Source organism: Brachyhypopomus gauderio, chromosome 3 (assembly GCF_052324685.1).
Source record: "Brachyhypopomus gauderio isolate BG-103 chromosome 3, BGAUD_0.2, whole genome shotgun sequence".
Taxonomy (NCBI): Eukaryota; Metazoa; Chordata; class Actinopteri; order Gymnotiformes; family Hypopomidae; genus Brachyhypopomus; species Brachyhypopomus gauderio.
In genome coordinates, this window is record NC_135213.1 from 3,533,757 (window position 1) to 3,605,845 (window position 72,089).

At 40.4% G+C, this 72,089-nt stretch overlaps 1 protein-coding gene across 1 annotated transcript; it reads left to right on the forward strand.

Moving 5' to 3' along the window:
* Nucleotides 1-8,501: 8,501 nt before the first annotated feature.
* LOC143510014 (class I histocompatibility antigen, B alpha chain-like) lies at nt 8,502-37,549 on the forward strand. Its single transcript, XM_076998966.1, has 9 exons — nt 8,502-8,715; nt 10,877-11,134; nt 12,629-12,880; nt 13,531-13,809; nt 13,918-14,022; nt 14,514-14,570; nt 21,205-21,252; nt 25,853-25,921; nt 37,175-37,549. The coding sequence occupies exons 1-8, from the start codon at nt 8,658-8,660 to the stop codon at nt 25,915-25,917; spliced, it is 1,122 nt and encodes a 373-aa protein (XP_076855081.1). The 5' UTR covers nt 8,502-8,657; the 3' UTR covers nt 25,918-25,921; nt 37,175-37,549.
* Nucleotides 37,550-72,089: the final 34,540 nt, after the last annotated feature.

Here is a 72,089-nt window from a genome sequence, read left to right on the forward strand (position 1 = left end):
CACAACACCACCATCCATGTTAAAATTGGTTAGAAATAAAAAAAAGTTATGACATTTTAAATGGAAGGAAAATGCGCCTTTTTTCTCCAACTGTATTAAAGCTAAATAAAGAAAAGTGATCAGTGGAGAGATTCTTCCATATAAATAACCATAACTTCTATATTTTACTATAAATTCAAAAAAAAATTAAATGTAGTCAGTATATAGTACACTGTAAAAAATCTTTGTTTGCTTATGTTCTGTGAATATAAAAATTTATGTGGGCAAAGCATGAAACATAAAAATTGTTACTCCAAAAACAAAAAATGAGTTGTGCCATCAGCTGCTGCATTTTTACCATTCAACTTAATATTTTGTGTTCAGTGAATGAGCATTATGGTTCTCAGTCAACATGTCAAGTCCAAAGTAAAAAACTGTGTTGGGCGAGCAATAGTGGTAGTGGTGAAACTAATGCGCATGCTCGAGAGAAGATTTTCTTGGCGCCTTCTGCACCCAAACTAAAATGAAGACCCAGCGTTTCACCATTTATCTAGAGGACTTCAAACGTTCACTGAGTGAAGTTAATGTGGATCTTTACTAAGCTAACACAACTAACTTGGTGGTGTTTGTTGAGTTTGAATTTTGAACTAGGTCGTATTTCAACATATTTTCCAAACGTATAATTATCAAAACTAGAGCTAAGCCAACAAGTTGTTTTTCAGTGTTTTAACTTTGCTATGAGTTTAGTAATGTTAGTGTTAATACTGTTGTGGTTGGCAAGGACAAGCTTAACGGTTAATTAACCGTCACGCATTAACTGTCCGTTTGGAATTTAACTTTACCTCATGTCGGCAAACTGTTAGCATGCGGACTAACGTTAGCTACCTAGCTAGCTAGATCTGCGTAGTAATTAAGCATTTGCTGAAGCCCAATCGATTTCTAATTAAGTACTTTTTTAGATACTTTTTCCAACCACATACACAGGGTATCTGCACATTTTTAAATCTCAAATTCAATGACTTTTAAGACCTTTTTAATACCTCTCACAAGAAAAATAATACTATTACCGGGGATGCAGGTGTGTTCCACATCGTAGACGGGGGGGGGGGGGGGGGGGGGGGGGGGCGAACGAGAATTGTTGACGTTGTTGAGGCCATATACTCCAACGCTAGGAACAACTGAACAACACACACTTATAATAATTTAATGCCTCCCCTCATAAAATTCCAGACATTTTAAGACATTTTTAGGCCTTGAATATGGAAAACTAAATTTAAGACATTTTAAGACTTTTTAAGGACCCGCGGGTACCCTGATACAGCTCCACGGTCAGTTCTCCCGTTTCCCTGGATGTGTGTTGTATGCGTGTTAGTGTCCCCCCTCCCTTAGAACCAGTGTGTTTTTGCCGTTAGCGTATTGCTAATAAATTAGCATTGAGCTAACGTTTGTGTCATGGCTCATTCTTGTCCTCCTGACTCCACGACGTTTCAATTTTTATTACATTTATACAGCAGCTCTCATATGCCTGTTTGGTAATATTTTATGTTTACTTTTTGACATGCAAATAAAATGCACAATTACTTAATTATATTCTGTATATTTTGAATTTACTTCATAAAGCATAAAATGTATAGTTCAGACAACTTGGATACTAATGAATAATTACCTGAACTAAACAATTGTAGCTGGAACAACATAAAACATTTTGTTGGACTCACTAGGTGTATTTGGTTAATATTAGTGGTGGGACTTTAACGCGTTAATTTCGATTAATTAATTACAGGAAAATTAACGCACTAAAAAAATTAACGCATTTTAACGCATTTAACGGACGAGACACTTTTGCACCGTGGAATGTTTCTCAGTGCGCGAGTTCCGGGCATACAGATTATATGGACGCACAATAAGATCATGATGGAGATGACTGAAGAGGCTACGCTGGTGGATGGGAAATTTAAATATAAGAAACTTCCAGATGGAAGTACAAACAAAAATAGTGTTATTTGCACTTTATGTAGGAAGGAGTTCGCTTATCACAGGAGCACTTCCACCCTTGTTACCACCTCAACGCAAAACATGTTGCGGCTAAAGCTGGGCGTACACTGTGCGATATTTTAAATCGTGTACTCAGCTCCAGCTCAAACTGTACGACTAAATCGCAGGGAGAGTCGGCTCGTGGAGCTGCTTCAACAGTGAGATACTCTCACGAGGAGCGATTTGAATTTCAAACATGTTTGATGTTCTTGCAACGCTGCGATTTCTGATCGGGAGTTGGTCGTGAGGTGTGAATCGTTCCTCGTTTACCTGTGTAAACTATACTATGCACGACACGCGATTGAGCCGAAACGAGTGAAAAATCGGCTGAAAATGGGCCAAAAATCGCACAGTGTACGCCCAGCTTAACGCGCAGGTCAGTAATGGTAACTTAGCTGCTAAATGTATTCCTAGTACGATAGGGTGACCAAACGTCCGTAATTCACATCCTGTGAGGAAACGTCCTGGTTTTTAAATTACCTTCATTGGACCATTAAGACTGGATTAAACTTTCGCGAATGGCGCGCGACTCCGCACGCGTTTATACATGATGCGTCACATTATTTGTGTTGTCCGCTCCCTGTGGTCGAAGATAAATCCTTACAAGAAGCGCTGCGAATTGCATCAACTGATGCAAGTTACGAACTACCGTCCAGGGGTGAGTTTCCCAAAACGTATAGCGCCAAGTACTTCTTAACCTCGTACGTAAGAACGTTTTGGGAAACTCACCCCAGAAAGACAATGTCGAAGAAAATCCAGCAGCTGTATGATGAGGAAAGAATTAAAACAGGTTATTGTGAAGAGTGCCACAAATGTGGCTCTGACTGGGGATCACTGGACCTCTGTTAGCAACAAGAATGATCTTGGTGTGACAGCTCATATTATAGATGATGAATCTATAGATGATGAAGATCCAGTCATTTGCTTTGAGCATGCAGAAGACCACTTCTAGGCACTATGGAGATGCCTGTGGCAGAGGCCTGGGAAATTAAAGAAAGTCTACCATCTAAAATGGTATTAAAAAACATCTTCTGATTTACTTAAATTCTTCCAATATCCTGAGCAAAACTCCCTAAATTAAACAACATTTTGGTCAGAATTTCCAATGTTCTGAACTGTTTTCTGCACACTACACATATATTTGTCTTCGTAGTAGACTGGTGGAAAAATAAACAAGATGTTGAAGTTTATGATTATGTTCATTGATTCATTCATCATTCAAACTTAAATGAATATTTCTCATGTTAAATACTGAAATGCGATTAAAATGCGATTAATTTCGATTAATTAATTACAAAGCTTCCGATTAATTCGATTAATTTTTTTGATCGCGTCCCACCCCTAGTTAATATATAACATTTTGTTGGCTCAACTTATTTTCTTTAATTAGACTGAATTCTGTAGTTGTCAGCAGAACTTAAAATTTGCAATTTGCAGAGCTTAAATTAGACCAACTAAAAAAATTAGGTGCAACGGGTCACTAAGATTTTTTTAGTTGGTGAGACTTGAAATTTTTTACAGTGTATGGACATGACATTATAATGAATATTTAATGATTAATCTTTAAATGAATTTAAAAATAAGTCAGGTAATCATTATGGTGAAATTAAAAAATAATAATATTCTGAGAAAATGCTGTAACCTAAAGATTCTGTTAACACAATTAGACACGTTATAAATAGGCATGTAGGCATGATTAATTATTTATTACTGTTATTTAAATCATCGGATACAAGACAACTCAAAGAAATAATGCAAATAAAGTTTAAAAGAATTACAAATATTATGATTATAGTTAGTTTTAATATATAAAATATTGAATAAATATTTCGTGTTGGTTTATTAGGACATAAATTATGTGTTTTGTTCATGTATTATGACTTACGCCGTTAGTTACCGGCGGCCATGATGAACCAGATCGTCTGACCATATGTACCGGCTCAAAAAAAAACACTCTTATATTTCTGATGAAAATTAAACTTCATCGGAATAAAGATAAAATACTTAACTTATCTTACATCTACCTCTAAAGCTCTTCCGATGTCTGAAATACAGGCGGTCCCTGGGTTACGACGTCGATCCGTTCCTATGCTCGCATCGTAAACCGATTTTCGGTGGAACATACGTACATACTGTACGTAAATAACGTACTGTACGCAGTTATCCTATCCTAACACCTATCCTGACGCCGTCCTCCTCGGTCCCGAGCCGCCAACACACCGTCAAAGTTCCGTTTATGACGCAGAACCACTTCAGTCCAAACAAGGATTTATACAGTAAATGGGAGAACTCGAGAACCTCGTAACCCGGGAACCGTCTGTATGATGTTTATGTTGATTGAATCGGAGCATTAATGTCTTCGGCACGACCAATCAAGTTGAAAACATAAACTGACCAAATCAAATTGGACTTAAGGCAGGAGGGAGGGAACTTTTCTACGTAATGTCCAAAAATCAGAAGGCGGGATGAGCCGCAAGTCAATCAGAAGACGGCGGTGTCATCCAGCGCTGGTGATCCAGTGAGAGGATCATATTTCGGCCTCAAAGCAGATAACACGCGTGTGGATTATTATTACGATGCAGGGGCGTTGCCTAGGTATGTAAAGATCCGGGGCTCAGCCCAATTAATTATATATATATATATATATATATATATATATATATATATATATATATATATATATATATACATATATATATAAAATTTACAATACGTACCCTGATATATAATGTTTAACACTATAATATGGAGTTATATTTTTTTTATTCATGTTGAGGGCTTTAAACTTCTACCTACCACTTTAGCCCAGCGTGTTCGTTTGATGGGAAGGAGATAGCAGGAACCACCATACCAAAATTATAGCAATACCAAAAAGGCCTTTATTAAAACAGAGATATCTCTGGAGATCCCACATCCTAACATTTACATCAGAGAGACCCAACAAGTGTTTGTACATGCCGTCTTTATATATGATTTCTCCGCCCCCAAACGCTTAGATCTTCTTCTATACCTTACATGGTGTTGTTGTTCGAGCAAATATGATTTTGCTGCTCAAGCAGACATGACTTTTCCATTTGTTTCAACATATTAGAATATCTGTTCAAAGGGATGCTGTCCTACACCGGTATGTTGTACTTCTCCTTTATCAGTCTAACACTGCGGTCCTCAACTTCCCGTTGACCGGGTCATCTTCCCTTTGAAACTCCTTACACATCATTATTTCCCAAGGCCCTTCTTAGGGTTCACAGCTTAAACACATCTAATGCAGTAGTTATATTTAATTACTATATTATGTTAATGGTAAGCAAAATATTATTGTAGCTAATGCTATTGCTAAGCAAAAACCCAAAATCACAACATTCAACAGATTTAAAATTTAACAAAGGGTGCACAAATTCTGCAGAATGACTGTTGGTGACCTAAAGATAGTGAGCTTTTACTAAAGGACATGGACCAGGTATATTCCATCAGTAAATCCATTCCTCAATAAAGTATGCAAAACAGTATGTCAACAATGGATTTCCTGCAACTGTGTAATAATGTAAACAATTCACTTGTTTCTAATTTGTTCTTTTACCTTTTATGACACACTGAAACAAATTATTGAAAGAAATATTATCAATTATTAGTGCTAAGGGCTCTACACAATTAATACTCTTTAAGAATTACTTATTATCTATCCTGTATGTTTTTGCACAGTCTTTCTTCTCCTAACCTGTTCTTTCTTTAGATCAGTCCAGTCCTGATCAGTTCAGTTCATTTCAGGTCTCTCCACATTTCATATTTCCTCGCTCTCCACCCTCTCTTCTACCCTGTTAAACAGTAATTCAGGAAAGCATGCTTAAAATAAAGCTGGAAACAATATTTTAAATACAAAAGACTGTGCTAAAACAAACTACATCTGGCATTATTTTGCTAGTCTTCGTACTAAAAACATGTGTATTTTATTAATATTTTGTTTATTATGCATTGTTTGTCTTGTATTGTCTTCTCCCATCTCCTCTCCTCTCCAGTTCTACTGTTCTCCTCTCCTGTTCTCTCCTCTTTCCTCTCCTGTTCTCTGCTCTCCTCTCCTGTTGTCTGTTCTCTCTAGTCCTCTGCTCTCCTCTCCTGTTGTCTGTTCTCCTCTCTAGTCCTCTGTTCTCCTCTCCTGTTGTCTGTTCTCTGCTCTCCTCTCCTGTTGTCTGTTCTCTTCTCCTCTGCTCTCCTCTCCTGTTGTCTGTTCTCTTCTCCTCTGCTCTCTCCTCTTTCCTCTCCTGTTCTCTGCTCTCCTCTCCTGTTGTCTGTTCTCCTCTCTAGTCCTCTGCTCTCCTCTCCTGTTATCTGTTCTCCTCTCTAGTCCTCTGTTCTCCTCTCCTGTTGTCTGTTCTCTGCTCTCCTCTCCTGTTGTCTGTTCTCTTCTCCTCTCCTCTCCTGTTGTCTGTTCTCTTCTCTTCTGCTCTCCTCTCCTGTTGTCTGTTCTCTTCTCCTCTGCTCTCTCCTCTCCTGTTCTCTGCTCTCCTCTCCTGTTGTCTGTTCTCCTCTCTAGTCCTCTGCTCTCCTCTCCTGTTGTCTGTTCTCCTCTCTAGTCCTCTGTTCTCCTCTCCTGTTGTCTGTTCTCTGCTCTCCTCTCCTGTTGTCTGTTCTCTGCTCTCCTCTCCTGTTGTCTGTTCTCTTCTCCTCTCCTCTCCTGTTGTCTGTTCTCTTCTCTTCTGCTCTCCTCTCCTGTTGTCTGTTCTCTTCTCCTCTGCTCTCTCCTCTTTCCTCTCCTGTTCTCTGCTCTCCTCTCCTGTTGTCTGTTCTCCTCTCTAGTCCTCTGCTCTCCTCTCCTGTTGTCTGTTCTCCTCTCTAGTCCTCTGCTCTCCTCTCCTGTTGTCTGTTCTCCTCTCTAGTCCTCTGTTCTCCTCTCCTGTTGTCTGTTCTCTGCTCTCCTCTCCTGTTGTCTGTTCTCTTCTCCTCTGCTCTCCTCTCCTGTTGTCTGTTCTCTTCTCCTCTGCTCTCCTCTCCTGTTGTCTGTTCTCTTCTCCTCTGCTCTCCTCTGCTGTTGTCTGTTCTCTTCTCCTCTGCTCTCCTCTCCTGTTGTCTGTTCTCTTCTCCTCTACTGTTCTCTCCTCTCCAGGTCTCTGTTCTCCTGTCCTCTGCTCTCCTCTCCTGTTGTCTGTTCTCCTCTCTAGTCCTCTGCTCTCAAGTTCTCTTTGTTTGTATTAGGAAATAAATTACACCATAATACTTGAGATTTGAACAAACTCTAAAAAACCCTAATCCTCAACTATTAAAAGTAAATTATTTTTTGCATCATTCATTCATTTATGCATATTCTAAAGTTTTCTTTTAAAAGCACTTGATAAAGTAAGTGGTGATATGCTGTGCTGTGTAAACTCAATAAAGGATTGTTTATTAGCTGATCAGTTGGCTCCAGTGGAAAACACAATTTTAGGGCAGTGACCAGGGTTAAGAAACTGCTTTAAACTACCATCATAAAGTATTGTACTAAATTCTGGCTATCCACAACGTCCACTTTCTAGCTAACTAGTTAACTGCTAGTTAACTAAATGGATTTTCATTCATTGTAGCTTACAGTCCTACAATCCTAAATTTTTAAACACAATTTGAAAATGAAATAGTTATAAGCTTATCAGGTACATCAGGGCATGTTGAACATACTAACTATAACGATAACTAGCTATAACATAACTAGCTACATAAGTTTTTTTTTCTCAAACCTTCACTACCTAAGCTATCTTGGTTAACTAGCTAGATAGGTTAACTAACTAGGTTAGCTAACTAATTCCGAAGCTGACTAGTGACAAGCTGCATTTTATTAAGCACACAGTGAGTTTGATCTGTGTGTTTTGATTCGGAGACGTGTGTTTTTAACCAGCTATCAGATAGCTCCACAAACAATGTCATCACAGTTTACATAGTTAACTACCGTTACCTTTCTCCTTGAAAAAACGCCGTATATCCATTTTCTTTCACCGTCAGCTACCTGCAACCTGCTGCCAAAACGCGGGGGTGGGGGTGGGCTCTCCTCCGCGCTCACAAAACCAGCAAGCTGATTGGCTGTTTCTCCTGAAAGGCGGAACCTTATCCTTGAAGCGGCACTATGATTGGCGTTAAGAGATTTCCTATTCTCACAGCAGCATTGGCCTCCTCATTCAGTGTTGCCAGGTTCGCGGTTTTCACGCCAAATTGGGCTTGTTTGAAACTCCTTCCGCGGGTAAAAAATCTGGGGTCGCGGGGTGCGGTTTTTTGGGCTACTTTTGAGTTGGGCCACCGCGGGAGTTACAAGTCAACAATAAGAATCGATGGCGATATAATACTTAAATAGTCTCAATTTTAACACTGTAACACTGCTTTTCCGGTCGACAATTACCCCCGCTCAACAACTTACACTCGCCGCCACCCCCCCCCCCGCTCAACAACTTTGGGCTTTGGGCTAGTTTAGGCTTATGAGGGGCGGATTTTACACTGACTTTGGGCGGGATATTTTTGTAGGACCTGGCAACACTGCTTGGCACTGAAGCGCTTACCGGCTCGGATGAACTCGTCGTTAATTCATATACGTGATCTTTTCTGTCTTTACTGAAAGCCATTGTGTGCGGATTTTGTCGATCGATTTTTAGAGGTTTTACATGTAGCTCTTTCTGGCTGTAGCCTACACCATGGAGCTTATGGTGTTTCTAATTCCTTTTCTCGAGTTTGGATTTCACCTGGCCACAGGTGAGTATGAATGGCACACGTGTTATGCTATGCTGTAGCTAGCTAAAACTTAGCATTTATGTATACACATCAAAAGCCATATTCGGACTACAAGACGTCTGTATAATGTATGACCAATTTGCACCGGATAAATCCCGCGTGACCTATTTGACATTTGAAATAATAAATTTAATGGTAGTAACCCAAATAGCTAGCTAATTTTAGTCCTCGACTAGATTTAATAATAGGCTGTAATAATAATAAAATTATTTTTACTAAATAAAGATTATAAAGTCCAATGGCAGGACATTGTTCGCATTATGTACTATAATGTGACATGTCTAACAATAGTTAATACTCATTCCGAAGTAAAGTTTGTTGCTTTTGTGACTTCCAGAAACTTCCGAACTAGCTAGCTTAACAAGCTAGTCGACTAGCCAGGTAGTTTTATTTCTAACTAGGGTTGCAACGGTATGAGATTTTCACGGTATGATAACCGTCTCAGAAAATACCGCGGTATCACGGTTATCACGGTATCACAGTTAGTTTGTATATTATTAAAAGATACACCGACCCTTAAAGAAATTACAAGTTATTTTTGTTCAATTAACTATTTATTGTAGAAACCTGGAACTATTGTATACAAAATGTGTCCTTTAAAAAAATAAGCTGTACACATGTTTATATAAATACTGCAAAATTAGAGAAACCTAAATCATGGATTTCAGTACAATTATTTAAGTTTAAATTATTTAATATCTGATAAACTCAGCCTGGGTCAGTGTCTGATCAACAACTGTTGTAAACGTCCGTTGTACTGCCAAGTTGGAATATAACCAGATACTGCAGGAAGAGAGGATTTATTTCTGACATCATCACAATAGAGATTTCTATTTTAAGGTTTTCACACCGAGTCTGGTTTTAACATATCAAAAACAGGTACGTTAGAATTTGAACGCATGTAAATTAATAGCGTCTTTCACATCCAGTGAAAGCAATGACCATAAAAAGCTAGGTTTATACTTTCACTAGTGACCGTAGCACGCGACTCCGCACAGTTCTTTTGTCTTACGTTAACAAATACGAGCCTCTTTTAATTCCAGGACAAAACATGAGAACGTGAAGACGTTAAGATTGGGCGTTTTGGAAATAAACAACCATTAAATAATGTGATGAAAAAGCGAATTATTTCGAGTATATGTATAAATATTTAACTTAATTAAGTTTAAGGTGCTGGGAAATATTGAAACGGACCTTTAAAGTGACGTACAAGTGTTTTAATTCCACCTTTTAAACGTGTATGAATCCTGCAAACGTGACTTTGTTCATTGCGCTGAGGCGCAGCGCGCAAAGTTACAAAATTCGAGAGGTGTACGACCTCGCGAATCGACAGCGCGCGAGACCCTCGCGCACGGGCGGAGCCACCGCGATTACGTCATTTTCGCCACTGATTTTAGTTTAGCTTTTTTTTTTTGTAAAAAAATGTGTTAAGTCTGATGCACTTTCTGCCATTCTCACTGCTGTGTGCTGAGTAGCTGAACCGGAGCGGAGTTGCGCATGCGCGGGTCAGTTTCTCCGCTGGCTTGCTTTTTACCGGTAATAAGCAAACGCACACGGTATGATAACCGTGCATTTTAATACCGTGGTATACCGTGAAACCGGTTACCGCTGCAACCCTATTTCTAACCTGGCTAGGTTTGGTTAGCTAAAGAATCTGACCTCGTGTAACACAAAAAATGAACAATTGGATGTAAAAATAGTTTTTATTTGATAGAATATATAAAATTAGCTTTACTTTCGTTTTTAAAATGAATGAATATCACTTATTTCTGTCGCGCTACACTCGATAACAGATGAACGACGGGTCTATCAAAGCATTTCCTGCACCTCAAATATCAAAACACCTGAATTCTATAGGGTTGCATTTTTCATCAGTTATTCTCCCTGAGAATAAATATAAAATGGAAAAATAATTTAATTTGAGAGTTTTTGTAATGTGTTGCCACTGTTTTATTGCATCTGTTATTCATTTGGACTCACCTTCCATATTAAATCCACCACTGATTCATTAATTCAGAGTGAATCAATGACTAATGTGTATTAAATTCATTACTTTTACATCTTCAGGCAGTTGCAACATTTAAGTGTTGCATTGTAAAATTGTTCCCTTTTTTTGTGACAGCCTCTTGCTATCTGCAGTTCAAATATACTGCAATTACACGAGGAACAAACTTCCCAGAGTTCTCTGCTGTTGATCTTTTGAATGGAGAAGAGTTTGAGTACTATGACAGCAACATCAAGAAGGTGATCCCAAAGATCCAGACGGAGAGGAATAAAAATACATTGTACAGGACATGGCAGACTCAAGTCAAGGAAGGTTATCAGGACACCTTCAATACAACTTTGATTGAATTAATGAAATATTTCCGTCACACGGAAGGTAAAGTGGAGCACATTCAGAACTTTTCTTAATAACTTGTAGCATGTGACAGCAGTAGTATTTCAATATTAGAGACTAGGCCTAATTGTGCTCATCATTACAGTGTACCACAATTGCAGCTAGAGACAATTTCCTTCATGTGTACAGTCATGGCCAAAAGTTTTGAGTGACACAAATATTATATTTGCAAAGACATTGTTGATCACCAAACTGCTCTTGAATGGTTGGGAGAAGTTGCTCTCGGAGGACATTCTGGTACCATTCTTTATTCATGGCTGTGTTTTTAGGCAAGACTGTGAGAGAGCCGATTCCCTTGGCTGAGAAGCAACCCCACACATGAATGGTTTCAGGATGCTTTACAGTTGCACGAGACAAGACTGGTGGTAGTGCTCACCTCGTCTTCTCCGAACAAGCTGTTTTACAGATGTCCCAAACAATCAGAAAGGGGATTCATCAGAGAAAATGACTTAACCCCAGTCCTCTGCAGTCCACTCCCTGTACCTTTTGCAGAATATCAGTCTGTCCCTAATGTTTTTTCTGGAGAGAAGTGGCTTCTTTGCTGCCCTCCTTGAGACCAGGCCTTGCTCCAAGAGTCTCCTCCTCACAGTGCGTGCAGATGCACTCACACCTGCCTGCTGCCATTCCTGAGCAAGCTCTGCACTGCTGTTAGCCCAATCCCACAGCTGAAACACTTTTAAGAGACGGTCCTGGCGCTTGCTGGTCTTTCTGGGCACCCTGGAGCTTTTTTGGCAACAATGGAACCTCTCTCCTTGAAGTTCTTGATGATGCAATAGATTGTTGACTGATGTGCAATCTTTCTAGCTGCGATACTCTTCCCTGTTAGGCCATTTTTGTGCAGTGCAATGATAACTGCATGTGTTTCTTTAGAGATAACCACGGTTAACAGAAGAGAAATAATGATGCCAAGCACCAGCCTCCTTTTAAAGTGTCCAGTGGTGTCATTCTTACTTAATCATGACAAACTGTTGATGACAGCCCTGTCCTCATCAATACCCACACCTGTGTTAATGGAGGGCTGCAATGAAGTTGAAATGTGTTTTGGGGGATAATGTTCATTTTCTAGGCAAATATTGACTTTGCAATTAATTGCTGTTAAGTTGATCACTCTTTATAACATTCTGGAGTATATGCAAATTGCCATTATAAAAACTGAAGCAGTAGACTTTGTAAAAATTAGTATTTGTATCATTCTCAAAACTTTTGGCCATGACTGTACATTCATTAATTTTTATGGTCTAAAAGTATATCAACAAACTCATACATGTGGTGTTGCTACAAACCCCATGATATATGGTACCACATGTTATCCTCATATTTAGAAAACATATTTTCTGAGACTTTACAGTGTAATGGAATGTGATACATTATTATCAGTAGAAGGGAGCTGTATAAGCAGATGGCCGTTGATTTTTTTTCTTCTTCTGGGACCTGCTGCATGTGCTGTTGTGTCAGATCTTGTTTGTGTGTCTGCAGGGGTTCACACCTTACAGTGGACATCTACCTGTGAGCTACATAACGGGATTGAAATAAAACCTGATCAATACAGCTATGATGGTGACTCCATCTGTGTAGATCAGAACCCCTGCCCCTGGAATGCAGCTAATGATAAAGCTGTTACCACAAATCGTATGTTGAAGATTCCTAAAGCAAAAGAGAGCAATCGCTGTACAAAGGACTACTTGGAGACTGCCTGTAGGCATTATACAGATGACCAAGCCAGAAAAGGTTGTTTGTGTGTGTGTGTGTGTGTGTGTGTGTGTGTGTGTGTGTGTGTGTGTGTGTGTGTGTGTGTGTGTGTGTGTGTGTGTGTGTGAACTGCCCTATTAATGTCATGTTATATTTTCTCTGAAGATGGTAATTGTGAGCATAGTACAGCCTGAAGAAACATACTTTTAACGCACATTAAGGTTACTGACACTAGTTAGTGTTAATGTTGAAGGCTATGATTTCTTAATGATCCATTTCTTAACTTTAACCAATGTTGGGGTTAAATGTTTACTTTCACATCTAAGCATTTGGTGATTGGTCTTATCAAGAGCAATTTTCAGAAGTAAGTCAATGTACTGCTTGCTCAAAGACCCTTATTGGTATAGCATAGAGCACTTTCCGAGAAGGGTTTGAATCCCTGTCTGCAACGGGAAAGCCAGATGTGTGATCATAGCCATTTTACAAACTTGTGGAATGCCCTGGATTTTTTTTCCTTTTCACCATGCAGCTCTTTACTATTTAGCATCACTACATATTTAATTCACTACACTACTTTTAAGTGCACTTGCATGTCACTATTGTTAGTATAATAACAGATTATGCACACTTAGTAAGTGCTTGTTGTAATATCAATTCCCATCTTTTTGTCCCTTTGCCTTTCTCTTCAGTTCCTCCTGAAGTGACCGTGTTCCAGAAGGACTCCTCTTCTCCAGTGGTGTGTCATGCTACAGGTTTCTTCCCCAGAGGAGTGAACATCTCCTGGCAGAGGAATGGAGAGGACCTGCATAACAATGTAAATCTCACAGAGACATTACCCAACCACAATGGTACCTTCCAGAAGAGGAGCATTCTGACAGTCTCACCTGAGGAGCTGAAGAATCATAAATACACCTGTGTAGTTCAGCACAGTGCACTGGAGAGAGATGTTGTGAGACCATTCTATCCAGGTATGACTGCTTATGTCCAGAGGGTAAAAGCTGCATATGTTCATTATGAAATTATTCATGGTGCAACAGATGGAGGATTTACAGTGGTGTAACACCATGACATTTCAGGTGGAGTGTCAGTTGGTGTCATCGTTGGTGTAGTTGTGTCTGTTCTCCTCCTGGTCCTCATTGGCTGTGTTGGATTCTTCATCTGGAGGAAGAAGAAGAAGAATGGTGAGAGAGGGGGAGACATGATGTCAAAGGGATTAAATGATGTATTATGAGCATAGTGGGTTTAATAAGTATTAACTTACTACAACAAAATTACAATTTGATACTAATATGATCTCAAGAATCTTTGTGGTTCTGGGTCAGTTATGGTTTCAGCCTTAACCTCTAAACTTTCTAGACTGATCTTCTCAAAACTGGTGTCCTTCCCTCCTACTGTCACCTGTGCTGTCCCGCTCTAAACAGATGTTCACATTCACATACACTCATTCACACTAAAACACTTTCATTACTGTTCACATAAGTGTTTCTAGTCCATTTTCCCTCAGATTATCTTTTTTCACTTTTTTAGACTTAAATCCTGTTTCAACAGACCTTAATACACGTATGTGATACAGTCAAAACTCCTAGATAATTTTATTTGTGATGTACAGTTTTTCATCTTTAATCAGTGTTTATCTTTCATCTTTAATCTGAGTGTTTATTTTTTTCTGCAGCCTCTGCTGGAGAGTCATCGATCACCAGCTCCTTAAAGACACTGCAGGAATCAAACAGTAAGTTTTTATTTATTTTTACTCTCTTAAAAGAACCAGACATTGGTTAACTGCCTCCATTAAATCACAAATTCATTTAGAAATTTCATTGAATGTTCTTATCTTGAAGGTCTGGTAGGACTAACACTCCTGAAATTTCAGTTTTCATCCTTTTTTCTTTTATTTATGTCACCCAAATAAGTAGGTCTATTCATTCTTTAAAACTTAAAACTGGTCCATAAACTGTCAAAGATGTTACACTATGTTTATCATACTTACACTGCTAAGATTTTTATTTTTAAACTGTCAATAATTTTGCACCACTGTAAAAGAGATTACTGGTAAGTGCATTGCTCCGAGTCAGCGCATGAACCATTTTGGACCACTAGGAGGCGATATAACACACATGATGTGTATACACTCATGGACTCCTAAGCTGATCTTCACCTAGTGTGACATTCATACCTGCCATACCTATTAATTCTACTTTAACAGATTCACCCATTCACATCATACACAGGGGTTCTCATCAGAGAAATGTGCAAAATACCTAAGAGTTATTATAAAGACCTAAGATGTTTATTACAAAGAAGGGGTTTCTTTGTTTTTATTTGACCAACAAATGCAGTCATACAGTAGTTCAAAGAATTCTATACAGTTATTAAAATCTTTTTACTAAACACAAATCAAAGTTAGATTCTTGACTTGATACAGATTTTTATCCTTTTGTACATTTCGAATTGTGTTATTTTCAGCTTCAAGCCAGACATAATCTGATGACTGACACCAGTATAGTATTTTCTGGTAATTAGCTGCCCAATAACATACTGGTAAATTTGGCAATCCCAATCCTCCATCTGAGCAATGTTTTTGAAGAAATGTTTTCTGTATTCTGGGAATTTTACCTGCCCATATAAAGGATGTAATACACCTATCAATAGACTGAAAAAATGATTTCGGCAAACAAATTGGAGACACTGGAAAAGATAAAGAAATCTTGGAAGAACATTCATTTTAATACAGTTAATTCTACCAACCAATGTCAAATTAATAGCAGTCCATCTCTGAAAATCAGACTTTAGCCTATCCACCAACGGGGTGAAATTTTTACCCAACAGTTCTAAAAAAGTTGGAGTCAAATTAATCCCTAAATACTTGAACCCATCCCTAGACACAGAAAAGGGTATGTCAGAATCCTGAAGAGAGCGAGCCTTGGCATTCATAGGGAAACGCTCACTTTTAGTAAAATTCATGCCCTTATAGCCAGAAAAAACACCAAATGTTTGCAAAAATTTTTTTGACTATGAATAGGGTCTGAGATATGTAATAATAAAATCATCTGCATATAAGGACAAGTTGTGGGTCAGCCTGCCTCTATGAATCCCACTTATTTCTGGCTTTGACTTAAGCGCAATAGAATGAGGCTCTATAACCAAAGCAAACAGAAGGGGACTGATTGGTGATCTCTGTCGGATTCCTCTTGTCAATGGAAAAAACTTTTCTATTGGTTACAGACAGTGGCGGACTTAGAAATTTGGGGCCTCAAGGCGAATTTTGCTAGGGGACCCATCAACATTAATATGTGAGAAATAAGTCAGCTAATACAGTATGCTGCAGTGGGAGGCAGTTGCCTAGCCACGCCTCTATGCAAAGACTGCCTCTGGTTACAGATGCTTTAGGATTGAAATACAAGAGTTCAATCCACTCTCTAAAATTAGGGCCAAAACCAAATAAAACAGTTTGGTCCGGGGAAATTACCTCTGCCATTACCTTTTCCATACGATGTGCAAGCACTTTTGCCAAAATCTTCACATCACAATTAACCCATCTGTGCAGTGGACACACACACACACACACACACACACACTAGTGAACAATAGGGGACTGTGGTATATACACACACACACACACACACTAGTGACACACACTAGGGGGCTGTGGTGCACATGTGCCCAGAGCAGTGGACAACCCTAACCTGGCACCCGGGGAGCAGTTGGGGTTAAGTGACTTGCTCAACAGCACTTCAGTCGAGGCTTAGCTGGGAACCCACAACCTTCCGGTCACAAGATCACCAGACCATAATTGCCCCATTATTAGTGTCTACAGTGTCTCAAAACAGGATTAAAGGCTAAAAAGACTTAAAATATAGAATTATTTTATCCCTAGAGATTTAAACATAGGCATTTCAAGGGGTGGGTTGGATGTGCGTCAAGGGTTTTTCACTGTTGTCATGGTGAGTCTTTTTCTGTTTGCTTGTACATGTAGCCTACCAATTTAAATTTTATCTTTATGAGTGGCCTTAATTCTAATGTAGGTGAGGCTGTCAGGTTTATAAGCTGGAACGTGAAAGGGATGAATGGTCCTGTGAAGCGGGCAAGAATCTTCGCACATTTAAAATAATTAAAATGTGAAACTGCTTTTTTGCAAGAAACTCATTTACTGGTGAAAGATCATTTTAGATTGAGAAAAGCATGGGTGGGTCAGTCGTTTCATTCAAAGTTTGATCATCAAGTCTAGAGAGGTGGATATCTTGCAGTGTTGTATAAAGTATTAGAGACCCATACTTGAGTACAAGTACTCTATCAAAAAATTGACTTGAGTAGAAGTTGAAGTGTTCTTTAAAAACTTTACTTTAGTAGAAGTACAGAAGTATTCAGCATTTTTTGTACTTAAGTATTGCAAGTAGTTTATGCTAAAATGTATTACTCAAGTACTGAAAGTAAAAAGTATTGTGTTTTGAATTAATTAAAGAAAGCTGTCAAAGTTTGATTATCAATTGTTTTTATATATCACTTATAAATCAAAGATGTCAAAGACCACAAATACAAGTGTTCTGTATGTACAAACAAGTAGCAACTTAAATAACTGGGCTTATCACTTCATACACAAAAAACAGATAACCTATGTCCCGTTAAGTGAATACTGGAGCACGTCATGAACATAATAGGTTAGTTAGCTAAGATATCTAACCTAACTAACGCTTGCTGACAGCTAAAGCTGGTGTGTCTTCTGTGCATTATATTTATAACTTACATTGATGTTTCTTCAAGTTCGAAGGTGAATTTTTGAAGGCCAATATTTCACCCTCTTTAGGGAGGCAGAGATGGCACTTCATCCTATAGGAATTTACTTTCACTCCAGCAAACGCAAACACTGTATCTAGGTAGGGCCAGGGTGGTCTCCTTCCTCACCCTGACCGCCACGATCACTCGATGTTGAAGGTGTGGAAGGTGTCGATATATGTACATTAAAACGCCAACAAGCTTATTATGCAGCACTTATGCTGCTCTTCTGCTGTTACCAAACACGGGACCATCTCTTTTAATGAGATAAAAAGCGAATTATTTGGAATAATTTTGAGTATATGTGTATTTGTATTAAATTGTATGTAAATTAAGCTGAAAGTGCTGGAAAATATTGAAAATGGACCTTCAAATTGTTGAACAAGTGCATGAATTCCACCTTGTAACTTCGCATGCACAAAAATCGAGAGGTGCATGACCTCGCGACACGACCGAGCGCAGCCAACAGGTATGGGCGGAGCCACCGCAATTGCATAATTTTTGCCGTGAGGACCCTTGCGGCAGTCACGACGTGTCAAGTGAACCTAGATTACGAAGCTCAAGTGTTCAGTGAAGGCAGTAGCAGAGTAAATGAGACGCGACCGGAGCATGTGCAGTTTTCTCATAGACAGCCTGATCGCTTGACCCGGTGACGGCGCCAGCTAACATGTTTATAATTGTAACGAGTAACTATACAGCACGTAAAAAATGTATCTGAGTAAAAGTATTAAACTGATGGAAAATATGTAGTGAAGTAAAAGTGGAAGTAGGAGAAAAAAAATAATACTCCAGTAAAGTACAGATACTGCATTTTAGTACTTAAGTACATTAGTGAAGTAGTTCTACTTCGTTACTATACAACTCTGCTATCTTGGTACATAAAAAGGTTCCTTATAATCCTACTAAGGTAATAGAAGACTCACAAGGACGATATGTGGTCATAATGGGATAAGAGATTTATGGACAGATTGATAGCATCCATTCCAGATCTCAATTCCCACCATTTAATTTGTGGAGGAGATTTGAATTGCGTTATTAACCCATCTTTGGATCACTCTAATCCAAGATCTATTTCTCCCTCTAAATGGCAAAAAAACTGTCACTGTTTATGGCTCAGGTAGGCTGTACCGACCCATGGCGCTTTAGTTTCCCCCTGAGTAAGACTTACTCTTATTTCTCTTATGTACATCATGCGTATAGCCAGAGATGTTTAGTAACTAAGTTACTACTTCACTACTGTACTTAAGTACTAAAATGCTGTATCTGTACTTTACTGGAGTATTATTTTTTTCCTTCTACTTCCACTTTTACGTGCTGCAGTATTCACTTAACATTAGCTGGCAATCATAAAGACTGTCACACTGAGTTGTGTTTTTGGCAACAGTAATCCGTGTCTCCTTTCGTGCTGACTAATCATGTGCCCATTTTTGTAGTGTTGTAACGTAGCTCATGCTGCGGAGCTAGGAGGCGTACACAAACGCTGAGGAAAGTGAGATTTATTAAAGGGAATTCCAAACTCATGGTCAAATGGGCAGGCATGGGTCATATCAGGGAGGCAACCGGAACAAGAAAAATACACAGTCATGACTAACAAAGAACAAAACGAGCGAGGCAGGGAATAAGAACAGGGAGTAAAACAATGGAGAATGTAAATACCAGACGGTAGCGAAGACAGCACACAGATCCACAAAGAATACCAATGCACAAAATAACAGACAAAGGGCTAGGGAGACACAGGGATATAAATACATGGAACTAAACTAGACGCAGGTGAAGACAATGACGACACGGGCGTGACAGACGAGGGGAAACCATGGAGACAGACATGCAGGGAACAACACAGACACGAGGAGCAGGGAACCGAAGTCACAGCTAGGAAAGGGGGCGTAGCCCTACGTGACAAGTGTAGTGTTTTTATAGGGTATGGGCATTTATTGAGGGTAAACGCAGGGCAGTAGGCTCACCCTTAGAATCCGACAAACGGATTTAACATCCAAAATGCACCTCGTTTTCTCAGCTAAATTAAGGCAAACTTGTACTTCTGTGTCAAACCTACGACATAGTGGGACATAGGTTATCTGTTTTTTTGTGTACGTGTTAAGCCCAGTTTTTTAAGTTGCTACTTGTTTTTACATGCAGAACACTTGTATTTGTGGTCTTTGACAGCTTTGATTTGTAAGTTATATATAAAAACAATTGATAATCAAACTTTGATGGCTTTCTTTAATTAATTCAAAACACAATACTTTTTACTTTCAGTACTTGAGTAATAAATTCAAATAATTCAAATATTCGAATAAATTTTTGAATAAACTACTTGCAATACTTAAGTACAAAAAATGCTGAATACTTCTGTACTTCTACTTAAGTCAAGTTTTTAAAGAACACTTCAACTTCTATTCAAGTCACTTTTTTGATAGATTACTTGTACTTTCTCAAGTCTGGGTCTCTAATACTTTATACATGTCTGTGTATAGCAGAATTAATTACTTTTTATTGATAGTACATTGTTACCATTGGTAAAATAAAAAATTGAATATTCATCTATAGTTGAATCCGATCATGCCCCAGTATTTCTGAACCTTTCTTTAACCCAAAAAAGCCAGGAATACATTCCTTGGAGGTTGGATACTTATCTATTAAAAGATAAACAGTTTTGCCAAATGATCTCATCAGCCATTGAAGAATTCCTTGATTTCATTGACAGTGATGAAGTATCTTCCTCAGTGCTATGGGAGACACTTAAAGTGGTTATTAGGGGGAAAATTATCTCGTACAAATCAATGGTGAATAAAAACAAACGTAAAGAGTTAGAAGGGTTGATAAAAAATATTCAGGAAATAATCCCAGTCCAGAACTCTATAAGGGAACTTCAAGCTAAATATGAGATATTGGTATCTGAGAAAACTGAGAGGATGCTATTGAAATTGCAGGGCTTTGTGTATGAACATAAAAAGTCAGGGGAAAAGTCAGGCCATCTGTTATCTCACCAGTTAAAATGTAAATCATCTGAGCAACATATCTCAAGTATTAAGAAGAACAATGGCGAACTCATAGATGATCCTTTGGAAATTAATCATACTTTTCAGACATTTTATTCAAACCTGTATTTATCTGAAGCGCCTTCAGACAAAACAGATATGTCAGATTTTTTTAGTCAGTTGAATGTGCTTAAAGTAAATGAGGTCAGTAGAGCAGAATTAGAATTCCCTATTTCATCGACTAAAATTGAGGATGCTATTCGGGCAATGCAGAACGGGAAGGCGCCAGGCCCAGATGGTTACCCAAGTGTATTCTTTAAAACATTCTCCAGGCAATTAACTCCACTATTACAGGCTATGTTTCATGAATCAAAGATCCCAAAACATTGCCAACAATATTAACAGAGGCCACTATAATTTTACTTTTTAAACCAGGGAAAGATGAAAAGGAACGTGGGTCATATCACCCTATTTCACATCTTAAATACAGAAAACAATTGTGAACAACCGTGCTGTGGGCCCTAATAAGAGATTAGCATCATAATAGAGTTGTTTAGTTCAGATCATTAATCTCCTGAGTGTTTAACTTTGAATCTGTTAAATGTTTTACAGTCTCTGATGGAGGATCATCCACCAGCTCAGATGAAAGGGTTTCAGATGGTAAGGGTGTTGTTTGTTTGTTTAGAGTGTTTTTATGGAGAGCAGTGTGTCCTCTATAAAGTTATATAAGTGGTGGGCTGTTAACGGTGTTCGTAAATTTGATACTCTTATCGGGCGATATAAAAATGATCGCCGTTAATCTATTCTTAAAGTTGGGTTGGGAACTGGGTCAAAATAGGTAAGCAAACTATGATGACTTTCAACTTGATAGTTTAGCTCGGCTGTATTCCTAACCAAATTGCACAGTAGGGGCGAGAACGAGTTTTCAAACCTGTGAATTATAAATCGTACGTGTGTTTACATGGATGCAGCCACGAAGTCGCCAGGTTTGCGTCATGGAAAATTCATTTTTAGGAACGTAAAGTCTTACCGGAGCTCGGAGCGGTTGTTTTCTGCATGGTCCTAACGCTAGATTCGTCGCTATTTAAATATTTATTTTTAACCGTTAAAACTGCAGAGAACCAAAACCGGCTTTTGAAAAAGTGGGGGGGACATGTTGACGGGGACGACATGTCCCCGTTACACCCCCCCCCCCCCCCCCAAATTACGTCCGTGAGGTTAAATGTACTAAATGTTGGCTTACATTTCAAATTCATGTTTAATTGAATAAACCATTGAACACGAGGAGCCTACATTTTCTTGAGCATGTTTTTTTTTTCTTCAAGTATCAAAGTAGAACAGCTTCCTCAAGTCATTGATGCATTTTGGAAACAGGAGATGAGCCCCTGGTCTAATGCACCCTCTGTATTAAGAAACCCTATCTAAAAACTGACTTTTAGTCATTACTTGGGTAGCACGAATATGAGCCATTTTAATATAGATAAATTTCAAGATTTCAGTGAGATTAATCTAGATTTAAAAAATTTATCTATGCACACCCCTAATAAATAAATATATATATATATATATATATATATATATATATATATAATCAGTAGCGAACCGTGACCATTAAACCTGGGCCCGCTACCCCACCCCCCACCCCCCCCCCCCCCCCGAGAAATTTTTTTCCTCTTCTAATAAACTGCAATAAAGAATAAAGAAAAAACCGAAAAACCGAGACGACAGTATAGCTTTAGAAACGCAATAAACAATCACATTTGTACTAGATAACTTGTTAAGCAAAATAAGTTTCCAAACAAAATAAGGTTTCACAGCTCCGTGGTTCGCGGAAGCGGAATATGTAAATGAGGACGTCAAAGGACTTAATCGAAACTAGCTAGCGGCGGTGCTAACGACAGCTAGCGTCTCCACAGCGGGCGGAAATTATCATACAGTTAAGCCCGCCCACTAAGAGGGAAGATATGATTGGTCAATTTTGCTGTCATTTGAAATTGGTATTGCGCTGAATTATAACTACCAGGCCCTCTGTAAACGAACAGCGGGCATCACAGTCCTGATGGGGGGAGACACAGGCTCACAGGCTTCCACTTAACCCCTCACCTTCCAACACAGATTGAATAGACATGGATGAATAATTTATTTGCTTATATTTTTTTAATTGTTTAGATGTCGATTGTAAAACTGTAAGTAGATAAAATAAAATTGGATAATTATATATATAATGTTTTAAGAATATTTTAGGCCCTCTGAGAGAGCGTAGAGGGCCCTGACGGTTCCCCACTGATATATATATATATATCATATATATATATATATATATATATATATATATATATATATATATATGTGTGTATATATATATGTGTATATATATATATATATATGTATAACACTGCTCAAAAAAATAAAGGGAATTTCACCTGCTGTCGTGCAAATGGAATAGACAACAGGTAGAAATGAGAGGCAATTAGCAAGACCCCCCCTATAAAGGAGTGGTTCTGCAGGTGGGGACCACAGACCACTTCTCAGTACCTATGCTTTCTGGCTGATGTTTTGGTCACTTTTGAATGTTGGTGGTCCTTTCACACTCGTGGTAGCATGAGACGGACTCACACAACCCACACAAGTGGCTCAGGTAGTGCAGCTCATCCAGGATGGCACATCAATGCGAGCTGTGGCAAGAAAGTTTGCTGTGTCTGTCAGCGTAGTGTCCAGAGGCTGGAGGCGCTACCAGGAGACAGGCCAGTACACCAGGAGACATGGAGGAGGCCGTAGGAGGGCAACAACCCAGCAGCAAGACCGCTACCTCCGCCTTTGTGCAAGAAGGAACAGGAGGAGCACTGCCAGAGCCCTGCAAAATGACCTCCAGCAGGCCACAAATGTGCATGTGTCTGCACAAATGGTTAGAAACCGACTCCATGAGGATGGTATGAGGGCCCGACCTCCACAGATGGGGGTTGTCCTCACAGCACAACACTGTGCAGGACGCTTGGCATTTGCCAGAGAACACCAGGATTGGCAAATTTGCCACTGGCGCCTTGTGCTCTTCACAGATGAAAGCAGGTTCACACTGAGCACATGTGACAGACGTGGAGAGCGATCTGCCTGCAACATCCTTCAGCATGACCGGTTTGGCAGTGGGTCAGTAATGGTGTTGGGTGGCATTTCTTTGGAGGGCCGCACAGCCCTCCATGTGCTCACCAGAGGTAGCCTGACTGCCATTAGGTACCGAGATGAGATCCTCAGAACCCCTTGTGAGACCATATGCTGGTGCGGTTGACACTGGGTTCTTCCTAATGCAGGACAATGCTAGACCTCATGTGGCTGGAGTGTGTCAGCAGTTCCTGCAAGATGAAGGCATTGAAGCTATGGACTGGCCCGCCTGTTCCCCAGACCTGAATCCGATTGAGCACATCTGGGACATCATGTCTCGCCATCCACCAACGTCACATTGCACCACAGACTGTCCAGGAGTTGGCGGATGCTTTAGTCCAGGTCTGGGAGGAGATCCCTCAGGAGACCATCCGCCACCTCATCAGGAGCATGCCCAGGCGTTGTAGGGAGGTCATACAGGCACGTGGAGGTCACACACAATACTGAGCCTCATTTTGACTTGTTTTAAGGACATTACATCAAAGTTGGATCAGCCTGTAGTGTTTTTCCACTTTAATTTTGTGTGTGGCTCCAAATCCAGGCCTCCATTGGTTAATAAATTTTATTTCCATTGATGATTTTTGTGTGATTTTGTTGTCAGCACATTCAACTTTGTACAGAACAAAGTATTCAATGAGAATATTTTATTCATTCAGATCTAGGATGTGTTATTTGAGTGTTCCCTTTATTTTTTTTGAGCAGTATATATATATATATATAAAATAGAGGACACACTCTAGTTTTATCCTAACTAGATATTTAGACATAATACTGCTTTAATACTGCAAGGTCATGTGGTCAGAGGTGAACTTCGTTATAGCCAGTGTGTATTTTATTTAAAATAATTAACACCCTTGAGCCAGTGTGGCTTTGGACATAGATAATGCTGTGCCGTTTGCTGTGGTGGATATTTAAAGTCTAGATCTTATTTATGCATAAAAACGTAAATCGACAATATAATCTGTAGCGTCTTTATGCACGGATAAATGAGGGCAGTCGGAATTCGGCACAACACCGGCTGAAAGCCAATTCTGTCGCACTACAGACACCGTTCGGAAACTGATCAGTTCAGTTAAATGCATTCAGTTCAGTAGATATGTGGCTTTTAGGCCGGTGCGGCTTTTTTTTTTTACTTTGTAGGTGCGGCTTATATTGAGGTGCGCTCTATAGTCAAGAAAATACGGTGTATATATATATAAATAGCACAATTTGACAAAGACAAAGGATCTACTACAACATGGTGAATTGATTTTACAGCTACAGGCCCCTCCCCCCATGATAATCAGTTACAGTAAACGTCTAAGCTGCAGGATATTAAATGTGAGCCTCAGATTTTAATGGGAAGAGAGGCTAAAGGCTCAGTTATACTTTTGTGTCTGACCGTAGCGCTCGACTCAGCACACTTCGTGTGAACCTGTGAGAGCGGCGGAAGCGATTATACTGGGCGCGTCATTCTTTGCAGTGTTCTACCTAGTATAAAGAATTACCCAACAAAAAAGGGGAAGGAACATTTACCTGATGAATTTTAATGCTGTTCCAGGTTTGAAAAGTGCTGGAATTTTGGCTAAAATAGAAAATGCTTGAAATTGTAATTGTATAGTGAGTCCCCGATTAACGACGAGTCTTGTTAATGACAGATTGGAGTTACGACGACTTTTTTTTTTTATTTTGCTTGGTGCGCGGAAGAGCAGTGGCAGCACAGTGGAGTGTTGTAGAGTGTTGTGTAGTGTTGTGTACGATAAGCTGAGGCAGCGCAGCCTCCACCACAGCCCATCTCGGCAACGCAGTCGCTCTTTCTCACGCTGTACGCACGCACAAGAACATTTAGCTTTTTAATACTGTATTTAAATACTATTAAAAAATGATAAGAATTTTTAAATACAGTATGAAAGCAATGGAAGTATCCAGTGAAGTACAGTATGTGAAAAGAACCATGTACCATTAATGGTTAATTAATGTACCGTTGCCTGCCATTAATACCTAACCCAAATCTAGGGTCACGCTTAACGACAAAAACTGCTTTATGACAGACTTTTAAGTCTAACTGTATTACATTTCACAACAATTAAACAATTACCAAACATTTTGCTGTCATGTTTTACAGCTTCTGATGGAACACCATCGTGCACCAGCTCAGATGTCGTCATCAGGATGCACTTGTTGACTTAAGAAGGTAAGGAGTTTTATTATTCTTATTTTCTCCATAAAGATGTTTCTAAATTCTATAGCTTTGTCTACCTAAAGGCTCAGTTATACTTTTGCATCTGACCGTAGCGCTCGATTCCGCACACTGCGTGCGAACCTGTGAGAGCGGCTGAAACTTTTATACTTGAAGCATCACATTCCGACACGATATGTGGTAGCTATCATACTTTGGCTAAAGTACTTGAAAATGCTTGAAGTAATTTGTTTCACAACAAATAGCTATCTGACTGAATTGATCGCTTGTATTACGTTTACAAATACAAGCCTCTTGTAATTCCAGGGCAAAATTTGAGTGAACATGAAGACGTTAAGATTGGGTGTTTTGAAAATAAACAACCATTACATAAAATGTATGCTAGCTTGGTAACCAAGTTAGTTACCGGAGCAAATCCTAACCAAACTAGCATATATTTTAAGTATATATCCAACAAGCTTATGTAATACAGTCATTCTTCTGCTATTACCAATGTAGCGATATATTGATAAGGGGCACCAACCTGAAATTTCAGGGAAATATGTATTTCATAACAGGAATAGATGACCCAATACCACTGGTTGAAATATATTTGCCACAGTAATTGGTTTAATGAATAAATGTACACTACCATTCAAAAGTTTGGGGTCACTTAGACATGTTCTTATTTTTGAAAGAAAAGCAGTTTTTTTCTATGTAGCTAACATTAAATGCGTCAAAAATACACTCTATACATTATTAATGTGGTAAATGACTAATCTAGCTGTAAACGTCTGGTTTTTAATGCAATATCTACATAGGTGTATGGAGACCCATTTCCAACAACCATCACTCCAGTGTTCTAATGGTACATTGTATTTGCTAACTGTGTAAGTAGGCTATTGGATATTTAGAAAACCCTTGAAAACCCTTGTGCAAGTAGGTTAGCACATCTGAAAACAATTTTGCTGATTAGAGAAGCTATAAAACTGACCTTCCTTTGAGCTAGTTGAGAATCTGGAGCATCACAATTGTTGGTTCAATTAAACTCACAAAATGGCCAGAAAAAAACAACTTTCAATTGAAACTCGACAGTCTATTCTTGTTCTGAGAAATGAAGTCTATTCCATGCGAGACATTGCCAAGAAACTAAAGATTTCCTACAATGGTGTGTACTACTCCCTTCAGAGGAGAGCACAGACAGGCTCTAACCAGAGTAGAAGGAGAAGTGGAAGGCCCCGCTGCACAACTGAGCAAGAAGACAAGTACATTAGAGTCTCCAGTTTGAGAAATCGACGCCTCACAGGTCCTCAACTGGCAGCTTCATTATATAGTACCCGCAAAACGCCAGTGTCAACGTCTACAGTGAAGAGGCGACTCCGGGATGCTGGCCTTCAGGGCAGAGTGGCAAAGAAAAAGCCATATCTGGCTAATAAAAGAAAAAGATTAATATGGGCAAAAGAACACAGACATTGGACAGAGGAAGATTGGAAAAAAGTGTTTTTTTTGGACAGATGAATCAAAGTTTGAGGTGTTTGGATCACACAGATGAACATTTGTGAGACGCAGAACAACTGAAAAGATGCTGGAAGAGTGCCTGACACCATCTGTCAAACATGGTGGAGGTAATGTGATGGTCTAGGGTTGCTTTGGTGCTGGTAAAGTGGGAGATTTGAACAAGGTAAAAGAGATTTTGAATAAGGAAGGCTATCACTCCATTTTGCAACACCATGCCATACCCTGTGGACAGCGCTTGATTGGAGCCAATTTCATCCTGCAACAGGACAATGACCCAAAGCACACCTCCAAATTATGCACAAACTATTTAGAGAAGAAGCAGGCAGCTGGTGTTTTATCGGTAATGGAGTGGCCAGCGCAGTCACCAGATCTCAACCCCATTGAGCTGTTGTAGGAGCAGCTTGACCGTATGGTACGAAAAAAGTGCCCATTAACCCAATCAAACTTGTGGGAGCGACTTCTGGAAGCATGGGGTGAAATTTCTCCAGATTACCTCAGCAAATTAACAGCTAGAATGCCAAAGGTCTGCAATGCTGCAGCAGGGATTAAATACACAGAGACTAACTGGACACAGGTGGCAGGCGAAATTCGCCGTTTTGAAGTTGAAAAGGGTGACCTACGCGAATTGTGTAGATTCGCGTAGGTCACCCTTTTCAACTTCAAAACGGCGAATTTCGCCTGCCACCTGTGTCCAGTTAGTCTCTGTGTATTTAATCCCTGCTGTATTTCACCTCTGTGTCGGTCATTGTTCTATGTTCATGTTTCCTGCTTGGTGTTGCTCCTTTGCTCTCAGGTATTTTGTTCAGATCCCTCTCCCCTATGCTGGTATGTTTTGGTTATTCTTTGTTCCCTCCACTAACCCTGCATCCTTGTTCTAGGTCAAGTTATTTTGTTAGTCTCCCGTTGTATTTGTACCTCATTACTCGAACACCATTGCGAATTGTGTAGATTCGAGGGCTTTTTTGGGGGCGTTGGGGTTATATATATAATTAATTATCATATTGACTTAATAAGCAAACAGGGTACTTCGAAATCGGCAATTTCAATGACACAGTCACCAGCAATTTCCGTCCAGAACCATCATGGAGGCCAAATTGCGTTTCAATCACACAAACTTTCTTCATTCATGTTGTGACGCTAAGAAGGATGAGAACCAGGACCTAGTGCTATCTACGCCGGGGACAAGGCAGAAGAGCATACATTTACCTCTACATTTACCAGATCTAGAAACTATTATGTGGAAGATACTGGCATGATAAAATTAGATGAATGCTAGGTCTGAGATGTAAGCCAAGAACTGGCTAAAATGTATGCATCATGCTATTTTGGTCAGAGATGCTAATCCTATAGTGAGTATTAATAATAGCAGTAAACCAGACTGGCATCAAAGCAGCATGATGAATGAAGAGTCTTCCAGGCTCGGATGGCTGTCTACTGGTATGCGGTATTTTGAGGTCCAAAATAAACCCACGCGTACTTTCCAAGGTTATACCAAGTACTCATAGTGACCCAGCTGTTTGGTGAAGTTGAGCTGTACACTTGGTTAATCAAGGCCTTTGTGGACTTGGACAGGTGTGCTCACTCGCCAGTTTTTATGCGCTACTCTAGAATTTGTATTAATTTCTTCTTTGCGACATGCGTTAGAGCAAATTACGTGAGTTTAAACTAACTCACAGGCTAAAAAGATCTTGGGCTTTATTTAATATACTTATTAACTTGTACTTAGTTCTTGGATTCCCTTGAGATTGATGTCATGGAAATCCAGGCACATTTCTTGTAGCGATGTTTTGGTTTCTTTCCAACTCCTAATTCCGACTTCCAATTCAACTAACTTTTCTTACTAGGTTACAAAATTTTAGTATTGATCCAAGAGCGCGGCAAGAAGGGAGGGACTAGCTGTCATGTCTATGCATATTCAAAGTTAAGGTATTTCCCTCCAGTTGGAAACAAAAGAAATGCAACAACTAAGATACAGAAGCTTGGCAAAGATAGAAAATGTCAAATTACATATCAACAGACATGGAAAAGTGTATTTGCACTTTTCCTACAGGTATATCACTTAGGAATGAAGAAGAGTTGGTTTGTCAGGATATATTAGTTAAGGCATTTTAATAGTATTCACACTTTCAAAGCCATCTATGACTTAACAGGCTTCCTTAACTCTGAAGCTGAGGAAGTAATCAACTTAATAGTTGTCAAATTACATTACACTAATAAGAATAAAAGGAATGTGATATTAGTCTCATAAGTAAATAACATGGTAAACATGGGAAATATGATAAATAATATATATGCAGTAATATGGAACACAGTTCACATAATCATTTCAATAAAAAATTAGACAGAATTTAATCTTTATGTTCAAATATCAGTCCTGATAGCACAGTGTAGAATTGTCTAGTTAGGTTCCAGAAACTAAATATTGCTGTCTCCATGATCAGATAATCTTGGATTCTTTCGCTATAATTGATCCTTTTCTTTATTAGAGTCCAAGATTGGTGTCTTTAGAATTGTCTTAAAGAGCTGCTTCCTCTTAACAGGGGTTAGACTGCAGTAATTATCCCAGAATATAGTTATAAGAATCATGGTCAGTTCTGGCATTCTTGGGTATAGGTCTGTTTGCAAATTCCAAAGGAGATGCTTTGTGCTTAGGTAAACAAAGGAGGCCACAAATGAGGCCCTCTTCCTTGGTGGAAGCCATCATTCCTCAGAGTAGGTCTTGGTGAACCTGATCAGAAGGGTTTCCTCAGTCCTAGGGTCGTGAACTTTGGGTCTCCAGTGGAGGGGCTGAAAGAAATCCTTCCATAGCATTTTTCACTTCATGCTGCAGGAACTTCAGAGATGGTTAGTTTCAAACTTTATGAAGGGATGCGCTTCCTGTGATTGTTACAGTAGACCCTCAGAGCAAAGGAATGCTTTCTCCACTATACCAAACACAGTACCATCTCTTTTAATGTGATAAAAAGCGAATTAATCATTTTGAGTATGTTACTGTAACGTGCTGGAAATATTGAAAAAGGACATTTGAAAGTGACGTACAAGCAGACATGTGAACAAGTCACTAAGTTACAAGTCCCAAGTCAATACAATCAAGTCTCCAGTCAAGTCCCAAGTCAATACAATCAAGTCTCCAGTCAAGTCCCAAGTCAATACAAGCGAGTCTCGAGTCAAGTTCCAAGTCTTAAACTTCAAGTCCTAGTCAAGTCACCAGATGTAATTTCAATATTTAACACAATTTATGCAGTTGATTAGTAGTATATTAAGTTAGTCAGTGAGTGTTTCGGTTCGCTTGAGTAAGATGTCGTCGCAATTGTCGTCGTCACCTACAGCACCCCCCCCCCCCCTCGCCTCAGTAACTTTCGTTTGTTCGTTCGTCCATCCGCCACAGCCCAGCATAATCTTTATAATTGAACAGGATAATTTTTGGGAGCATGTTGCTTGTCCTCTCCGCACAAATTCAACGCTGCTGCACCCCCCCCCCCCCCCCCACTCGATCGGCTGCAGAAATTCACATGTAGGTTACAGATAAACTGAGCTGAGCAGTTCACATTTTACAGCACCATTTAATACAAAATGATCCAGGTATGTCATTCTATATTACTTATTTATTATATTAAAATAAGGATTTCAAGTCTTTTCAATTCTTAAAGCTCAAGTCCGATTCAGAATCAGTTTTATTTGTCATACTTTGCACAGGTACAAGGTACGAAATTTCATCCCCCGGGCCCACAGTTAAAGCACCAGGAACCCAGAGTCGAGTCAGCCGCAGCGTGTGCACGCGCCACCAGGACTCCACAGGGTGGGGGAGAAACATAGAGAGATAACATTGGGAGGAGACAAAAAAATATGACCACAGATTATTCTCACAAACAGGACAACAGTCTGTGCATGCAAAAAATCCCCATAGCACATACAGCATTGATAACACAGACAGTAAGCAGTGAGAGGCGTGATCCATTCAGTGAGGGAGGGGGAGCCAGAAGCCTGGCACAGTTTTTGTGTCAAAGTTCGCAGTGAAGGCGAGAGCCATCTCTGACAGTCTCTGTGTGGGGGTAGGAGCAGGTAACCAAGACGACGACCTTCTGGGAGAAATTTGTTTGGGCGCCAATGCAGATAAGAAGAATGAAGAATTTTAGCAAGGAGCTCGTCCTTGAGCGTTTGAGCACGAACTCCTCTTAAAGCCGGCTGTCTCCCAACTGATCCAACTTCGCACGTAGAGCATTGATACCATCCATGATCATCTCCAAGCTTTTTCCAACAGTCACAGTCTGTGTTCCAACAGCTCTACCCACCGCATCAATCATGTGGGGCACTTGACGTGGACGCTCAATAGCTGACTGCACTCTATCAATTTTCCGATACACCAGGGCAACGCCTAATCCAATCAGCAGAGCCACCGCGATCAAAGTTCCAAATAAGAACACGTCCTCAACATCTTCCAGGGAGAGAGGCCCAAGACACATACTACGCCAGGTCCCACATGGGTCATGCACATATCCAGATGAGAACGTACCGTCCGGGCATGTGGGTTCTCCCGCACCATGACTTCTCGTGGAAAAAATAGTGTCAATTGCGTTGAGACACCACCTGATCAAATCCATTTTCTTGTTAAAATTCGAAGAGCAGCATCAGGTTACTAAGACAAGACAGAGAATCTAAGCTGAGCAGGCAAGCGGGAGGGAGTGCAGGAGCAGAGATAAAGTGTGTCCGCCTCTCTTGAAAGCCAGAAGAGAGAGGTCCAAGATTCCAAGTCCAAGTCAGTAAAGGTAAAGTCTAAGTCAAGTCGCAAGTCTTCAGTGATGTTGTCGAGTCAAGTCACAAGTCATCAGTTTAGTGACTCGAGTCGGACTCGAATCCAAGTCATGTGAATCGAGTCCACACGTCTGCGTACAAATATGAGTTTACCCTGCAAATATGAGTTTACATGTGCCGCGGTTCAGCGGACTGAACAAAGTTACAAAAATCGAGAGGTGCATGACCTCACTAAGGGACAGCATGCGGGGCCAATGCACATGGACAGACACCTTGATTGCATCATTTTTTGACACGCAGACCCTCGCGCCAGTCACGATACTTCAACTATAAACTTAACTTAAGGCTGATCAATAAATGTAGTCACAGATACAATGTCCATGCTTTTCTCTTTTTAAACACATTTGATGGAAGACTTCAGAAGAGTCATCTGTAGATATTAAGTGTTTGACACCAGGTGTGTCCCTGGCCATGTAAAGAGTTATCTTTTTTGTTTTTTTCTTTGAAATGTTTGATACCAACAGGGAAACTGAAAATTATAGCAGGTTTTGGAACATCTAGCCCATTTTCCAGTGAGGAAATTATAGAATTGATTCATTTCTGTCCTGGAGGTATCTTCATGTTCATCTTATCAGATGTCTTCGCCCTACGATTGATGAAATTGCACTCCTATGTAGCAGCCAGCCAGTAGATCTGTGTAGCACAGAAATGTGGCTGGATACTAGGGATGTCCCGATCCAGCTTTTTGAACTTCCGATCCGATACCGATATTTATTTGCACTTCCGATCCGATATTGGCTGATACCGGCCTATCCGAGCATGTATTAAAGTTTAAAGTTATTTAGCCAACTTACTTTGTCAAACTCATGTTGAAAAGCATTTTACTCTTGATAACAAGTAGCCAGCTGAATTAGGTGTTTGAATAATACACAATGGTTGGTAAGGAGAAACTGACCTGTTTATTTAGCAATTAATAAACTCAAAATAGACTAAATATTAAACAAACAGAAATCGCATCAGTAAACCAAGGATTAAAAAGCCACAAGTGCAAATAATATTGTAAAATATAGCCGCAAGCGGCAATTGCGGGTTCACACACGAAAAGGCAAAAAAGCCCAAAAAATTGGCAAAATGATTCAGATCAGAAGTAAATCACATGCTGACATAACTGATATAACTGGCATGACTGGAATGACTTCACTGGCATGATGAACAAAATAACATGACTGGAATGAGTGACATGACTAGCATGACTGTAATGACATGACTAATATGAGTGACATGACTGGCATGACATGACTGATATGTCTGACATGACTGGACTGACATGACTGACATCTGCGTGTGTCAGAATAGGAGACACAGAAATAGCACATCTGGCTAGGGTTGCATCTATGTGAACAATATAGGAAGGCCTGCCTGTGTCTATACATGATTGGGCCTGTATATTACCGACAGAGAGAGATTGAGGGAGCCAGAAACTATGCTTTGTTAATTCACTCCTTGCACACCTTGCACGCCTAACATGACTGTCCGTGTATTCAAAGTATGAATGTGGACTGATATGACTGATATGACTGACATAACTGGCATGACTGTAATGATTTGATGATTTGACTGACATGGCTTATATGACTGACATGACTGATATGACTGGACTGAAATGATTGGCATGACACGACTGATATGACTGATACGACTGACATTGCTGGCATGACTGACATACTATACATATACTATAAATATGCATACAAACTATACATACATTTAGGTAGAAGTGTGTGTGTGTGTGTGTTTGTGGTAGTGTATGTTCTGACAATCAGATTAAGCAAATAAAGTCTAGATGTCTTGAATCTCAAGAAGATATGCAGGGGCCCATGGGCCATATAGGATATGAGCATTGTTTAGAGTAAATAATTATTAACCTTGGATTTGAATACATGTAGCGTGCTGTGAAGTATCAGTGTCCATTTAACTGGCTTATGAGTCACCAAGGCCCAAAAGGTCACAAAACATTGTAATGGCAAAACAATTCAGATAATAGATCTAAATCACTTGCTGAGATTATCTTAGTGTGTCTTTGGATGGCAAAAATAAGCTAAACATCAGTTAGTGTGTTAGAAATGGCTAGAGAACTGTGTATATGAAGCATAATTGTAGTCCTGTGTGTGAATGTGTATGGAGAAAAAAGCTAAATAGGTGTGTGTGTGTGTGTGTGTGTGTGTGTGTGTGTGTGTGTGTGCGTGTGCGTGCGCGCGCGCGTGTGTGTGTTTTAGTCAAAGAGTAATGGGTATACATGGCTAGGGCAGTGTGTATGTTAAACCTATAAGTAGGTGTGTGTGTGTGTGTGTGTGTGAGTGTGTGTGAGAGAGAGAGAGTGTGTTTTCAAAAACAGAAGCTAAACGTCAGTTTGTGTGTTTGTATCTGGGTTACTCATAGAGAAATGGGTAGGTATGGCAAGGGCAGTGTGAAAGCTACAGAGGCCTGTGTTTTTGTGAGTGCATGTGAAAGAGAGAGGGGGGAGGCAGAGCCCATGGGTTGTAAAGTGTTGGAAGCAAGGGGGAGTGTGAGGGGAGTGGAGGAGGGGGGGCAGCCTGTGAGAATGGCACGTGCGTGTGTGGCTTAGCAGCTGTCTATGCCTCCCTCCACTGCTTTGTATGGAAAATGAAAATATTCACTGTAGAGCTGTTTGTGGACGGATTTGGCTCAAAATTGGCACATCGCACCACAATGGTCATGTGAATGTGGATTTCAATTTCCATAACAATCAGACATACTATTGCGTAGTTATTGAACTGGGAATTTGATGTGTTATGATGGTAGCATTGTGATGCATATGAAAAATATTAATTTGTCAAAACCTTAGGATTTTTTCGCTAATATTAGCATTTCAGAGTCTGCTGAGTATTACAAGGTGTGATTTAAGGTGATGGAGTTAAAATGCTAGGACTAGTATGAAAATGGCAAGTTATATATATTTGATAATAGTGAAAAAGTGGTACATTTTTGCAAAGCACATGTAATTACAAAGTTGCTAGGAATTCTGCATACAATCATATGAGTGCAAGCATTTCTTGATAAGTGAAAATATGTAGGAGAAATTATGGATTTTCTAGTTTAGCGCCACCTAGTGGTGCAATTCCCTTCTAACATGAGTATGTCTTAGAGGGTGTGTACATGAACATACCATGTTAGTTTCATGTGTATGTACCTATGGTAAGTCTGTCAAATGGCCAATTAATTCAAATTAAAATTAATTGGCTTATGGCAGCCATGTTTTTTGAGTGATGAGGTCATCATTGTGTGTCTTGATACCACTTGACCCCATGATGATGCCTGTAAAGTTTTGGCTTGATGTGACTAATGGTTTCTGAGAAACAGTTTTTCCCATGTTATAGCGCCCCCTATTGAACAATCGTGGCCAGCTTTGACCTGTGACCTCTGAGTCATGTGCCCTAACAACTGATAACAATGCTTTGACCAATCTTCATGAAAATTTGAGATATAGCTGCTGAAGGAAATTTGGCCACGCCTCAGAGCTACTGATTGACATGTGACAACCAGGCTGTATGGAAATGTCACAATGTTGTCGATAAGTTTTGATAATGAGATTCTTTTGAGCAGTTTGATACCAAGATTGTGGTGATCAGATGAAAAACCAAGGAGTAGTAGGCAAAAGTAGGTTTTGCATATTATGCAAATTAGCAAAAAAATCTAAGTAGGCGGAGCTTCATAGTTGTATATGAAATGTCCTATTGAATTGAGCCAAGGAATGCATAGGAAGTGGAATTTTGTTTCTATGACTTATGGTATGGGAGATATGGGCCAAAAAGTCACATAGTGTGCTATAGCGCCACCATCAGGCCGATGTGGGTCCCTATAAGTGTGTGTGGTCCTTTTGACCTAGAGAACAAGTTTGGCAAGTTTGGTGTGTCTAGGCCTTACGGTTTAGGCTGCAGCATGATTTATAGACAGCAAAATGGGAAGAATAATAATAATAAGAAAAACGCTAACAATTACAATAGGGTTCCCACACTACGTGTGTGAACCCTAATTATATTAAAAAAGCAAAATACACAACCTGAGTGGAAAATAGTCTATTAACAAATAGTCTATTAGCATTAACATCCATCAGTGCTCTTGAACAAGTGTAAACCAAAGCTTAAAAAAAATCTGTGCACATCGTAAACTAATTAAAAGCAAAATGCCTTCTACTCCACACTTTGCTGCTCCATCCCCATCTATACACTCCCTTCAATTCAAACATTTCTGCCAGTGTTAGTTGTGTAGGACCTTTCTTTTTGTCTTCGGTTTTCTTTAGAAACTCGTCATGTTGTTTGGTGGTATTTCGCTGTTGTATTAAAAGTTCTTACAGCTTTACCACCACGCTTGCCTTTACTGTGGCATATGTTGCACTCTACCTCTTCGTCTTTGTCATCCTTTTAAGGTAAAATAATCCCACAAAACTGACATTTTTACAGATAACTTCAAATTTACACGGCGGTCCTAACGGTTAGGAGATGCTGCGGAGCTAAATTGGGGAGACACTATGCTCGTGTGCTGAAGGTGTGCTAGAAAATGCGGACCGGATTTTACTCTCACTGGCAAAACCACAGCAAAAACTGGAATGGATTATCTAAATGGGTGCGCTGGAAAACCCGGATCGGACTTAAAAAAAAACTGGATCGGGAGTCTGGATCGGCATTTTCTAGTGCCTGCCGATCCGATACCGATACGCATATTTTGCTAATATCGGCAACCGATCCGATCCAAATATCGGATCGGGACAACCCTACTGGATGCCACTCAAAATTTTCATCTGTATGTGCAATCAAATGTATATTGTGTACATAAGAACTATTTTATAGGTTTTATAAGTTTATTTTTATTTCATTATATATTGTTATAATATATTATATTTATTTATTTTTATTATGTATATTATATATACTCCTCTCACCCTGCTCTCACGCTTTTTGCTGTCTTGCCCTCGGGCAGGCGCTTCAGGAGCCTCCGGACCAGGACAACCAGAAGGAGGAACAGCTTTTTCCCCAGAGCTATCTCGTTACTGAACTCTGCTCACAACTAACATACACACACATCAATATTCTATATGGACTGCTACACTCTCAAGTATACATGCACACACATCTGGTTACTGATTTTGCTTGCACTACTCCTCTGTACTTGATGCACCTTTTAGAACATTGTAAAAATTGTATTTTATTCATAATTCTTATATTCTGTACATACATGTAATATACATATACATATTCCTGTAATTATTCCATCTATCATGTCTATATTGTTAAATACCCATCTATATTATGTCTATAGAACCTCAACACATTCACACCAAATTCTGTTTTCAAAATAGTTTATATAATATATACCAAATTCTATAATCTGTAAATCTATGTAGATTGTATATATTGTACATTTTGCACTTGCTACTTTATTGCACTTCTGGTTAGATGCTAAACTACATTTCGTTGCATTGTACTTGTACATGTGTAATGACAAAGTTGAATCTAATATTGTACAAAGTGGTATTAATAATTAATGTTTTACTAATAGTACTCTGATACAAACCTAGAAGGCACAATCTGCCTCTGCTACTGATATTGTACTTGATCAACACCCCACCTCTTTGACTAAACACTAATCTGAGTCTCATACAAAAGAAAAAAATGCATATATTGAAATTTCAAAGAGGAAACCAAATATAGCAGGGTTTGCAAAAAATGCACACTGGGGAGAGAGGGGTTTACAAGAAACGTCAGTATATGAAACGTCAGTGTGCATTTCGTAAAACCCTGATATATTTAAAAAAAGAAACAATATAGCAAGGTTTACAAAAAAATTACATATTGATGTTTCAAAGAGGAAACAAAATATATCCGGGTTTCCAAAAAATTTACATATTGACATTTCAAGAGGAAACAATATAGCTGGGTTTACAAAAAAATGTACGTATTGACATTTCAAGAGGAAACAGAATATATTTTTATATTTTATAAAAAATGCACACATTGATGTTTAAAAGAGAAAACAAAATATATTGGGGTTTTATGAAAAATGCACACAGATTTCAAAGAAACAAAATATAGTGAGTTTACAAAAAATGTACACTGACATTTCAAAGAGAAAACCAAATATAGTGAGGTTCACAAAATGTATATAATGACATTTCACAGAGAAAACAAAATATATTGGGGTTTTTACGAAAAATGGACACGGACTTCAAAGAGGAAAAAATATTGCGGGGTTTACAAAAAATGCACACATTGACCTTTCAAAGAGGGAACAAAATATAGCGAAGTTTAAAAAACGTACATATTGATGTTTCAAAGAGAAAACAAAATATATCGGTTTTATGAAAAATGCAGATTTCAAAGATGAAACAATATATTGGGGTTTACAAAAAATATAGCAAGGTTTATAAAAAAAATGCACGTTGACATTTCAAAGGAAACCAAATATAGCGAGGTTCAAAAAATTTACATATTGGCGTTTCAAAGAGAAAATAAAATATATCGAGGTTTTATGAAAAATGCACACTGAGATTTCAAAAATGAAACAAAATATATCGGGGTTTACAAAAAATGTACATAGTGGCATTTCAAGAGGAAACTGAATATAGCAAGGTTTATAAAAAATGCACACGTTGACGTTTCAAAAAGGAAACCAAATATAGTGAGGTTCACAAAATGTACATATTGATGTTTCAAAAAGAAAACAAAAAATATCGGGGTTTTACGAAAAATGCACATTTGACATTTCTAAGAGGAAACAGAATATAGCTGGGTTTACAAAAAATTTACATATTGATGTTTCAAATAGGAAACCAAATATATCGGGATTTACAAAAAATTTACGTATTGACATTTCAAGAGGAAACCAAATATAGCAAGGTTTATAAAAAATGCACACATTGATGTTTAAAAGAGAAAACAAAATATATTGGGGTTTTATGAAAAATGCACACTGAGATTTCAAAGAAGAAACAAAATATAGCTAGTTTACAAAAAATGTACACTGACATTTCAAAGAGGAAACCAAATATAGCAAGTTTCACAAAATGTATTTTTGAAGTGGCACAAAATATAATGCCATTTCAAAAAGAAAACAATATATTGGGGTTTGACACAGACTTCAAAGAGGAAAAAATATTGCGGGGTTTACAAAAAATTCACACATTGACCTTTCAAAGAGGGAACCAAATATAGCAAGGTTCACAAAATGTATATAATGCCATTTCAAAGAGAAAATATATTGGGGTTTGACACAGACTTCAAAGAGGAAAAAATATTGCGGGGTTTACAAAAAATTCACACATTGACCTTTCAAAGAGGGAACAAAATAAAGCGGAGTTTACTAAAAATGTACACTGACATTTCAAGAGGAAACGGAATATAGCAAGGTTTATAAAAAATGCACACATTGATGTTTCAAAGAGAAAACGAAATATATCGGTTTTATGAAAAATGCACAGAGATTTCAAAGACGAAACAAAATATATCGGGGTTTACAAAAAATGTACATATTGACATTTCAAGAGGAAACAGAATATAGCAAGGTTTATAAAAATGCACACATTAATGTTTCAAAGAGGAAACCAAATATAGCGAGGTTTTACGAAAAATTCACACTGAGATTTCAAAGACGAAACAAAATATAGTGGGGTTTACAAAAAATGCACACATTGATGTTTCAAAGAAGAAACGGAATATAGCAATGTTTTTTTTTTAATGCACACATTGACCTTTCAAAGAGGGAACAAAATATAGCGGGGTTTACAAAAAATGTACACTGACATTTCAAAGAGGAAAACAAATATAGCGAGGTTCACAAAATGTACATATTTACTAAAGTATATTGGGGTTTTACGAAAAATGCACACTGAGATTTTAAAGAAGAAACGGAATATAGCAAGGTTGACAAAAAATGCACACGTTGACATTTCAAATAGGAAACAAAATATATCCCGGGTTCATAAAAATGTACACTGATATTTCAAATGCACACATTGACATTTCAAAAAAGAAACAGAATATAGCAAGGTTTTTTATGCACACATTGACCTTTTAAAGAGAGAACAAAATATAGCGAGGTTCACAAAATGTACATATTAAAGTTTCAAAGAGAAAACAAAATATATCGGGGTTTTACAAAAAATGCACACTGAGATTTCAAAGAAGAAACGGAATATAGCAAAGCTGACAAAAAATGCACACGTTGACGTTTCAGATAGGAAAATGTATCCCGGTTCAAAAAAATGTACATTGACATTTCAAATGCACATATTGACATTTAAAAAAAGAAACAAAATATAGCAGGATTTACAAAAAATGTACATACTGACATTTCAAAGAGGAAACAAAATATAACGACAATTATATAATTATATAAAAATTATAATTATAAATTTTTTTATAATTACAAAAAATGCACACATTGATGTATCAAAGAGTGGGTTAACAATGCACATATTGACAAGTCATAAAGGGGACAGGGAGTTTACAAGAAATGCACACTGACCTTTCAAAGAGGGGGTTTACAAAAAATGCAAACATTCATGTTTCAAAGAGGAAATGGGATATAGCAGTGTTTAAAATAAATTTTGTTGAAATGTTGACATTTCAAGTATGAAATAAAATATAGCGGAATTTACAATAAGTGTGCTTATGAAAAAATGCACACTGACATTTCAAAGAGGAAACAAAATATAGCAGTTTACAAAAAAATGCACACAGTGATGTTTCAAATAGGAAACAAAATATAATCAAGTGTACATAAAGTGCACACATTGATGTGTCAGAGGGGGTTTACAAGAAATGCACACCGACGTTTCAAAGAGGGGGTTTACAAAAAATGCACACATTGCAGTTTCAAAGAGGGAACAAGATATAGCAGTGTTTACAAAAAATGCACACTGACATTATAAAGAGGGAACCAAATATATCGGGTTGACAAAAAACACACATTGACGATTCGAAGAGGGGGTTCACAAAAAATGCACACATTGACATTTCAAAGAGGAAACCTATATCGGGGTTTAAGAAAATGCATACATTGATGTTTACTGTAGCACAAAAATTTTGTTTTCATTTTAAAGTGACTGGTATTACGGTGTCATGTTTCCCATGCTTCATCTGCTGCTTATCATTGTATTTGTGTTTTTATTTAAAAAGTGGGAAGAAGTTTGTCCCTGTTTCTGTTTTTTTTATGAAGCATGGGCATACAACTGTAAACAGAACGTTTTGGACAGAGATACCTAACATAATAAGCTGAGGAAGAACCTGTGTCCAAAACGTCCTGTGCCTCCTGTTTCTGTGGAAACTGTATTTTATAAATTTTGAGTATCTTTTTACGACAGTATACTGCTAAATAAATATTTAGGTAGACATCCAGCACCACTTACAGTAAGTGCGTGCTTATTATATATACATATATATGTATATATAATGTATGTATTTATATTTTTTCCACATTTTAAATGTGTATTTGTGTTTATGCAATGTTGGCAAATATGCTGGTTTCAGTTTTAAACATTTTTCATAGTTTAATGAGTTTGGTTTTCTCTGTGAATGTTAACTTTAGTTCAAATACAGCATATTTATAGTGCTTTTACTTGAGGTCTTGAGTAGCACTGAGTACTGTTGGTTCTTAAATGGAGCCTTGTTATACTGATGGTGTTTATGCTACGTCTCATAAAATAGCAATGTGAAATACTGGTCACTCGTAGCGTCTTCCTTTTATGTTGCATCCTTCTGGGTCCTGTTGATCCTGCGAGGTGACGTGGTAAAGTTGTAACGGAATGAAAAACATGAAATACTTCCTGTGTAATTGAACACACTGATAACCTGACTTAATGTTGTACTCATTTAAAGTGTGCTACTCCTGCACATTTTTGCACATTACTGCAAGAATACATGTCAGATTTTAATTGAAAGACACTCTGTATGAATTCAGTTTCCTGTTTCACATTTCATCATAATCAAATCATAAAGAATCACAAACATGTACATACTCTGCACAATGAAAATAATATGATCTAAAAAAAGGTTGAATAGATTTTCCAGAATAACACAAACTTGTTTCTAAATCAAAGGTCTGGGGTTTGGTCAAAATCACATGGTAACATTTTACAGAAGGGAGAGATTTAGAAGGCTATATGACACCTACATTGACCCTTTATGACAACTGCATAAACATTGTTTAAATGTTTATTCAAACATGAATAAGATGATAAAAGCTGCTTTTGTCAACTTCAATTTTAGTGACAGGATGTCATAGTACTGATGTAGCACCATCCCTCTGATAGAGCACTCCACTCACTATCACAACAACAGCACTATCTGTGTCCTGCATCTCATCAGTAAGACTGTAGTACAGCATACTCAGTTAACAAGTGATAATGGAAAAGCAACAATGTGCTCAAACTGACAACTAGGGTCTCCGTACATCCATAAAGGGCCGTAATCACACTGGGGTCCACGGGGCCTGTAGCTCATCAGGTTCCTGTTCTGATTGGAAACAGAATGAACAGAAGTCATTATGTCCCACTGTACAACAACCTGCTCCTACTGCTGTTCATCAGTATCACACTGATCCAACAACACCAACACGAGGATTACCAAAACTATCAGACTCCAAAAGCAAAGTAGGAAACCAGTCAGAGTCAGATTCCAGTACATTGTGTAACCAGAACAACAAGCAACAAGCCCAGAAGCAAAGCAAATTCAGCATATCATCAAACAAATTCTAAATATTGTTCACTATGCATAAGGGAAGTATATGGCAATAGGAAGCACCTTTGACACCCCATTCAAGACTTCTTTAAGAAATATATTACATATGCTCTATGATGAGGGTTGCTAGTAATTTTCCACTACAGGATGTCAGGAGTGAAACAAAATATGCTTCTTTCAGATCTCACCCCTTTGTCTTAATTGTCTCCTGTCTGTCAACCCCTGGTGGGTTGCACATTTGCATGCCCAGCACCTCTGTCCTTTGTTTGTATATCCTCTGTCCTTTGTTGTATATCCTTTGATGTCTTAACCCTAAGGTGCAACTACCCAACCAAATGTAGATTGCACCTTCATCCCCAATTCACCCCCCTTAAACTCCTCGTCTTCCTTCTTTCATTCCACAATGTATAAAAGGCTTCCCAGATAGACCCCAATAGATCTGGTCGTGCTCCACCTTATGTTACATGCTCTGTGTGTCAATAAACTTGTCAACACTGAAGCCGTCCAGTCTCCTGACTCCTGAATCTGATTCCTGAAGGCCGAATTTCTAACAACTTGGTGCCGTGACCCGGATGGCATACTAAAACCTACTTGGTGAGTAAACGCCATTTCGAATGAAAGAGAAATTCTGGTTTATAAGGGAGAGGAGTCAGTAAAGTTTAGCCTCTTTGGAAAGGATTTGTACCCATTGTTACTGAAGCTGTAACTGTTACCTGTCACAACCCGAGGGAGGAGGCACGACGAGAGATGACGGTGCAACACAGAACGTTTATTAATCAGACTCAGACGTGTAAGCTCCGTGTGGAGAGTGAGCATGACACTACAGACACTCACACTGGCACGAAACTTTAGACAAAGACGAGCACAAGACACTGCGCGAACGCACATTAAATAGGTGATTAACACAGACCCTCGTGATCTTGAGACAAGGCACAGGTGAGACTACGAACACGCTCACAAACAACCCACACCCACGGAAGTACATACATGGACATAACGACACGCAGACAACGTAGCGGCACGCCCACAGGGAAGGGTCCGGGACTGTCACCGTAACATTACCACCTGCTTCCAAAAGAAGTTTACTGTTTGTCACTGTTAAAACCTAGTGTTTGTGGCTGTTATCCTCTGTTCTGAGAGAAGTTTGTTTTTGCCGCTGATAAAAACCTAGTGTTTGTGGCTGTTATCCTCTCTTTCTGAGGGAAGTTTTGTCTTTGTCACTAATAAAACCTAGCGTTTGTGGCTGTTTTTTGTTTTGTTTGTGGTTTGTCACTGATAAAACCCAGCATTTTGTGGCTGTTTTTGTTTTGTTTGCTTGTTTGTCACTTGTCACCTCACTATGTTCTCAAATGGCCAGACTGCTCAGTCAAATGGTAATTGTTCCTGGAAACCACTTAACTATAGGAAAAGCACACTAGTTAAGGGTGGGACTGAAATGCCCCAGTGGTCTGACTCTGAATCTGAAATGGTAATTGGCAATATAGTCAAAAAACATGGTAATGAGCAAAAAAGGTCAGAGTACTTTTCTTACAAAGGTTTTCCTACTGAGAGTGAATGGTCTGTTACTGATTGCAAGACAGCTTTGGGCTATGGTATCAAACATGACTCTGTGAAGGGATGTCTTTTTGTTTTAATGTGCGCTCGCGCAGTGTCCTGTGCTCGTCGTTGTCTTGAGTCTACATGTTTTGTGTTAAGTGTATCTGTTTCTCGTGCGCTGATTGCGCAATACCACGTATCAGTAAAGTGACGTTTGCTGAAACTGGAGGATTCTGTGTCTCGTCCTTCACGCCGCACCCACCGTCACAGTAGGCCTATAAACATTTTTTGTTGTTTGCTTTTAAACCCCGTTACTTGAACCTTTCTTTTAATTTTTTTGCTGTGTGGCAATTTTTTTATATTTTCAGGCAGGCATATTTTATTTAAAATATTTTTGACATTTTGCACAGTGCCTGTCTGACAGTTCGATATGCGCAATGCGCACTGAGGGTTAATGTTCTCTAATGTTTCATAACAAAATATATAAGTAAATAAATAAAAGCTGAATAAAGCCAACCTACCGTGTTTATTCATTTATCTGAGTGTTTTAGGTTTTTACTTTGAAGAGGAAAAAAGTCCTGAATGAGAACGGGATCCCGTTTAAGGTGCTCTAAATAAAAAAAATTTAAATAAACCCGATTCGACTATTAGTCGACTAAAGGGAAAAGCTGACGAATCAAATTCGACTATGAAAATCCTTAGTTGAATACACCCCTATTAGCAAAAGATATGCACTGAATAAGAATAAAACGGTGTCAAATGCTTTTAAGACATATTTGCGTTGCATGAATTCATAAAGCAGCTCTGTAGCCGGATACAAATACTGTACATGTTATAGCTGTTTAAAGGAGGGAGCACCTTTAACCTGAAGAATCAGAATTGAGCTGTTATATCAGAGAAATTCAGAAAATACATATTAGAGATTATTTCAATAAAAAGGATTTTAAAAATCAATTGAACTATACAGAACAGACAAAATGGTGGAGGTAACAATTGACGCTTATATTTAAATGTTGATAGATTATGCTTGAAATAGACTATACCTAAGGAGGTTAACCATTCGAACCATTCGTCTGACGAGATGAACGGAATACGCAGGTTTGAGTCCTGCGAGCTGGGTTTTTTCATGTTGACCTTTGCACCCGAGGAATCCATAAATAAAACATTATTTGGATAAAGCAAAAAGCCGGACAACGCACCTGAATTGATTGAGGGTGGTAAAACCTTGCGGTGTCAGAACAGAACTCTCATTCTATATTTAGAACTTCAGGTGAGTATCTGTTTTTATCAACATGACTGGTGAGGAAATGCAGAAGTCATACAAACGGTTTTATGTTGAATGTAATGTTTGTTTAAGGGTATGGAATACCTTAGAGGAACAGAATGTGACTTGTAAAGTGATTTATAATATTGAAGAATATCATAAGAAAAAGTGAGATTAAATAAGGGCTGGCTGTTATGAGACATTATGGGTGACCACGACAGGACCGTGTGTCCTCAGATGTAATTAACTATAAAACATTAGAGTCTCGTATGTCATATGTGACTCCTCCCTCCTTGGTAGTTAATTTATTCAGGTTTCCCCTTTGGTTTGGTCCCGGATATATTTAGTATCAGCTGTACCTTGTGTTTTTGGTGATTACATTGAGTATTTTTTTGCATTGTAAGTAAGGCTTGCTGTGGGTTATTTTGTATAATTAAGCCTATTACATCTGTTTCTGTTCCCCTTGTGTCTGGTCGGTAAGCTTAGTGATCATGCGTGGATATTTTCTCGTCCTGAGATAACTTGTATTTTAGTTCCGAGTTAAATTTCTTAATTTTGCACCCTCCCCTAGTCTCAGACTGTACTATGTAGGTTCATATATTGTCATTGTTTGAGTGTTGTCTACGTTTCAGGCCAACCCCTAGTCTCAAGACTACACTTTAGGGATCATAAATCAAGTCCGGTTGTTAATAAGTTTGTGTGTCGTTTATTGTGTTGAATAAGTTGGGTTCGCTATGCTATCTCTTTTATACTTTAAATGGTTGTTGGGTTTGTCCTGTTAATGTCAGTTGTTTCTCTGTATCTCATCTATATATTGGCTATAAGTCATCGGTTCAATTTCTTCCTTCGTTGTTTAACAAATAGCGTAGTCTGTGCTTTGTCTGAGGTGTTCTAGTTTTGATTATAAGTGGGGTGTATTTAATTTCCTTCTAATTTCTTATGTCAACGCTAGGATATGTCATTTTGGTTGAAATTAGGATTGTTTGTACATTGTATTAGTTTTGTCCTTCCTTTGTAGTAATCAATCTTAGTTGGACGTCTTGAGAAATGCCTCAGCGCGTGCACCTGTTGCGAAGGGACAGTGTGCCTAGACAAGCAGACAAGCAAGCAAAAAGTTACATTTCATTCATGTATTTGCCTCCGCCTCCTAACTGAGTATCGTTACATAATCGCAAAATAGACCCGACTGGCTAAAGTGCACGGAAATTAAATTATCAAACGCGGAAAAGATTTAGCTCTGTGACACATGTACAAATACTGTTTGCTGGGGGTTGTTCATAACCAACTAGAAGGAGCTGGGTCTACACAGCAGATATTCAGGAAGATACACCACAACCACCGTATGAGTTAAACTTGGTAACGCCCACTAACAAAGTTATCCAGGAATTAATGTAAAAACAGGAATCGTAGAAATAGATAAAACCGACGACGTGGAGTTTAAAACACGCGAGTTACCCTTGACACTGGATAGTAATACTTAAGGTTAAAAAAGGGAACTCAGGCCATGGGGTGATATGGGAGGTAGATCCTGCCAATATTAAAACTGAAATGAAAACACGAAAATGAAAATATCATTTTGCCATATCTTTTTCCATACATGTGTGAAGATATTATGACAAAATTAAAAATAAAATGAAATCACTTAATTTGAAATTTAATGTTTCACGCGCTACCTGCTGGTGATTTTCTTTTTCATTTTCCACTTTTTTTTTCATTTTCCACTTTTCTTTTTCGTTTTCAACTTCACCAGCATGAAAATACATGTAAATTAACAGTAGGCAGAGCTACAACTACAGAACCTCCCGCGAAATCCAGAGAGGGCAGCAGCACACAGCAACATGACTGACGTTTTACCAGACCCTCCAGAAAGTCGCGATGTTGCGATTTGCAACTTCAACGCAACTTCAAGCAAACCCCGCAAATTCAGGGCGGTGTTGCAACTTCAGCCAATCATTGCAACTTTCCCGCAAATTTGACCAATCACTGATGTCGTCTTGATGTGACGTCGACAAACTCCCGCCTTACTTCCGTATATACGTTCAAGAGGAGCAGACTGAAAGCAGCATGAGCGACGAAAATAACAGCAAAAAGATCGAGAAAAGCAGTATCCCGGTACACTACATGAAAGCGGGGATAAACTGTTTTTTTGATTATCTATGGCCTCCTGGATGATATTTAATTACTATTAGAACCAGCCCACAGGCCACAGCCGCCCGATGGTGTTTTGCAAGCACAAACACTACATTCCCCACAATGCAACGGTAGCCCGCGAAGTCACTGCAGCGCACTCAAGCGGCGAGGGTCAGTGCGGCGAAGATGACGTAATCGCACTGGCTCCGCCCGTACGCGAGGGCGTCGCACGCTGTCGATTCGCAAGGTCGTGCACCTCTCGAATTTTGTAACTGCGCGCACCAGTTAAACTTAATTAGGTAAATATTTATACATATAGTCGAAATGATTCTAAATGATTCATTCAATGATTGCTTGAAGTGTTAAAACCATGGGTTTTATAAGAAGCATAATACCCATAAATAAATAAATCAGGGTTGCCATCGATCTCGATATAATACTTAATTTGTGTCCATTTTACAGGCCGCCCGGGTAACAACTTACGTTCGCTAACCCCCCCCCCCCCGGTCAACAATTAATGTTCGCCATCCCCTCCAGGTTCAAATCTCACTCCAAGCGATCTTGAAAAGTTGGCAACCCTGAATAAATAGGTAAATAGATAATTAAAATGGACTACTAAATAGAGGAAACCATACAACATTTACTCCCTATTGCAATGTACTCACAAAAAAGCAAAAACACACCGCAACTTCCATCGCAAATTTTTTGAAAAACACCCGCAACATCAAACATTTTAGCCCGCAACAATCACAAAAAAGGCCCGCGAAATCCTGGTGGGACTGTTTTACTAGAAACGGCAAATGAAATTATGAGGTTGGCGAATTGCCAGGACGAAGATTATGTATTGCTTAGATGTGAAGTTATCTTAGACAGGATTGGCGATATCCAAGCTTTCACCAACATGCAGGTTAATACTATTGTATGTCGAAATTTATGTGAAGTGGGAGAGCGCTTAAGGTCTGGATCGGGAACCATGGAAAACCGCCCAGTGCGAGGTCGGCCTAGGCTGGACGTTGCCGAAGAGACGACGCTGAAGTTGGTTACTTATTCGCAGTTTCAGATTTGTTTGGTTACTTATTCGCAGCTCCTTATTCGATGGCTGAAGTTGGTTCCTTATTCAAAAAGGGTGTGTTCACGATGCGTGTTTGCTGCGCACTTTGTTTAAAAGAGATCGATTAAACAAACGAGCATAGGAGCATGCATTAAATAGGTTATTGTTTCCCATACTGATTTTGTGAATGTAGAAAAAATATTAAAATATAATGAAAGCATTCCTTTTGTAAAATGGTTTCTATTTCAAGTCGTTACAATTGTATGCAATTTGTACATGATGATTGAATTTGTAACATAAGGAAACATTTTCTTAGATTTGAAAACTAAAAACACAGAAATGCTGTTCTAGAACACAAATGAATCGGAAGAAGAAATACAAGCACACAACATGGCATATTGAGCAGTGGGCATATAGGTGAACGGATTTAAAGGGGCAGTTTCAGAGGCTTATTGAGGGCTTTATTGATGGTGGACCAGAGAAATAACAAATGAATCATAAAGAACAGGTCGCTCCCTAAGAGAGGAACCTGATTTTAGCCTGACCCAACATAATTTTATAACTCAAATCTAACTGGAAACATGGCATATTGAGTAGTTAAGCGCACAGGTGAAATGGATCAGAGGGGCAATTTCAGAGGCTTCCTGTATACCTTTAAGGTGCCGGGCCAGGCAAATAACATATGCATCATACATAACAGTATGGCCCGACATCACTTTAGCCCTCAGATCTAACTGGGCATATTGTGTAATTTTGCACAAATGAAATAAAACAATTCAATTGCAGATGCTTGCTGCTATATGCCTCTAATGTCTCAGGCCAGGCAAGTCATACGACGCTGAAGTTGGTTACTTATTCGCAGTTTCAGATTCGTTTGGTTACTTATTCGCAGATGACCAAGGGGGGGGGGGGGGGGGGGGGGGGGGGGGGGGGGGGTGACCATCCACTACTTTTTAATGTCATGCAATCTACCCACATTCCTTCGCGATTGACCGGTCAGACACAGAGACCAGGTTTTTCCCTAAAAGAAAAATCATCATAACTCCACCAAATTCAATTTCCATTGGTATATTCAATGCCTTCAGCTCTGGCCAGGAATAGCCCTCTATAGCCTCTAAAATCTAAAAGATTGTTTAGGTATTCTCTTTAATAAAGTTGTTTTAGACAGACAGGTGTATGTCAACCTGTTCTTATGCAGCATTGGGAAATAACTGCCTGGTGGTTATGGGTCTCTTTTTTTCTGGCCCTGTAAAATAAATAGAGCTAGTGAACCACTCCCATTCACAGTGCCATGTATGTGTTTACTTCCATCAGCGTGTCACCATGTGCTTTGTGTTTATGTTCTCCTTGTCGGCAACGCCCATTGGTAATGTTCTTCACTTCTCTGTTATCACTCTCTGTACATTTAGGTGTACTCCATTATCCCGTCTCTCCTTTGCTCTTTATTGTTTATGTCTTACTGGTTATTGCTGCTCTATGCTTGTGCCTGTTTTCGTGGCATTCAGTGATCACTAAGTTTTCAAGTTTGCTCGTCACGTTGTGTTTTCGCTTATTAAAAGAGATTAACGTACTTGTGACTCACGATTTTGTGTACTTCACTACAATTCTGAATATATAATAAAATATCAAACTTTTGATACAAAAATCACTGGAACTTTCATGCAAAGTGCACAAAACAGGTTTATCTGACCTGCTATGAATCTGGCCTGCCATCAGTGTGCACTTACATATTGCCAGTTAGATCTGAGGGCTACAGTGATGTTGGGCCAGGCTCAAACCAGGTTTCTCTTACACATAGGAACCTGTTATGTATGATGCATATGTTATTTACCTGGCCCGGCGTCAATTTCATCTGTGCACACCACTGCATGTGTCATGTTTCCAGTTAGATTTGATGGCAAAAATGTTGTTGGGCCAGGACAAAATCAAGTTTCTCTTATATATATGAACTAGTTATGTATGATGCATATGTTATTTGTCTGGCCCAATGCCTTGGAGGTATACAGCAAGCCTCTGAAATCGACTTCATGAATCATTTCATCTGTGTGCTTAAATAGTCAATATGCCATATTGCCAGTTAGATTTGAGGCATAAAATTATGTTGGGCCAGACCAAAATCAGGTTTCTCATACATATAGGAACTAGTTATGTATGATGCATATGTTATTTCCCTGGCCCGGCACCATAAAGGTATACAGCAAGCCTCTGAATTTGCCCCTCTGATCCATTTCACCTGTGCGCTTAACTACACATTATGCCATGTTTCCAGTTAGATTTGAGGTATAAAATTATGTTGAGTCAGGCTAAAATCAGGTTCCTCTCAATATGCCATGTTGTGTGCTTGTATTTCTTCTTCTGATTCATTTGTGTTCTAGAACATCATTTTTAGTTTTCAAATCTAAGAATATGTTTTCTTACGTTAGAAATGCTGACGAATTCAATCATCATGTACAAATTGCATACAATTGTAACGATTTGAAATAGAAACCATTTTACAAAAGGAATGCTTTCATTATATTTTAATATTTTTTTCTACATTCACAAAATCAGTTTGGGAAACAATAACCTATTTAATGCATGCTCCTATGCTCGTTTGTTTAGTCAATCTCTTTTAAACAAAGTGCGCAGCAAACACGCATCGTGAACACACCCTTTTTGAATAAGGAACCAACTAGTGATGTGTCGTTCGCGAACGATCCGGCTCTAAGAGCTGGCTCTTTGAGGTGAACGATTGGAACCGGCTCCACAATGGGAGCCATTTTAGGATCCTTCAGTGTTGCGCTTGTGCTCTGCAAGTGCCACAGTTTTTTTCCAACATCGTTTTTATTTGTCCTTTGGTGCCTCGCTGTCTCTCCCTCTCCTTGCACGTATTGCTCTGCTTCTGCCAGTGGTAGAGAGCGGAGAGTTTATTTCCTCAGTTGGTGCCTAAGCTAAGTTTATACTACTTGGCGCGTCGCAACCAGCGTGAGGGTCCGTGCGCCGAAAATGATGTAATCGCGGTGGCTCCACCCCTGCGCGAAGTGAGGTCGTGCTCTTCAGCGCAATGAACAAAGTTATGTATGCCGGGTTCATACACCTTTACAAGGTGGAATTCAAGCATTTGTACATCACTTTCAAGGTCCATTTCAATATTTCCCAGCACCTTAAACTTAAGTTAAATATTTATACATATACTCGAAATAATTTGCTTTTATTTATCACATCGATTCAGTCAGATAGTTATTTGTTGTGAAACGAAATACAGTTACATTCTCAAGCATACTTTAGCACTTTTCAAACCTGGAACACAATGCAACATACATTTTCGTCAGGTAAATGTTCCTTCCCCTGTTTTTAAAGGGTGTTTCTTTATACTACCAAATATCGTTTAGGAGAACACTGCAAAGAATGTCTCCACTGCCCGCATGTCAAGCGTGTGCTCCACACATCTGACCAATCACACACAGCTTTCAATTAATGTGGTGGGAAAACACTGAAAAAAGATATCCCCACTTTTTTTTTTTGTGGAAACGGCAGACAATTGGTCAAGCTGTATTGCGTTCTATTTTGGTGCTATTTTGTGATAATTTAATAATTGGTTATAATAAAAGTTTTATTTATAAAGCATTGTTATGCAGCATTTTTACTTATCACAAGTGCTTAACAATGTCAATAATGAAACAAAATGTTATAAAATTAGGTTTAAGCTATTAATTAATTAATAATGTAAAAAATATATATGGGGAGCCGTTTGGGAGCCGAAAAGAGCCGGCTCTCCACAGTAAGAAGAGCCATTAGAGCCGCATCTCAAAATAAAGCCGAAAATCCCATCACTAGAACCAACTTCAGCCGCCGAATAAGGAGCTGTGAATAAGTAACCAAATGAATCTGAAACTGCAAATTAGTAACTAACTTCAGTGTCATCACTTTGGCAACGTCCAACCTAGGCCGACCTCGCACTGGGTGGTTTTCCATGGTCTCCGATCCAAACTTTAAGCGTTCTACCACTTCACATAAATTCCGACATACAACAGTATCAACCTGCATGTTGGTGAAAGCTTGGATATCGCCAATCCTGTCTAAGATAACTTCACATCTAAGCAATACATAATCTTCGTCCTGGCAATTTGTCAACCTCATAATCAAATCAAATCAAATATATTTGTATAGCGCTTTTCACAACATATGTTGTCACAAAGCGCTTTACAGGATTTACAAGGCTAGCAATACTATGGGTCCAAATCCCCAATGAGCAAGCGAAAGGCGACAGTGGCAAGGAAAAACTCCCTAGATGGTGGGGAATAGGAAGAAACCTTGGGAGGACCAAGACTCAAAAGGGAACCCATCCTCCATTGGGCGGCCCGTTAACACAGAAATTACACAAAAACAAATTATACAGATTAATACACAAGTTACAAATAAATCACACAATCAGGCTAAGTATAAGGTAACTAGAATGAAAGTTCTGGGTGTTGATATTGTCAGTGTAAATGTCTTATGATGAACGCCAGGTTTTCATTCCGTGTCGGAATGATCATCATAATCTCATTTGCCATTTCTAGTAAAACGTCAGCCATGTGGCTGTGTGCTGCCCGGAGGTTCTGTAGTTGTAGCTCCGCCTACTGTTAATTTACATGTATTTGCATGCTGGTGAAGTTGAAAACGAAAAAGTGGAAAATTAAAAAGAAAATCACCAGCAGGTAGCGCCAATCCTCCTTTTTTATTTTAATTTCATTTTTGTCACATATGTTCATTTTATTTTTAATTTTGTCATAATATTTTCACACATGTATGGAAAAAGAAATGGCAAACTGGTATTTTCATTTTCATTTTAGTGTTTGCATTTCAGTTTTAATATTGGCAGGATCTACCTCCCATATCACCCCACGGCCGGAGTTCCCTTTTTTAACCTTAAGTATTACTATCCAGTGTCAAGGGTAACTCGCGCGTTTTAAACTCAACGTCGTCGGTTTTATCTATTTCTACGATTCCTGTTTTTACATTAATTTCTGGATAACTTTGTTAGTGGGCGTTACCAAGTTTAACTCATATGGTGGTTGTGGTGTATCTTCCTGAATATCTGCTGTGTAGACCCAGCTCCTTCTAGTTGGTTATGAAAAACTCCCAGCAAACAGTATTTGTACATTTGTTTGTATTTTGCGAGTGAGTGAGGTGGAAATGTCAGAGTGAAACGGTGAGGTATTTGGATAGCTAAAACTGGACAAGCTGACAGCAGGAGAGAGCTTGTCTCTGGCAGACTTAGAGGAGCGGTGGTAATTCTAATAATAAATATAGCCGCAAGCGGCAATTGGCGGGTTCACACACGAATAGGCTTCTTGGCCTCAACAGGCAGAGGCCCAAAAGGTCCTTTAGACCCTAAATGTGTAAAGAAGCTGTTTGAGTGGAAAAAATGCACAAATAAATCAATGTGCAAAAAAAGGTACAACTGGGGCACTAAAGGCCCAAAAGGATCAAAATAATGTGTATTGGCAAAATGATTCAGATCACAGAACTAAATCACATGCTGAGATCAGCTTTGTGTGTGTTTGTGTGGTATTTCATGTGAGCAATAGTTTTCAGTCAGAATATGGCCACTAGATGGAGGCCAAGTACTACCATACTGATATCTCATTAATCTCAGTAATGAAATAGGACATTTTGGTGAATTAAAAGGTTAATTTCTGGTCAGGCTGTGTACTTTATGTAAAAAAAAAAGATTCAGTTGAGGCACTAAAGGCCCAAAAGGTTAAAAAAATTGTATTGGCAAAATAATTTAGATCACAGAACTAAAACACATGCTGAGATCAGCTTTGTGTGTGTTTGTGTGGTATTTCATGTGAGCAATAGTTTTCAGTCAGTTCTGGTGTTTGGCCACTAAATGGAGTCCAAGTACTACCATACTGATATCTCATTAATCTCAGAAATGAAATAGGACATTTTGGTGAAATAAAAGGTTCATTTCTGGTCAGGCAGTGCACTTTTTGTTATGAGATGTAATTGCAATGTTATAGACCTCATTGATCTGAATCATACAAGCCCCATTACTTGTCTGTATTCTGCATTGCTGCATGAGTTTTTATGATTTTTTAGGTTTTTGGGTACTGTAGCGCCCCCGACAGGCCAATTTGAACCAAACTTGGCCTACCTCACAGGGACCTCAGTGTATAAAAGCCTTTCAAATTGGGAGTTGATCACTTACACGGTTTATGAGTTATAGCAATAAAGGTCATTTATGGCATGGCCAGTAGGATATAATGGAAAAATTGACCAATCAGAAAAATAGAAATGCAACATTTTTTCCATATTTATTTAACTACAGTGTCTACAGATTATGCCTATGCCACTCTTGCCATCATTGGATCAAATTCCTAGGACTAGTTCTTAAAGAGCTATTTTCAAACAATTGATGAATGTGACAAAAGTATGCATTTTTTAATAGGACTTGTAATTGCAAAGTTGTCAGGTGTACTGCAAGGAATAAAAAGAATCAAGCTGCATGTTCCTAAGTGAAAATTTGGAGGAGTTATGCATGATTTTCACAAATAGCGCCACCTAGTGTCCAAATGTTTCAAAACTGCACAGCATGACAAATAGTCCTGGGATATGCACAAATGTGAGGTTTCATGTTGATTGGCCAATGGTAAGTCTGTCAAATGGCCAATTAATTCAAATAAAAATTAATTGGCTCATGGCGGCCATGTTTTTTGAGTCATGATGTCATCATTGTGTGTCTTGATATCACTTGGGCCCCTGATGATGCCTGTAAAATTTTGGCTTGATGTGACTAATGGTTTCTGAGAAACAGTTTTTCCCATGTTATAGCGCCCCCTATTGGACAATCGTGGCCAGCTTTGACCTGTGACCTCGGAGTCATGTGCCCTAACAACTGATAAAATTTTATGAAGATCGGTCAAAGGGTTGCTGAGATATAGCTGCTTAAGTAAATTTGGCCACGCCTCGGAGCTATTGATTGACATGTGACAACCAGACTGTATACAAATGTCACAATTTTTTCCATGAATCCTGATAATGAGATTCTTGTAAATATTTTGACACCAAGCTTGTGGTGATCAGATGAAAAACCAGGGACTAGTATAAAAAAGTAGGTTTTGCATATTATGCAAATTAGCAAAAGATCTAAGTAGGCGGAGCTTAATGGTTCTTGAGGCTTTTTTGTTTGGCTTGAGCCAAGGAATCCATCAGAAGTGTGTAGTGTCTGTGCCTATGTAATACATTATGTAGTGTTTAAGTTTAAATCTTTTAACTATTGCTAAAGAAGAAAATACACCTCAAGTGGAATTTTGTTTCTAGGACCTACAGGGTGGGAGATATGGACCAAAAAATATGGACACTTCTCTAAATAGTTTGCATAATTTGGAGGTGTGCTTTGGGTCATTGTCCTGTTGCAGGATGAAATTGGCTCCAATCAAGCGCTGTCCACAGGGTATGGCATGGTGTTGCAAAATGGAGTGATAGCCTTCCTTATTTAAAATCCCTTTTACCTTGTACAAATCTCCCACTTTACCAGCACCAAAGCAACCCCAGACCATCACATTACCTCCACCATGTTTGACAGATGGTGTCAGGCACTCGTCTAGGATCTTTTCAGTTGTTCTGCGTCTCACAAATGTTCGTTTGTGTGATCCAAACACCTCAAATTTTTGATTCATCTGTCACTTTTTTCCAATCTTCCTCTGTCCAATGTCTGTGTTCTTTTGCTCATATTAATCTTTTTCTTTTATTAGCCAGTCTCAGATATGGCTTTTTCTTTGCCACTCTGCCCTGAAGGCCAGCATCCCGGAGTCGCCTCTTCACTGTAGACGTTGACACTGGCGTTTTGTGGGTACTATTTAATGAAGCTGCCAGTTGATGACCTGTGAGGCATTGATTTCTCAAACTTGAGATTCTAATGTACTTGTCTTCTTGCTTAGTTGTGCAGCGGGGCCTTCCACTTCTCCTTCTACTCTGGTTAGAGCCTGTCTGTGCTCATCTCTGAAGGGAGTAGTACACACCATTGTAGGAAATCTTCAGTTTCTTGGCAATGTCTCGCATGGAATAGCCATCATTTCTCAGAACAAGAATAGACTGTCGAGTTTCAATTGAAAGTTGTATTTTTCTGGCCATTTTGTGAGTTTAATCGAACCAACAATTGTAATGCTCCAGATTCTCAACTAGCTTAAAGGAAGGTCAGTTTTATAGCTTCTCTAATCAGCAAAACTTTCAGCAAAAAGTTTTCAGCTATGCTAACCTACTTGCACAAGGGTTTTCAAGGATTTTCTAAATATCCAATAGCCTCCTTACACAGTTAGCAAACACAATGTACCATTAGAACACTGGAGTGATGGTTGTTGGAAATGGGTCTCCATACATCTATGTAGATATTGCATTAAAAACCAGACGTTTACAGCTAGAATAGTCATTTACCACATTAATAATGTATAGAGTGTATTTTTGATGCATTTAATGTTAGCTACATTGAAAAAAAACAGCTTTTCTTTCAAAAATAAGAACATTTCTAAGTGACCCCAAATTTTTGAATGGTAGTGTATATGTGGTCCCACTCCCGCATCGCCTGGACTAATTAAACTCCCGCCAATAACAATTAAATTCTGTCCTGCGCCCAGGGTTGCCAGGTCCTACAAAAATATCCCGCACAAAATCTGTGTAAAACCTGCCCTTCAGAAGCCTAAACTTGCCCAAAGCCCAAAGTTGTTGACTGGGGGGGGGGGGTGAGACGAGTGTAAGTTTTTTATCGCGATCAATTCTTAGTGTTGACTTGAAACTTCCGCAATAGCCCAACTCAAAAGTAGCCCAAAAAACCGCACCCCTCGAACTGCGAACCTGGCAACCAGTGGTGGATGCACTTTTAGGACGGGCCAAAGTATAATTGGGATGGGCAAGCACGAACGAAAGTTGTTGACGTGTTGGGTGGCGAACGAAAGTTGTTCGGGGTGGGCGGGCCCAGCTGCCAATCAGGGCCGCCCGTATATCCGCCCCTGCTGGCAACTCCGCGGGATTACCGCGGGAGTGCAGACCTCTACACTATACTAATAGAACATGCTGCTACTAGCCTAGTTTCCTGTGTTTGGTTGAGTTTTATCAGTATACTGCTCATACTCTCTGTGTCTTGTCTCCTAACTTAAATGATGTTCTCCATGTCAATTGTGAAATCCGACCAATAAATCGTTTTCCCTCGCATGTGTGTTCGCCTCCTACGCACCTAGAGCCCCACAAGTTACACACTCTTTTTAAAACAAAAACATTTTCCAGCCACAGGTCTGACCTGACTGTAGGTTATTTATTTTTTATAACTTTGCTGCATCAAAGCCACATGAACCTACCACAAACAACATCTATAAACACATCTATCCACCTCTCACGATATCAGCAGCATCTGACAATCAACCTGTTTTTTTTCTCTTTTTGTGCACACAAGCAGTTTCAATAGCCATGCTCTTCACTTTGATCTTTAAACCACCATGAAGGGATTGATACGTTTTATTAGGTTAAAAAAACATTAGGTCAACTACCAATTTCAACTGCAAACCTCAGGGTTGGGCTATTCCCTTCCCATTTAGAAAAACTACACAGTGACCACCAACCAGTAACGTGCACTATGTCGGTTTGCCTCACTAAAGCATGCACTAGACAGGTACACCTGAAATGGGAGAGGATTTTCAAGATTCAACAGACTGAACTTTTGGTATCAAGGTTCCTTTGATCCTTGAACCCTAACCCTAAACACTGTTAAGTTTTGTATTCCCTCCTGCTCTCTGAGTCCCAAGCGGTCTTCTACCAACTTCTACCCAGCATCCTTCTACGCATCCTAGGTTTTAAGTTCTAGTTTTCTGTACGAATGAGAATTGACCGCATTCAACAAATGATGGCCACTGTTTCCTGTTTCCTGAAGCATCGAGTGACTTGAATGAGAGACACTTCCTTTTTGACCTGCGCTGTGTTGATTCAGCCTGCAAATATGCCTTTGTTGCTCTGTGCTTTGGGTAAGTATTAATTATTATTGCCATGCTACATTTAAAAACAGATCAATAAAAGAAACACGTGTCTGGTCTGGGTACTGGATCCTTGCTGTTGTTGCTATTAACCATGCAACAAATGGCCAGTTATTTGTTGCCAATAGATCATCCATCGGTGGTTATTTCACATTGTTTTCTGGGTGTTAAAGCTCTATGCAAACAAAAAACAATAAAGAAAAAAATGAAAAATTGCTTTATGTTTTGATGAGGGATTAAACAAACTGTCAGATACATTTAGACATAATCAGTGATCCGAATATATTAATCCTGTAATATGATAACTTAATATGAATAATAATTAACAATAATATTTGCCGTGTTATAAATTAGACGTTTATCTTTGTGTTTTATGGGTTACAGGTTTGCTCCTGGTGTCTCTAAACACTCAAACAGTTTTAGAGGCAGAATCAGGTGAAAATGTCACCATCTGGTGCCAACATAACCTGTCTACTCCAGAATACATATTCTGGTTCAAGCATTTAAGTAGCTCGGTACTAGGGCTGAACGATTAATTGCATTTGAGATAATCTCGCGATATTTTAAAACGCGATTCTCTAATTGCACAGGCTGCGATGTAAACTGGTCACGTGACTTGGGAGCGAGCCGAGCCGAGGACGAACGGAGCAAACCCGAGCAGGAGGCAAGGAGGTGTAGAAGTGAAGTTAACACAGCGCACTAGTGATGGGAAGATGATACCTCAAGGAGTGTATCGACACACTACACAAACTGTGTTGACACAGTATTGACACTGTGTTGGTCACTCAATAGTGACCCCTGCAGTATTTATAATATCATTGCAGGTAAACAAAATGAAAAGTTGAAAAAGCATCCTGAAAACACATCAACTCGTGAAATATTTAATCGACATTCGTTTACTTAAAATATGATCTCATCATTTTATAATTTCATTTGCTCAATTTTTTTAGTCCAAAATTTGCTTAAAACCTTGTGTAAATGCTAAACCAACTCTGCAAAGTATAGCAAATTTGTCTAATAAAATTCAGCTAAAATGTGCAACTTATGTAAGGATTTTCATTAATGAAAAAGAAAAATAATATAAAACACAAAAAAATGACTAGAAATTCATTAATTTATGTATTTTTATTGAGGAACAAAAGTTTTTGAAGTGTGTTGGGTCCAAGGCGATTTCTCCTCTTAGATACAAGTTCTCCTGCATTAGAAATAACTCTTTGATGATCATGTTGATCACAGCCTCATCCACAGCTTGCTTGTTAGGAAATGTAAGGACATTTTTTTTGCATTATTAAAGTACTGACAAGTTTACAAACAATATTACATAGTTACACAAAGCATTTTGTGTGTAATAAACAATTTAAAAAGACATTTTAATTTTATTTGAGAATTTTAACTCTCACCAGTATGTGCTGATTCTTCATTGCCATGCCGAGCTCTATAATGCCTCAGCATTGATGAAGTGCTCTTATTGATGTAAGACAGCTCCGTGGAGCAGAGTCGACACTTCACCTACAACCCAGCCAACATGTCCACATGGGCCCCACATGGGATTTAACTGGGCAGTATGGGTATTATCTGGGCATGGGCTTAGAGTGGGCTTTTTGAAGGGTTCTATGCGGGCCCCAGTTGAGTTACATTTGTGGGCCCCATTGGGGTTATAAATCCTGGCCCCAGTTGGGTTATAGTTGGGACCCATGTGGGACTGATTTTTAAAACGGCCCAATATTTTTAAAACAGACTTTTAAAATATCATTTACAAAACAGCCATTTTTACATAGTACACGATTTTATACCATAGCTCAAGCAAATGATGGTAGAACTGGATATTTCTCTGGCACACAAACAAATTGCATGCTGATATAGTTTAACTTCAGAAGCAGTTTTAATAACTAAATTAATTAAAAATATTAACATAAAGCTAAAACAACAAAGTTAATGTACCTGCTTCAGATTTATGGAAACCATTGCCTCGCCTCCTCTCGTGCGCCCCCGCCCCCGCCCCCAACAAAAGTCTAGAACCTTCTCCCGCCTGACTGAAAGCGTCCTTTAATCCGTTGGAGATTCACTGGCATTCACTGAGGTAAGAAATTAACGTTTCTGTCACGTTGAGGACCCCGGCCCCTCCCTTTTGGGCGTGTGTTTACGTAGTCTACGTGCATCGTCTGCGTCTGTGGATATTTCGTGGTGATGGCTATGTCATGTGATAATCCGTCTCACCTGTGAATCGTCTCGTAATCACCTGGGGTTAATGTGGTTTGTCTATTTAATGTGCGCTCGCGCAGTGTCCTGTGCTCGTCGTTGTCTAAAGTCTACACGTCTCTGTAGTACACGTTATATGTTTCTCGTGCGCTATTGCGCAATCTCCGTGTCAAACAATAAAAGTGACGTCTACAGCAAGGATCCAGTGTCTCGTCCTTCGCTCACCCCGTATCGTCACAGAACGACGAGCCTTCCGAGACACAAAAGGGATGCCAGGCTACAAGCAGAAGCTGAAGAAGGGGAAGAAACCCTGCAAGCGGCATCACGGCTCTTCTTCCTCTCCCTCACGCCACAAAGCCCCGCCGACTCTGGCACAGCTGATGCAGGACCCAGAGTGTGCCTACCTGCTGTGCGCGGCTCGGGAGACCTCCATACCCGAGCTGAGAGAGGAATACCGCAAGACAGCTGCTCGGGTATGGGAGGAGCGACACCCCTCTCCTTCTCGGGAGCTATCGCCCCTGCGGGTGGGCGTCCTCGAGCTGGAGGAGGACCCCCCCGGTCGAGAGGAGGGCTCCTCTCCGCTTCAGGAGGCGATGCCCACGCAGGAACAGCTGGAGAGGGACCCTGTGTGCGCTTCCCAGCTATCTGCGGCGCGTGAGTGCAAGGACCCGGAGAGGGCGGAGATGTTCCGCGAGGGCGCGGTGAGGATTTGGAGACATCTCCACTCGTCTCCTTCCCGCGCCCTCTCGCCTCCGAGGGTGGTCGCCTGCACAATCGGCGCTACCGCGTCAACTCCGGAGGAGGAGTTCGGAGAGGAGGACTCTGAGGAGGAGGAGCAGGAAGACGAGGTAGAGGACTACTCCCCGTCTATAGGCGACGCCTCCACCGTGGACTACGGTGGAGAGGAGGAGGAAGAGGAATACCCTCCGTCAGAGGACTCCGCCTCCACCGAGGACGAGGATTACCTCCCTCCGCCCGTGTGCCCCTCTCGCACCGCAGAGAAGGGTGAGGAGGAGGAGGGCTCCTACACTACGGAGGAAGAGGAGAGCCCTCCCCCCTCAGAGAGGTCTGCGGAGACCGTAGGAGGGAAGCGGACGCCCTCTTCCGCTCGCTCCAGAGACAGTGCTATGGACTGCTCTCGGGGTGGCAGCCCGGAGCAGCCCATGGAGTGGAGCCAGGGAGAGGAAGAGGAGGAAGAAATGGAGACCGAAGGGGACCACTCACACGGCCCGTTCGGTCAGTCCGTCAGCCGCGACGCACCAGGCGCGTACGCAAGCCCCGGCGCTCCTGGCACGTCAGCCCGCCGCGCTGCCCCTGGCACGTCAGCCCGCCGCGCTGCCCCTGGCACGTCAGCCCGCCGCGCTGCCCCTGGCACGTCAGCCCGCCGCGCTGCACCTGGCACGTCCGCCCGCCGCGCTGCACCTGGCGGAGAGTCCGCAGCAAAGGCAGGAGGAACACCGCCTACCGCAGCGCCTGCAGCACCAGCAGCTCCGGACCTCTCTCCCCTGCTCGCTCTCCTCCTGGCGCGAAGCCTGGCGCCCATGTCGTGTGTGTGTGTTCCCGTGTTTGTCAGTCTTCCCCTTTGTGTACCAAACCCGTTTTTCCCTCTTGTGCCACTGTGTGTGAGCGTGCCTGTTTGTGTGTTTGTGAACGTTCCGTTTAATGTGTCTTCCGTCTTTTCCCCCGTCTTCCCAGGGAGGGTGTTCTAGGCGGTCCGTGGCGGACGCTTCACCAAGGGCAGTCACCTCCCAGACGCAGGACGGAGCGCGTCGGATCCGCCCATCGTCGTGGGTTCGGGGCACTCGGTCCTGTTGGCACCCCGGGACGGGTAGTGCCCTTGGAGGGGGCGTCTGTCACGTTGAGGACCCCGGCCCCTCCCTTTTGGGCGTGTGTTTACGTAGTCTACGTGCATCGTCTGCGTCTGTGGATATTTCGTGGTGATGGCTATGTCATGTGATAATCCGTCTCACCTGTGAATCGTCTCGTAATCACCTGGGGTTAATGTGGTTTGTCTATTTAATGTGCGCTCGCGCAGTGTCCTGTGCTCGTCGTTGTCTAAAGTCTACACGTCTCTGTAGTACACGTTATATGTTTCTCGTGCGCTATTGCGCAATCTCCGTGTCAAACAATAAAAGTGACGTCTACAGCAAGGATCCAGTGTCTCGTCCTTCGCTCACCCCGTATCGTCACAGTTTCCTTTAGTTAACTTTTCCATTTTGCTATAAATGTGCAAAAGACCAAATATACAAAAAAGAAAAATATAATGCCTGACGTTATCTTTAATTCAAACCTAGTTAGCTAGCTAGCTTGATACTAGCTAGAACAACCGGTAGCCGTTAAGGTTGAAATGTAGAACGCAAGCCGTTCATTTGTTATGGCTAAAAAGAATAATCTGTGGGGAAAATATACACATTTTAAACACTATGTTTACACATTTTCGATGTAACCCACCTAGATTTAGTTAATTAATTTTCCTATATTAGCTAAGCCATACCTGCAAATTTTCGATGTTGCTAAGCTAGCTAACCTAAGGTAGGTTAACTCACTAGCTTATAGGGTTGCCACCTGTCCCGGTTTTCACGTCGCTGTCCCGGTTTGTCCCGGTTTTCCTTCTTTTTAATATGCGGTCCCGGCAACAACAACAAAAAAAAAATATATTTAATGTCCCGGTTTTCACTGGGTTAGTTCAAACGTCTATTTAGACTGTTTCTGCACACTTTAAATCCGTCTTTTTTTTTTTACTCGCTGTGTCTACCCCCCCCCCCCCCTCAACAATTTGCGTTCGCGTATGACAGTGTCCTTGTTTTTTGTCAGACCTAGGTGGCAACCCTACTAGCTTAGCAAACACTAGGACTAAGTGGTCATCTTGGTTAGCTAACTAACTAGTTAGTTAGGTTTAGAGAATGTTTGTGTAGAGGATGGGAAATTACAGGAACCTTTACTTCTAAACTTTTCTAATACTGTGTTGTGTTTGGTCAGTAGAGCCTCTGACCAATAAGAGCTTTTGGGAGGCGGGATGAGAGAGGGGAGAGAAGGTAAAGGAGAAGAACCGCGCGCTGATAAGAGCGATAAGCTGCATTTTTTTTCTGGAAAGAAATATAAAAAAAGCCCAAACTCTGAAGAGAACCGAAAGTGTTTTTCTAGTCGGTTTAAGAGTACAACCGGACTTTCACTACGAGAGAGCCCAGTCTTTTTCTGTCGCATGCAGAGTGGTGTGTCGGGAGAGAAGGAAAAAAGTGGGGTGAGCAGCGTGCGTGAGTAGAGGGGGACATTTTTTTTGTGTTTAATGTCTCCCTGAGTTGCAAGCGAGACCGTTTGGTGCATTTTTTTGCAGGTGTTACGAGTTTGGGATTACGTTCAGTGACGCAAAGTTGTGCAGAGCTTGGGTGTTCGCCCATTAAGCCTCATGATATTTCTGTGTGTTTTTTTAGTTGAAAAAGGCATAGTCCGTTCGTGTTAAGACGACTGCATACTGTTTTTTTGGGTTTTTTCTGCATATATCTGGAATTTTTGCTCCGTGCACGGTTGTCACGCTGGCGGACTGTGGAGCTGGGCTGCAGGTCGAACAGGAGAAGAACTGTCGAGAGTTAAATTTTGCCGCGAGTGACTGAGAGAGCCTCGTGGGGGAGGGCCTCTGCCTGCGCCATCTCCCCGTGTATGCGGCCGTTAGGGAGTGGGAGCCGGAGCACCGCTGCTTCTCATCTTCTGACCCGTTTTAAAGTCTAAGGTACCCTGCAACACAGACATCTTCCAGCATCTGTCCAAGTAATACAGACTGGCCACCGTCATTTAAATTCTCTAAGGAAGGAGTTTTTTTTGTGTTATTAAGTGAGAGACTGAGTTATTGCATTATTGGGAAGAGACTATTTTTTTTGTATCTGTTGATTCAGTATAACTGTTATTCATATTTTTGAACAGTTTGGAGAGTAAAGCAATCTTCCAAGTTCTGAGGTTAAGGGTGCGTTACCTTACTGTGATTCATAATATTGTTGTTCGTTTCTGTGCTAAAAGGGAAGGTTATATAGGCTTATTTTTATTTCATTCTACACTGTATGGTCATTGAATATATTTCCTTTCTTATTTTCCTGGACTCAAACAGAGATACTTGAACTTAAAATATATATATATAACTGAGAATAAATTGTCACAATTGTTTCACCTTTAATCGCCTACTTTGGGTGAGTATTTACCTAGGGGTAGGGGCGTCTCTCCTTCCCTGCTAGATTTGGGAGGCGGGTCTAACACAACACCTTTAGTTCACATTCAGATTGTGTTTTGCACTTCAGGGGGCTACCGTGGTACTGATATTTCCTGAAGCCCACCTCACCACCTCTTACATATTAACATTCATTCTCTAATGCAACAGGGGGGGCACAAACATACTTGCTAAGGTGAGTATTGAGACTAAAATTATCAGGAGTGGGGACACAGATCCCGGCACCTCCTCGATTATCCTAGGTAAAGTACTGGAAGCTTATCCCCTACTAGGTGGAAAAAACCCCGCCTATATAAATTGGCGTCACGAACAGGATAGACTGATAGCACTTAGCAGTTAATTTTACGTCCCGGGTTTACAAGTTGTCACCATGGCGGAGTTGGAGGAACTTAGGAAACAGTTCGAGGAAATACAGCAGAGGTTTAATGATCAGGCAGAGGCACTGGCACAGGCTCGTAGTGAACAAAGAGAAGCACTGTCATTGGCTAAAGCTGTCATTGACCAACAAACTGTCTTACAGAGAAACCCAGCCACCATCTACATTCCCAGAGACCGAAAGTTACCAGACTTTAGTGGCTGCCCTACTAAACCTGGAGACCTGAGTGTTGAAGAATGGATTGCATCCATGAAGTCTGCTTTCCAAGTGATGAGGGTTCCTGAAGAAGACCAAGTAGAGTTTGCAAAACAGTACCTGAAAGAGGAAGCTAAACTCACAGTGAGGTTTATGTTGAAGGGTGAAGAGTCATCGGTAACAGACATATTTGATGCTCTCTGCCAAACTTATGGTGACAAGGTCCCAATTGGCACAAGACTCAAAGAGTTTTATGACCGAAGACAAATGCCTGGAGAGACAGTGCGTTCTTTTGCATATGATTTGCAAGAGAGACTGTCGAGGATTCAACACCGAGAGAAAGACAGAGTTCCTGATGCAGAAGGTGTGTTAAAGGAACAGCTGGTGCTGGGTCTACGGGATGACTTCCTCAGGCGGGAGATGAAGAAACGCCTCAAAGATGAGGAAAGGTTGACTTTCATTGAATTGATGCAAGCCGCCATTACATGGTCAGAGGAAGAAGAAGTGCACAGTTCAAGTGAACCAAGAAGCAGTTCACGCGCAAGAGGAATTGTAAATACCACAGCAGCGACAGATAGTTCTAAGTCCTCTCTGACGATGGAAATGTTGCATGAGTCCATTCAAAAGATAGCGGCCCGCCAGGAAGAACTTTTTAAGATCGTTCACAGTAAAGAGAAAGCTAAATCTTCATCCAATCAAAACAAAGTAAAAGTTGAGCCTTTAAGAGATGAGGAAGGCAGATACATCTGTTATAATTGTGGTGAACCTGGGCACACCAGCCGACGCTGCCCCCAGGACAGAGAGTACAGGCCTGGAAGCCAACCCAACAGGTATGAAAGAAAAGCACTGGACACTGAGAAGAACTCTGATACACATACACAAGAATGTACAGGCTCATCTGTGATTAGGAGCCATGCAGCTGACTGGGCCGGGGCAGGTGTTGTCAACCCCCCCAGTGAAAGTGCATTTGGAGACTGTCTAACAATAGAGGTGAGGATTGCTGGAGTGAAGACAAAGTGCCTCCTGGACACTGGATCGGAGGTGACTACCATCACAGAGTCACACTTTAGGGAGAACTTTGGGGAGCTAGCACTCTCTTCTGCCAATTGGGTCCGTCTCACCGCAGCAAATGGCCTAGACATTCCGGTGGTTGGGTGTTTGGAAGCCGATGTAGAGTGTATGGGAAGGACACTTCCTAAAAAGTGTGTGTTTGTGCTCACAGATAACAACCCAGATGTAAAGGAGATGAAAGGACTCTCAGGAATCGTTGGGATGAATGTATTGAATGAACTCAAAGACCTCTTCATAACTCCAGGGGGTGTAGGGGCTCTGGGAAAACATCACTGTCGTCCTGGGGAAGCTAAGGTGCAGAGGGTGTTGGCGGAAATTAAGAAGGAGGCAGAGGCTTTGGGGAGAGGTGGCAAGATTGGGTATGTAAAGGTAGCTGGGAGACAGGTGATTACCATCCCTCCATTCAGCGAACGCATCCTAGAGGGCCGTTGCCGTATTCCGCCAAAGATGAAATGTCCAGTTATAGTGGAGGCTGCACCTAAAGTAAGCATGCCTAGGGGTCTTCTAGTCGCCAATTTCCTCGCTAAGACTGCAAGTGGTAAGGTGCCCGTACGTGTTCTGAACTCCACAGAGAAGGCTGTGAGACTCATGCCACGATCTAGATTAGCCACAGTGTGTAGGCCACAAGAGATCCTTACAAAAGAGCTTGTGGAATTTGAGGAGAAGGAGGGAGTACTGCATGTCAAAGCAGTACAGCAAACTCAGGCCTCAGTAGATGAGGGTAGTGTAGAACAGCTAACAGTTCCTGTCCAGACTAGTTTGGAAGGACTAACCCATCTTCAATGGCAAAAATTAAACACTCTGTTGACAGAATACAGTGATGTGTTTTCAAAGAATGACTGTGATTTTGGGTATACTACCGCTGTCACCCACAGTATTCCCACTGGAGATGCCCCTCCTATCAAGCAAAGGCATCGTCGAGTCCCACCTCCAATATTTCAGGAGTTCAAGAGACACGTGCAAGACCTCGTATCACAAGGAATTCTCAGAGAAAGCTGCAGCCCATGGGCTTCACCTGCTGTAATTAGCCCTATCCGGACGGGATTAGTTTCTCAGGGGGTCCTGGGGTAATTTTCTCTTTTACGGGGGGTCCTCTGTGATTTTAATCCCGTCCGGAACGAGCATGTCCGTGTTTTTCTCAGACGTCCTCAGAGAAAATTACAGGCGGAATTACCTACTGTTTTTCGCTGTACTCCGTGGTCGTCTGGTAATTTTAGTCCCGTCCGGATCCACATGTCTGAGTTTATACATGCAGACATCACCTCGCGTTTAATAAAACAGCTATATGTCCACTGCCACGCACCGTAGTTACACGTTGGGCGCGCGTTTTCACGGAGATCCACGTAAAGACAGCGGTGAGCGAAAATGGATTTACTGGATTTTTTAATGGATTTATTTTATTTTATTTAACGGATTTATTTAGCTATTTACATTCATTAGCGATTTTTTATAATGTGTTTTCTGTATTGGTTTAACAAAATAGCTTAACTTAAACGGAGATCTTAAATGCTGAACTGAACAGTAGTAAAGTTAAAAGTTAAAAAGGAATCATCAGAGTTGGCAGTGTGACATTATTAAACATGCTATCACGTGACAAGGCGATGTCATGTGACCGAGAAAGCCAAAAACTCACGGGTCCTCCTGTTTTTTCAATTGCTGTCCGGATGCAAGAGTTTTATCACTGAGTACAAGGGTGAAATATTTTTCACAGACGTCCCCCTGAAAAACTAATCCCGTCCGGATAGGGCTATTGTTATCGAGAAAGACGGCAGTGTGCGCTTTTGCTGTGACTACCGTAGATTAAAACGAGTGACCTGTAAGGATGCTTACCCACTCCCCAGGGTGGAGGACTCCTTAGATGCGTTGGGCGGGGCGCAGCTGTTTTCAACTTTAGATCTGACTGCAGGTTACTTCCAGGTGGCCATGAGCGAGAAAGACAGGGAGAAGACAGCGGTCACAACGCCATTTGGGTTGTTTGAGTGGACCAGGATGCCGTTCGGTTTAGGCAATGCCCCCGCCACGTTCCAGCGACTAATGGGAGTAGTTCTGGGTGACCTGACCTTTGACATTCTGCTGATTTACCTTGATGATATTATAATTTTCTCTCAGGACTTTGACAGCCACTGTGAGAGGCTGGAACTTGTATTTAAGAGGCTGAGGCAGCATGGTCTAAAGCTAAAACCTAGTAAGTGCTTCCTCATGAAACCAGAGGTGAAGTTCCTGGGTCATATAATCTCCTCAAAGGGCATCCAGGTAGATAGAGAGAAGATTCAGGCCTTGGAAACTTGGCCTGTGCCCAAAAGTGCTAAGGAGGTGAGACAGGTCCTCGGTTTCATGAGTTATTATCGGAGATTTGTCCCTGGGTTTGCTCAGATGGCCCGACCTCTTCATGCCTTAGTTGGAAAAGGGAATAAGGGCAGAGTAACAGAGCCATTCAGATGGGGTGCTGAGTGCCAGGCAGCCCTTGAGAAACTGAAACAGTGCTTGATGAGTCCACCAATCCTTGCCTATCCAGATTTCAACCGGCCTTTTATACTCACTACAGATGGCAGCCTTCTGGGTCTTGGGGCCGTATTGAGCCAAAAGCAAGGGGGAACTGAACATGTTATCGCCTATGCAAGCAGAGGCCTACGAGGATCTGAAAGGAATGACAAAAATTACAGTGCCTTCAAGCTGGAGTTACTCGCCCTCAAATGGGCGGTGACTGAAAAATTCAAGGAATATCTGGTGTACTCCAAGTTCACTGTGGTCACCGATCACAACCCATTGAGATATCTGGAAACAGCTAATCTAGGAGCAGTCGAACAGCGTTGGGTGGCCCAATTGGCTGAATTTAACTTTGAAGTGTGTTACAAGCCGGGCCGTCAAAATATAAACGCGGATGCCTTGTCAAGGATTCCCACGAGAGAGGAACCCGAAGAGGTGGACTTAGGGAAAGACTTCATTCGGCTGAATGCAGAAGAGGTGCGTGCGTGTCTCTGGCCGGTGGCTGAAAAGGGAGAGGATGAGCCAAGCACGCCAGTAGCACTGCAAGCATCAGTAAGGAGAAGGGTAGTTGGATTGAACTGGAGTGAGATCCAAGAGTACCAGAAAGGTGACCCAAATATAGAGCCTGCCTACCGTGCTGTGCTGAACCGTAGGAAGCCGAGTCCAGCAGAACAGCGGCATATGAATCCAAAACTTCGACGGCTCGTCAGGCAATTTGACCGTCTAAAGCTCCAGAAAGGTGTGTTATTCAGGACCATCCTTGACCCACGGGACGGAGAGGAGTTCAGTCAGCTGATTGTTCCAGAGATATTGCAGCGACAAGTGTATGAGAGTCAACATGAGCATGGAGGCCACTTTGGAGAGAGGAGTACACTAGGCCTCATGAGGCGGGGCTATTATTGGACAACCATGACTAATGATGTTCACACTTGGATAAGAGAATGTAAAAGATGTACTTTAGCAAAGGATGTGTTCCCTCGGACCAGGGCTCCTACGACTTGCACCAATGTGTCGGCGCCACTGGAAGTGCTCGCTATGGACTACACCCTGCTTGAAAGGTCTGCCGGAGGATATGAGAACGTGCTGGTCCTAACAGATATGTTCACTCGGTACACGGTAGCTGTTCCAACCAAGAATCAGACTGCACTCACCACAGCAAAAGCCCTGGTGCAACACTGGTTTGTCTACTATGGGTGTCCAGCCAGACTACACTCTGATCAGGGAAGGTGCTTTGAAGCCAGCGTCATCAAAGAACTGTGTAAGATCTACAGTATAGGCAAGAGTCGGAGCAGTCCTTATCACCCAGAAGGCAATGCCCAATGCGAGAGGTTCAATAGAACCATGCACGACATGTTGAGGACACTACCTCCCGAGAAGAAAAGGAACTGGAAAGCGCACCTTCCAGAACTAGTTATGGCCTACAATAGCCGTGTCCATTCATCCACAGGCTATTCCCCATTTTATTTGATGTTTGCAAGAGATGCTAGGCTGCCTATGGATGTGTTGGGAGGAAAAGATCTCGATGACAGCGATGTTGACAACCTGGATGATTGGGTGAAAGCACACCACGAGAGACTAAAAACAGCTGTTGAGGTGGCGGGGGCAGCTTCACAGGAAGTCTCGTGGCGAAGAAAGAGGGCTTATGACCGTAAGTCATGGGGGGCACTTGTCAGACCTGGTGATCGCGTATTGTTGCGCAACCACACACACAGGGGTAGAAATAAAATCCAAGATAAATGGGAACCCCTACCATACATTGTAGTAAGACAAAATCACGCAGACATGCCAGTTTATACTATTCGCCCAGAGAAGGGAGGTCCTACTAAAGTTATTCATAGGAACCAACTCAGACATTGCATATTCCCAACAGAGCCACGACAGCACATGTCTAGACGCAGAACTATAACAGACATAGACACAGAACATCCTGATTTGATATGCCTTCCAGCTGTTACACTTGCACCCAATACTGACACAATTATGGGGCATGGGGAAGTAGACGCTGTAGGTCCAGTTAACCAAGAGCAGGAGGAGATCAATTCAGGTGATGATAGTGTAATTGAGCCGAGTGTTACAGACGACTCAGACACAGAGAGTGAAAGTGTTTCTGAGCCGAGGCGATCACAAAGGCGAAACAAGGGTACAATTCCTGTACGGTACAGAAATGACTATATTCTGGATTAATATGTTTTTGTGTGGAATTCATTCAGATGTGAACATGTACGCAGAACTACGATAGTGTTTTATATTGTAATACGCAGGTAACTGTTATGCATTGTTTCAGAGGTCGGACTAGAAGATGTCTGGTGTTATGGCAGGGTTTAGCAGGGGGGAATGTAGAGGATGGGAAATTACAGGAACCTTTACTTCTAAACTTTTCTAATACTGTGTTGTGTTTGGTCAGTAGAGCCTCTGACCAATAAGAGCTTTTGGGAGGCGGGACGAGAGAGGGGAGAGAAGGTAAAGGAGAAGAACCGCGCGCTGATAAGAGCGATAAGCTGCATTTTTTTTCTGGAAAGAAATATAAAAAAAGCCCAAACTCTGAAGAGAACCGAAAGTGTTTTTCTAGTCGGTTTAAGAGTACAACCGGACTTTCACTACGAGAGAGCCCAGTCTTTTTCTGTCGCATGCAGAGTGGTGTGTCG

Excerpts from the sequence above, each read along its gene's own strand:
- LOC143510014 (XM_076998966.1), top strand. The coding sequence starts at position 8,658 with ATGGAGCTTATGGTGTTTCTAATTCCTTTTCTCGAGTTTGGATTTCAC. Across the intron at positions 8,716-10,876 it reads TGGATTTCACCTGGCCACAG|CCTCTTGCTATCTGCAGTTC; the intron begins GTGAGTATGAAT and ends TTTTTGTGACAG. Across the intron at positions 14,023-14,513 it reads GAGGAAGAAGAAGAAGAATG|CCTCTGCTGGAGAGTCATCG; the intron begins GTGAGAGAGGGG and ends TTTTTTCTGCAG.